Source organism: Silene latifolia, unplaced genomic scaffold (assembly GCF_048544455.1).
Source record: "Silene latifolia isolate original U9 population unplaced genomic scaffold, ASM4854445v1 scaffold_336, whole genome shotgun sequence".
In the NCBI taxonomy this organism is placed as follows: Eukaryota; Viridiplantae; Streptophyta; class Magnoliopsida; order Caryophyllales; family Caryophyllaceae; genus Silene; species Silene latifolia.
In genome coordinates, this window is record NW_027413267.1 from 1,282 (window position 1) to 73,370 (window position 72,089).

Sequence of the window (72,089 nt, forward strand, 5' to 3'; positions counted from 1 at the left end):
TCAGTTGCCATATTGAGATCTTGGCTTTTGCCTTCTGAAGCTGTTTGAGGATTGAATTCTCAGGAGCCCTCGGTTGAGTGTCTACTTCCGGGACGACTTGGTCATTCGTCGTTGGAACGACCGTCGGATTGTTCGGGTTCTGATAGGGGCGTCCGGACCGGGTAAGGTGGCCGATCTCTTTCGCCCGTTTCTCTTTCTCTAGGACAAGGTAGACATCTTCAACATCGTCTCTCCAGATGCCGTTGATTTCAGGATCTCGAAGGCACCTTGGAGGGGTATTTCTTGGTGGGTAGTTTTTGTGAGGGAATTTTTGTGAGGGTAATTTTTGTGAGGGTGGTTTTTGTGGGGTTGATTATTGTGAGGATGATTATTGTGAGGTTGATGCCAGAATGGTCGTGGGAGCAATCCGTCCTGGTGTGGGTAGTTTTGGGCGCTCGAGGGACTTTCCCTCGGGCGTGGCGGCGGAGGATTGAAGATAAGTCGACGGTAGGCATCGTCAAGTCGGGTGATCCTTTCGGAGAGACTGGCTATGGCTTCCTCGACCTGTTGGAACACGGTAAACATAGTGGCAGCACTGAACACAAATACCCCGTCCGAGGGATCTTTCTCCAAGACATTCACCTCGTCATCAACGGGCAGGACAAGGTGTGAGCAGTCCAGAGTTGGCTCATCATCGGAGATGGCGTGGATCCCCAGAGGATTTGTTTTGTTGTTTGGCTTAGTCGGTGGGGGTAAAGGCAAATCTCCTTTCTCAATCATGTCTTGGATTATGTGTTTGAGTTTGAAGCAGGTTTCAGTATCATGCCCCTTCCCTTGATGGTACTAACAGTAGGCATTGGGGTTCCAGAACCGGGACTTCTTAGCATCGGTCGGATCCGGGGTGGGTCCGATTGGTTGTAACTTTCCCTGGTTCATGAGCCTCTTCAGAGCACTTGCGTAAGTTGACCCCATATTAGTGAACACTCTCTGGGGGCGCTCAGCTCTCTTAGCAGATGGTTCAACGAGGTTGACCTCATCGATCTTGTTTGTTTGGCCGTAAGGGCGAGATCCAGTCGAGGTGGATCCTTGGTAGCCTCTGCCAGTAGTCTTGGCCAAGACACCCTCCCGGCGGTCATCTTCAATGCGTGTCCCCAGAATTTGTAGATCCTGGAAGGTCTTGATATTTTGATACCTTAGTAAGTTGGCATCCACTGGGCGAAGATTGTTGACGAACTTTTCCACCAAAGTTGATTCACTCGGTTTACTGACCAATTGAGTACTCACCCTTCTCCAACGGGTTAAGAACTCGGTGAACCCTTCCTTATCGTTCTGGGTTAGAACCTAAAGAGTACGGGTATTGGCTTGGATTTCAACATTGTCGGCGTATTGTTTGGCGAATTCAAATGCGACCTCATTACAAGTAGTAAGGTTTTTCGGATCAAGGGAGTAATACCATTGGCGAGGGATCGGTTCAAAAGAGGACGGAAAGATCCGGGTGAAAAGTTCTTGTTTGACCCCTTTGATGGCCATGTAATCTTTGAAGGCACGGATATGATTGAGCGGGTCCTCCACTTCTTTGAACTTAGGCACATAGGTTCGAAACTTCGGTTGTTCTCAAGATGGATATTGTTACCCCGGGCTAGGAGCTGTTCTTCCAAGAGCTTTAGCCTCTTCTCAGTTTCAGTCAGAGGTGGAGCGTTATGTTCTCCAGTTTCTTTGTTTTCCAGGGCGTCGATACGGGTCTCGACGCGATCCGGGTGACCTTAAGGGCGGTGAGCGGGTTAGCTAGCCGATCGATCGTGACATCTCTGTTATTATCATTGTTGTTGCTGTTAACAGACGAAGTTGAAGACGGGGCCATGGCTCTGAGGCAGAAAAACGGCTCACACTACAACTCAATCCGAGACGGTTCAAAGACTGAACGCAGACAATGCAAAGGACAAGACAAGGATCAGACTCAACAAGACGAGGCTGACCGTGTATGGTTCCTCGGTGCTGACTCGATTTATGACGTGACGGTGTTGACCGAACTTTTGACACGAGTCCAACATAACGGCGCGACGCAATTGGACGGGTCTCGTGGTGAGACGACCCATAAGTAAAGACCCATAAGTACGTTTGCTTCGACTCGATAGACACGAGGCGGAATTGGAGTGGTGCACTGAAGTTTTTGAAAATAGAAATTTTCAAAAAGATTCATTCGTCGCTTTAATGGGCGGCTTCCGAAGATAGAGATCTCCGCAAGTCGATGAGTTGAAAAGGGTTGTCTTAAGTTTATTGGCAAAAGATGGTTCGAGTTTGAATCGGCTTGGAAAACAGTGTATTGTTTCCCAAGACGGTTTTCTGAAATTCAAAATTGTATGTTTTGAAAATCGGGTTTGAAATGTTTGAAGAGGTCTCGGGGAAGGTGCATGGTCCTCGGGATCTCGAAAGTGTCTCGAGAAAAGGGTGTGTGCTTTTCTCGGGTTTTGAAAGAGCCATTGTTGGCGCGAAACGGGTTAAAGTCTGTGTCTAGACGCGGCGATTATAACGGCGTAAAAAGGTGAATTGAAATGATTGTAAAAAACCAAGTTTGAAAATCGTCATTACGACGGCCTAGAAAGGCGTGTTGAAATGGTTATAAAAACCGGGTTTGAAAATCGTCATTACGACGGCCTAGAAAGGCGTGTTGAAATGGTTATAAAAACCAGGTATGAAAATCGTCATTACGACGGCCTAGAAAGGCGTGTTGAAATGGTTATAAAAACCGGGTTTTAAAATCGTCATTACGACGGCCTAGAAAGGCGTGTTGAAATGGTTATAAAAACCGGGTTTGAAAAATCGTCATTACGACGGCTAGAAAGGCGTGTTGAAATGGTTATAAAAACCGGGTTTGAAAATCGGCATTACGACGGCCTAGAAAGGCGTGTTGAAATGGTTATAAAAAACCGGGTTTGAAAATTGTCATTACGACGGCCTAAAAAGGCGTGCAACGGTCGGCGAAAGACCGAGGTTTGAAACGGCCATTATAACGGCGCAAAAGGGTGTTTTTTGAAAGTTTTGAAAATGACACGGAAGGACTTATGATCAAGTAGCACATAAGCACTCGCAGTTCATTATATTATGCATTATGCTGACACGGGTTTTGGCTTAAGAGGGTGGATTACACACCAAGCAATCAAACCCCGATTTGCGAGAGGGATACAAGTCCAAACAAAATGTGTAAGGAGGGTGCCCTAGCCTCGTGCTCGAAAGTGATGAAAACTCTTTGAGAAAAGAAATGTGTAACGTCAATGGCATGCTTGACTCAATCGGAATTCAAAACGCGGGGATGAGAAAACTCACGCCGACGAGACGAGCCAATTGGCCAAAAGGGGTTAGGTTATGGGCCCGGACAAGGAACCCGACCGTGACCGTAATATCAATTAATGCATTCCAACCAAGACCTCGTTCGAGTCACACCATCTAGGGATCACAAAGACGTAAGTGTCCTAGTTTTCCTCAGCGGAGTCGCCAAATCTGTGGACATGGGCCACGCCTCGGTCTTTGGGTTTCGGGCCACCTACCGGTCCGTAGTCACGGGCCACCTGCACGCCAAGCCAATATGTGGACATGCAGCGGTCTTTTGAAAGCCACGCTCGGCGGCGTAAAAAAATGCTTTCGACCGGATCGTTTTAGATCGGTCGGTTTCGTCTCGGTAAGGGTCTCGAAACGATTAGAGATGTTCGGAGTCGCCACCAAGCATTTGTGGGATGCTTGGAACCCGTTGGAATTCTACTTTATACCTGGTCAAATCGAAGCACAAAGCAGCGTTTGACATAGGTACTAAAGATAAGGAAATCGTCCCTCTTTAGCATCCTATCTCTAGAATGACTCTCGTACGCCCTGGATAAGGTCGTCCACTATCCAAAGTTTCTGAGTAAGAGATGAAGGTACGTATTGGGAAGCCCTTTAATCAGACACCCAATCCCGCCCGCGGTAGCGGCCTCAACTGATCGATCTTGGTTGGTTGAATGCAAAAGTTGATAAAACGGCTTAAATGCATGAATGCGCATCCAATAATTTAAACCTAACATGTGAGAGCTTTCTAAGTCGGTTGATTTAATCCAAGTATCAGGTATAAGATGTCAAGTTGGATTAATGATTGATTTGCATGCAAGACGGAAATTAAACATCCATTTACCGTATTAGGTTTAGGGTGCATAACGTGATCCATTTGTCTTAGTAAAGCATTTTGCAAATATGATTTTGAATAAACAAATAGTTATCTGATCTGTCCTATATCCGGGGTAACCGGAGTCGGGATCTTCCTAGACTAATGCTGGAAAGGGAACAGGCCCTGTACCAGACGGCTACATGAGGCGCGAGCCAGCCGGCGGTGTAAAGTGGCCTCCTCTGGTTCTGAAAATGAGAAAGAAAAGGCCTGCTTGAGGCGCGGGTCAGCCTACGGTTATATATCGTGTTCTGACCTTTTCAAAACGTTATAAAACGTGTTGAGAAATGGGTATTTGAACCAGATTTGGTTTGAAAAGGTCGTTTAGACCGCATTTGTTGATTTGAAGAACCAGACTCGAATAATCATCATTATTTTGATAATATTCGGTGTTGGGTTCGACTTGACAAGCTTGACATGAATATTTTTGAAAATAATTATGAACTAATTGTCTTAAGTTCACTTGAATGTAATTAGTCGATACTCATCATCGTACCCGGGTTAAAATCCGGCATCGTATGTAGAACCAAGGATGACTTTGTATTGGTGACTAATATGTTTATTTTAAAAATGTAAAGAAACGATGAAAGGCCTTAAAATACCTCCCAAAAATTAAATAAAAGGCTTTAAAATACCATTTAAATGTTATTAACCAAATATTATCACCGAAACACGGATTTAACCGTCATGGTATGGGGAACCAAGGGTGAAAAATGTTTTATGGTTAAAACAAATGAAATGAAATAAAAAGGATTTGAAAATATTTGAAATGGTAAAAACCGATTACAAATATGAAAATGAATTAAAGGGGAAAGACGAGAACAAACACGGTTGATCTCTGACCTGAACACCCCATTGAGGCGCGGGCAAGCCGGCGAACCAATGGGCTTCTGTCTCAGGCCAAAAATCAGTTTTGGCTCGTTTATCCCATGTTTTGGTTCATGTTATGCACATTTTAGCATGTTATAGTCATGAAACAAATGAAAACATGATAAAAAGAGGATTTTTGCCCCTCATACTTACATGTTTGGTTATGGCGAGTGACCGACGTAAGTGTAACAACTCGTTTGGTCGGAAAAAACTCGGTTTAAAACCGTTTTGGTAAGTAAAAAAGAGTGTTTTAAGATTAGTGACGGTGTAGTGGTCGAAGTGGTCGGTCAAGTGATTTAATGCACGATGACGGTACCAAACAATGTGTAAGGCTTGTATTTATGATCGGTAGGTCGTAAATACGCGTCGGATTGTGACTTAAGAAGTCCAGTCGAGAATTTTAAGGGAGAAAAGAGGGGGCGGACACTCGCGTAAGTCTCAAATGGGGGGGCATTTGAGGGGTATTTATAGGGAAATGAGTGGTTTTGTGAGTTTTGAGCGACGTGGCCACCTGGGCTGCTCAAAGAGGCGCGAGCCACGTCGCGGGTCTTCGAGGTATGTTGTCGCTTTCACACAAATGCAATCATGATTTGTTCTATCCTAGGTTTTGTTGTCATATGTTTGGTACATGACCAAACATAAATCCAGGAAAACTTAAGGTAGAAGGTTTGAAATGTTTTGGTTTTGGTGGTTGACTCGGTTTGACTCGTTGTTGGAATCGGGATTTGAATTTTTGAGTCGGTTTTTGGTCCGGTGTCGGTTTTGACTCTAGTTAGTGTCATTGTGACCCCGTCGTCGTGCATTAAACACTCCAGGTATTTTTGAAATGTTTTGAAATATTTTATTTTCGAAATCGTTTTAAGTTTTCCGACGTAAAGTTGTACACAAACAGTCGATCAAACGTCGCGATCCCAAAACATGTTATAGTCCGATAATCATCGGGTGTTTGTTGGAGTCTCAACAGATACTGGGTATCTACACGTTCCCTCCATCATCGCCATACCGAGCCCAGCTTCTCCTCTTTGAATAAGTAATAATAAACCCTACTCCTTCGTCTCATTAACTTAATGTCTTTATTTTTTTTTTAGCTGTGATATTATCCCCTAATTATCTTAGGTTTATTGTGTGTTAAACAACACCTATTATTTTAAGTATATTGTGTGTTAAACAACACCTATGTTTTTAGGTATCCTGTGTGATTATTTATTTGGGATGGTGCTCCTGCTATGTCGACTTAATGCTTAGAGTTAGTAGTTTATTAATTTCTGGTTTAGATATGGGTGGAAAGCGGAAAAGAAAAGATGGGAAAAAATCAAACGAAGAAGATTCAGGTGATGAGAATAATTTGGAATCGTATACTGGGCGAAGGAGTCATAGGGATTCCCTAGAAGCAATAGAGAGAGGGATACCTAAAAAAATTTAATGGGATGAATTAACGGGGCTGCCAGATGGTATCTTTGCTGCAAAATTCGCGAGTTGGATTGGTTGTTGTGTAAGAGAGTATGTGCCTCTCGGTTTGCCGCGTATCGATCAGTTGAGTAAAAACCGGAAGGAAAAGCTATGGGGGAGAATAAAGGTATGTATATACAATAATAAATACAGTAAGATGAAATTATCTTAGTATTCGATATGTGCTATTAGCCGAAACTAACCAAATATGTTCACCATATATTGAGGCAGCTTACACTGTCCCCCAAGAACATAATGGTTACCTAAAAAAAGGAAAGGGGAATCCTTCAGAGCATGGAAGTTAAAGATTGCTCGGAACCACTTGTTCAACAAGAAGACCGAGAAGATAAATAAGAAACCACCAACGAAGAAGTATTGGTATGTCAGCCAGCAAGATTGGTATAACTTTATTGCTTATAGGCAGTCTGACAAGTTTAAGGTAATTTATATGCGACTCATTGGGATCACTTTAATTATTAGTAATCACTTAATAAGTAATGAAATATGCTTATGTCACTCGATACAATTCATTTTATGAAGACTATGAGTAAGCAGGCCCTAGAGAACATTTCAAAGAAAGAGAGCGTCTTTCATGGCTCCAGAGGTGGTTATAGATTGATTAAGAAGAAGCTTGTAAGTACTTAATTCTTATATATATATATATATATATATATATATATATATATATATATATATATATATATATATATATATATATATATGAAGAATGATCAAGTGAGTCCACCTTAAGTCATTAAGTCCATAAGTCCCATTTAGAGCCCTTAGATTGTGAGGATGAAAGGCTAAGATTACACCAAAAAGCAACTTATAACATTATAATAATGTGTAGACTAATTACCTCTCTCCTTAGGGTACATTAGACTTTTTGTTCCATTCTCGCATGTATGTTCCTCCATCAGTCACTTGCACGTTATTCAACTTCCCTCCATTATCTCATACAACCTCCTCATAATTTCAAAAAACCGTCCTTCCTTATTCCTGTCTTTCATCTCACATTTCTTCATTTCTTTTCTATTCCTTACTGTTCCATTTCTCTTGCTTACCAAATACAACAATTCCATTTTCTTTTCTATATTTTATCGCATTCAAACCCTTGTAGTTCCTATCTTTGTTTCTTTACCTCACTTTGAAGGTAATTTATTGATCATCCTTTATTCTTTTCTTTGTTGTAATTTTTAAATTTTGCAAATTATGCTTGAGTCGTAATTGTTATATTGCGTGTTTCTATTTTATTGCGTGTTTCAATTTATGTGATTTTATTGCGTGTTTGAATTTTTAAATAAATTCATAGTGTAAATCTGAATTGATGGGTAGTGTCAATGTATTTGTTAGGGTTTTAATCGAGCCTGTTTTTGGGGATTGTAAATGTGATGTAATTGGGACTGTGAATGTGAGGACAGCCCAAGTGTAAATGTGAACCAAAAAAAAGTGTAAATGTGAACAAATAGAAAGTGTAAATGTGAGGATAGGAGAAGTGTAAATGTTATCAAATAAAGTGTAAATCTGACTCAATTGGAAGTGTAAATGTGAAGATATTCAAAGTGTAAATGTGAGGATAGAGTAAGTGTAAACGTGAACACTAAAATCGTAAATCGACTAAAATGGAACTGTAGATGTGAAGATAATGGAAGTGTAAATGTGAGTGTAGGAGAAGTGTAAATGTGAACAAATAAAGGTTAAATGTGAAGATACTGGAAGTGTAAATGTGAGGATAGGAGAAGTGTAAATGTGATCAAATAAAGTGTAAATCTGTCTAAACTGGAAGTGCAAATGTGAAGATACTGGAAGTGTAAATGTGAGGATAGGAGAAGTGTAAATGTGATCAAATAAAGTGTAAATCTGTCTAAACTGGAAGTGCAAATGTGAAGATAATGGAAGTGTAAATGTGAGGGTAGGAGAATTGTAAATGTGAACAAATAAAGGGTAAATCTGACTAAATTGGAAGTGTAAATGTGAAGATACTAGAAGTGTAATTGTGAGGATAGGAGAAGTATAAATGTGAACAAGTAAAGTGTAAATCTGACTAAAGTGGAAGTGTAAATGTGAAGATACTGGAAGTGTAAATGTGAGGATAGAGTAAGTGTAAATGTGAACAAATAAAGGGTAAATCTGACTAAATTGGAAGTGTAAATGTGAAGATAATGGAAGTGTAAATGTGAGTGTAGGAGAAGTGTAAATGTGAACAAATAAAGGGTAAATCTGACTAAATTGGAAGTGTAAATGTGAAGATAATGGAAGTGTAAATGTGAGTGTAGGAGAAGTGTAAATGTGAACAAATAAAGGGTAAATCTGACTAAATTGGAAGTGTAAATGTGCAGATAATGGAAGTGTAAATGTGAGTGTAGGAGAAGTGTAAATGTGAACAAATAAAGGGTAAATCTGGCTAAATTGGAAGTGTAAATGTGAAGATACTGGAAGTGTAAATGTGAGGATAGGAGAAGTGTAAATGTGAACAAAAAAGTGTAAATCTGACTAAATTGGATGTGTAAATGTGAGGATACTGGAAGTGTAAATGTGAGGATAGAGTAAGTGTAAATGTAAATGTGTAGACTATTATAGGTTGACTGATATTGTGCATTTCTTATGTACTTTTTGTTCCTGATTCAAATGGTATCTGATCGAGAAGTACCTGAAAGCGAAGAACAACCACAAGTTACCCCTACTGTTTCCGTTAAGTGTCGCCCCAACCGGCTTCACAAGCTTATTAGTAAGCTTAACATTGCCCAACGAGCCGTACGAGAGGATTGGATTTGGGGTCGCTTCATCTTAAACTCGAGAACTTTCCCGCTTTCACATGTTCTGAATTTCTTGAGGCTTTCAGCGATGGTTCTCATGTTTTCAGGGCGTCGGAGTTGAAGGAGTTTATGGTTACTAAGTATGATGTCTATGACTGTTTCATGTTACCTGTTGGTGAGAGAGAGATGGAAATAGTACCTACTGGACATATGCCTGGTGCTAAAGATGAAAAATATGTGCGCATAAAACAACTGTGGCGCAAAAAGTTCAAAGTGAAATCAAATTCTGATTCTATTCCTTTAGGAGACGTCTTCAATTATATTGAGTCAGAGCAATTCAAAGATGGAGGTGATGAATTCTGCCGCCTGTTTGTGCTTCTTAGCATTTCATCATTCCTTGCGCCGACATTGAACAACGGCATTGAAATCAAACTTTTGAAAGTGGTTGAAGATGTGAGTGCCATACCGGAGTATGACTGGTGCTCGTATGTATTAGAATGTTTAGCTAATGCTGCAGCCGAGGCTCGCAGGGTGCAGTCACATCTGCTTGGTTGTATCCTTTTCCTTATGATTACTTATTTTCAGTGGTATGATTACCGTGGCAAGAGTTACCCAGATGGCCTTCCACTTATTCAGCATTGGGATCTGAAAACTCTATCGAAGAGGTTAAAGGATGAGCTGGACGTGGGTCCACTAGGCCGACTAACTTTGTCGAAGGTGAAGTACCCGCGATGTCAAAACAAGACCCCTGATGAGAAGGACGTTGGTAATACGATGTTGGCTATAGCTGGCGCGCCCAAGGCGCCATTGGCAAGCCCTACGCCTCTTCTGATTTCAACGTCGGGTACATCACTCGATAAGAAGTTTATTCAGATTGAACTCCCTTTCGGTGTTGAAGATGACGATGAGTTGAAAGCTAGGGCTGTAGATGTAAGATTTATGTTATGAATGTTTAATTAATCGCATATTTTTTTTAATATATATATATATATATATATATATATATATATTGAGCAGGTATATTTTGTGTTTCTAGACTCTTAAATCTTTTTTTGTTACCAACTGTAGGGTGTACACGAGCTGTACTTGAAGATTCAAAGGAACGCTGTGGCCTTCTATTCCTGGTATACGGATGCAGCTGCAATGCTTAAGAATTTAACAACAGGTGCTACTTCTTCAACTGATCTTGTTCCGTCACAAGCGACACAAGCTTTTTTTGAAGGTGCAAAGGTGAAGGAATATGTTGAAGAAGTTGGAAATTTAGCTTCCCAAATGAAGAAGTATAATGATAACGCTCCCTCATTGTCTTATGTTGGGAAGGTGGCCAAGAAAAAAACAAAGGCAAGCAAGAAAAAAAAAGACCAAGGTTCCTAAGTTTGAGTTTACGCCTACTGTAGAGCTTGTATCACTTGCAGAAGATTCTGATTTGGGTGAAAAAGCAGGTGATGCGGCGATGTCACAGGTAATGGAGACCGCTGATTTCTACAACACCGCTGAACTTAACGAAGCCTGTCGACGAGAGGAAGAGGAATGCGGGCTAGATTTAACCGACTACTTGACTCAATTAACTGATCAGCAGATTCTAGAGAAAATTTATAGCCCGGATGAAGTTGAAGAAGCTTAAACAAAGCCCTCATTGAACGAGGAGCGGGGAAAGTTTGGGAGGGAAGTGCGACACTAGTGGTGCCCCCGAGAAAGTTGAACATGTTGTTGAGAAGCGTAAGTCGAAGCAACGAATAAGGTTGATGCGGATGTGGTAGGTCGATCAATCGAAGATGGTTCATCTTCGGTTCAACTAAAATTTATTTCGACTACGATATTGAGAACGCGCTGCAAGGTTTGTGAGATATTGGTCATGGTGGTGGTGAAGCGGCAGAGGGTCGCATCTGAGATAGGTGAGGATGAGATTGTGCGGTATGGATATGGAGCGGCTCAAGAACAGGGCTTGTTTTCGGTGAAGGGGAGGCGTCTTTTTCAAAAGTAGCGAACAAGGTGGATGCGGATGTGGTAGTCCCGTCAATTGAAGATGGATCATCTTCATTTCGATTGAAATTTATAGCGACGGTGATATTGATAACTTGTATTTGAAAAAGTTGTCGACAGGCGGTGACGGTGAAGTGGCACGGGGTGGTGCACCGAGAGAATAGGACGAGGGTGCGGGGAATGGATATGGAGCCGCCTCAAGATCGGGGACCAGCCATGGGCCGAATCGATGGTGGTTGGACTAGTGCTGGCGTGGATGTGGATGTTAGCGGTGCACCGACCCGGTCGGGATGAGGCATGCGGGGCATGGACATGGAGCCGCCCCAAGATCGGGGGCCTGCCGTCAGGCCCGAACCACTCGTGGTTGGACTAGTGCCTGGTGAGGTTGTGGATGTTAGCGGTGCACCGGGAGTGGAACAGCCCGTTGACCGACGCCAAGTTAGTGGTACAAAAGCACCGGATGGTGAGCCTGGCGTTGTTTCGACCACAGTCCGTGAAGATGCATCGCAAGAAGGGTTAGAGATTGGTAGTGGCATGGTCAACGAGCAAGGTGAGGGCCCTACTGCACAACCCGGTTGTCCTGGTTCATTTCGAATGATGACAAGCCCATGGATGTTGCGGAGGGAGCAGATAAGGTGGTTGTTGAAGCACCCTCCTCTGAGTTTAAGTTGCCGGAATTTGGTGTACGTTTATATCTGCAGAGCTAGCCGAGGCATTTAAGGGGTTCCGGTGAGGATTTTGGAACGACCGATGTGGCATGCCCTTTCGAACCGGCCTGTTCTGTGGATGGTCGGGAAATTTATGTCCCCCGGAGTAATATGGATCACCACCCTTTCCTATTTCATTCACCTGAGCCCTTACAGTGCATGGAAGTGGTCCCTGAGAATCTGACTTGCACCATGGATTATGGGGAACCCATGCCGAGCAGGGCTTTATTCTTGTAGACCCAGCTAAATTTGAATAAGAAATTATTTAGGGGTGTTTTTAAGGAAAGGAAATACGTCCTGGACTACGTATTTAAAAAATCAGAAGCTTGGTTGAAAGGGTGAGTCGATTAATTTCTATGTCAAACATATTAATACTTATATGTTGTCGTAACCATGTTCGCCTTATATAATTTTTTCTTTTTTTGTAGGGAAGAATTGGCAGTTTTTTCAGACTTTTTCTTCGTGTCACGGGAAGACATGTTAACCCTTGAACCCGGACAGAAGTTATGAATTACGTAATCGATTGTTGGTGCCTACTAATCAATAAGATGATGTATGACCAAACTGCACCAGTTGCATCCTCTCGTTGTTTCTTCGGGCTTAGTCACACCATGCTTGTCCTATCCTCACTCAATGCAATTTTTATAGTTCCAATTTAATTGTAACGTAAGTGTCTAAATTTAATAGCGCTGCCCTTCGTTTGAACAGAGTCCTGCACTGGATATTTGGAAAGCCAAGAAGAAAGGAATTGTTCTTGACAAAAAGGACGAAATCTGGGCTGGGTGGGATGCTTGGATTCAATCTTGTTTGTCTCCATTTCAACTTGGATCTGATATGGTAAGTGTAAATGTGACCTATTGTGAAGTGTAAATGTCATCACACCGAAAGTGTATATGTGATTTTCACAGAAAGTGTAAATGCCTGGATGTGATTAAGAAGAAAGTGTAAATGTCATGAAATATGAAGTGTAAATGTGATACATAGTGAAGTGTAAATGTCATGATGTATAGTGTAAATGTGATTATATAGAAAGTGTAAATATGATGACATAGCGAGTGTAAAGGTGACTAAATAGAAAGTGTAAATGTCAGCACATATAAAGTGTAAATGTGAATATGTAAAGTGTAAATGTCATGACATATGAAGTGTAAACGTGAGACATAGTGAACTGTAAATGTCGTGAGATATTGTGAAGTGTAAATGTAATGAAATAAGAAGTGTAAATGTGATACATAGTGAAGTGTAAATGCCATGATGTATAGTGGAAATGTGATTATATAGAAAGTGTAAATGTGATGACATAGGGAGTGTAAAGGTGACTAAATAGGAAGTGTAAATGTCAGCACATATAAAGTGTAAATGTGAATATATGGAAAGTGTAAATGTCATCACATAGGAAGTGTAAATGTGAGATATAGTGAAGTGTAAATGTTATGATACAGGGAGTATAAAGGTGACTAAATATGAAGGGTAAATGTCATGACATATATAGTGTAAATGTGAATATATGGAAAGTGTAAATGTCATGACACAGGGACTGTAAATGTGACGAATTATTAAAAGTGTAAATGTGAAATTTTACTGAGTGTATCTTTTATGTCTTTGTTGTCACATCCGCCAGGTCTTCATCCCGATCTTATCTGGCAATAATGATCATTACAGCTGTGCATGCATAAACTTCGTTTCCGAGCAGATAGAGTATTTGGACAACCGTCGATACGACGATGACTTTGAGAAGCTTCCATATTTTGGAATTTCCTGTATTGCGGTAATAATTATAAATAGCATACCTTAATTTGTTCTTTAGTGTTTATGTATTCTGGAATTGTAAACACTGTTTTTAAATTGACTTTTTTTTTTTAAATTCCTTTTACAGTGTGATTTAATGGGTGAGTATCTGGATTCTAAAGGGTTTGTCAGAGGTTCAAAGGTTGTCGGGTTCAAATTCATCAATGTCGAATTTAAATGGCAAGGTACGGGTTATTCTGCGTTTGATTGCGGGGTGTACATGATGATACACATGCTGCTTTTCAATGGGAAGCTATTTGACTGCGCCTTAGGTGAGATGGACGTTATCAACCTCGTCCGGGCTAAAGTGGTGTCGATTATTATCCTGAGTGACCATAACAAAGTGAGGGAGAGCGTTCGCGCAAGGATAACCCAATTCAGGGAAAAGTATGGTCAAGGTCTGAACCCGGTCTCCAATGTTGCACAGAAGCGGAGTCTGGACGATGAGGAAGAGATTACGTACAGTAAACGTCCCCGTGTTGCAGTCCCACCCCCTAAACGCGTAGAAGGAAGCCCTGTGGTCAATTTTGTAGCCATACAGGCGGAAAGCAGCCCCGTTGTTGTTCAAGTGTCAGCGCAGTCGTCAGGTAGCCAACCTTTGTCAGCCGTACGGAGCCATCCTTGGGGCGGGGGGGATGGCTTGGGTTGCTCAATTGACTGTGGGGTTGCTGGTACGTAGACTCTTGTTGTCTCGACCTTCTTACGGAACAATCAAAGCTTGGTCAGGGGTGTTCGATCACGTCGAAAGCATGCGGTGGACTATTGCTTGTTAGACGACTACAACTTTGAAAATCCGTTAGTACCTGCCAGACTCTTATAACAGGGCCAATTAGTTACGATATTTCATTTGTAACTACTTCTCAATTTCTTACTATTATACTTGTGTTTTATTGCAGCGAATCAATCTCTTGGTACATTAGGCAAGCCGTGCTGCGCCGGTCCGACATCATGACCATGCTTCCTGAGGTTGTAATGTCGCCTGTTGTCATTGAGTCATGGGCTGTTTTGCTGAACCATTTGGAGTCTGCTGAATACTTACTTCCTAGGATGGCCTTCTTTGGGATACGTCATATGGTACACCCCTCAACCCCCCCACCCCCCGCGCACAAAGCCTAAAAGTTATACATTAGTTCTTACTTTTATTATGTAGTCTCACTCACTTCTCTGAACAGGAATGTATCATGCAGCTTTTGGATATACGTGAAGCAGGCTCACAGTCTAATGACATCACTGATCGGTTGTATCACATTTGGGATACCTTCATCCAGGACTGTGATAAAACTTTCAACCTGAATGCCGAGTTTATCTTCGTACCTGTCAACATTGGTGGGCACTTTGCATGCGTGTGTATAAATTTTGGACAACAAACTGTTGATCTCCTTGACTACCAACATCATGCCAACTGGGATCAGTCTGAAATGTGCAATGTTACTCGCCAAGTGGCATCATTTTGTTAGCGATTATTTGGATGTCGAACGGGCGGGGGATATGAGATTACTAGCTTTGAGCATCGGCAAATCCCGTTCAGGCGCCAAACACCCTTCCTAACATAACAGAATCGGGGATTTTCGTATGATGTATATGCTGATGTACGAGGGTCAACCTTTTGAGCATCCAGACTTGGAGAGGAAGAGGAATCGACGGTACTTGGTAGTCGAGTTGGTGGCGACGCTTGTTCTAGCTGACATAAATGTCAACAGAGACATTTTTGAAGCAAAGTTGAATGGGTTTATCGCTGGAAAAGAAGATTTATAAGCCATGTTACAAAAGAAGCGCAAAATTAAGGCTGTATTATCGAAAAAGTGAACAATTTGTGGACATATTTTTTTTTGAAATGTATTTTGTTTGGCAATCTTGAACTTAGAAAAGAATGTTTTGTACTTTGGTTGGCAATGTTTGCAAGTGTAAGCTTTACAGTAATGAAGTGTAATGGTAAATTACACTAATGAAGTGTAATGGTTGACTATTTTTGCGATTATAATCATAGTTTTTTCAAAGTGTAAATGTGACTAAATTGCAAGTGTAATTGTTATCACACTTGTAATTTAGTCACATTTACACTTTAAGTGTAAATGTTAACACACTTAAAGTGTAAATGTTAACACTTGTCGAGTGTCAACTTTATCATCTTGAAAGTGTGAATGTAAACACACTGAAATTAAATTGAATGCAGTGTAAATGTGGTGACATGGGAAGTGTAAATGTGGTGACAGCCCAAGTGTAAATGTGAACAAAAAAAAGTGTAAATGTGAACAAATAGGAAGTGTAAATGTGAATATAGGAGAAGTGTAAATGTGAACAAATAAAGTGTAAAACTGACTAAATTGGAAGTGTAAATGTGAAGATATTCAAAGTGTAAATGTGAGGATATAGTATGTGTAAATGTGAAGTTCTTTGGAAGTGTAAATGTCTTTGACATGGGAAGTGTAAATGTTAACACCAGTTATTTGAAAATAAGTGTAACTGTTACTTGAAATAACATAAGTAATCCAAAATAAGTTCAAGTAACACAATGTTTGGCTATCTAATAAAACAGAGAGATTTTGGTCTTATGACAGTGTAACTCTAACGTTGGTGTTACTAAAAGTTACACCAACTGCAGTTCAAAGTTACGTGCCATGAGACCAATTCCTTATCGCCCGCTCCAGTTATAGCACATCAAAGTTTTAAGTTACACACTCAAAATATATAGAGCAACACTTGTCACTGATCTGATGTCTATTATTGTTCTGACTCCAGCTCTTCCTCCTCCTCTCCTTCACCCTCTTCTGGTTCAGACGACCCTTCGCACAATGGCGTGTGTGCTGAGAAGGGATTAGGGCAGTTTCTCTTGTCGTGATTTGTCATTCTCTTGTAATTCTTACACTTACGTTTGGGTTTCCTAGCCAACACCATTGCTTTTGTTTTGGCTGACAACAATCTTTTTCCGGTCCCTTTGTTTTTCGAATTCTTTGGTGGCAATATCGTTACTACCTCAGATGCCGTACAATTCAGAAATTTCTCCATTTGTTGATTTTTATTCAACACTTCCTCTAATGGTGACAGGGAGTGTTTAAATGATCTAATTACAGCGCAAAAGCTATCAACATCAGCTACTCCTTTGTCTCGAAGGAGCCCTACAGCTTCATGAACTTCTGACCACATTATTGACATTGCAATTTGTTTTTCATCGATGACTTGCATGTTTTCTGTCCCTTCACCATTAGTATTGAAAATCCTTAATCGGAGATACTCTTTCATCCATCTATTTACAAGATAATCTTCTGGTATAGTCTTTATCCCACTTGCTGAAAAAATCCATATTATATGGCGGCATAGGATTCCGGTTCTTTCAAACATCGTACAACTGCAGCTTGCTTTACGTGTGCCTGTGTCATCAGATAAAGCTATCATGTAAGTGTGAACGTTAAAAATAGTGTCACTGACGTAAAGTGTAAATGTCAAGAATTGTAAAGTGTAAATGTTAAGTTATTAGAAGTGTAAATGTTAAGTTATAGGGATTTAAATGTGTAAATGTCATATGATGTAAAGTGTAAATGTCATGAAATGTAGTGCAAATGTCATTAAGTGGAAAAGTGTAAATGTTAAGGTATAGGAAGTGTAAATGTCATATGATGTAAAGTGTAAATGTTAAGTTATTAGAAGTGTAAATGTAAACTAATAGGAAGTGTAAATGTCATGAACTGTAAAGTGGAAAAGTGTAAATGTTAAGGTATAGGAAGTGTAAATGTCATATGATGTAAAGTGTAAATGTCATCAATTGTAAAGTGTAAATGTTAAGTTATTAGAAGTGTAAATGTAAACTAATAGGAAGTGTAAATGTCATGAACTTTAATGTGTAAATGTTAAGTTATTAGAAGTGTAAAGGTTAAGTTATAGGAATTTAAATGAAATAAAAACAGAAAGTGTAAATGTCATAGGAAGTGTAAACTACCTGGACTGTATGCAACTTCAAAATTCTTCTTTCTGGATGAATCTTTGACAGTAGTTACCTCTAGCTCGCCTCTCTCAGTGAAACCTCCTGTTCTACATGTATCAATTGAGAAGATAGCTTCTTGTTTGAATTTGTGGAAAGCTGAATAGGTGTACACCTTTGCAGCATGAATCTCTAATACCAGATGTGTTGACGCCGTTGCGGACGAGTGCTTATCCATGTTGTCAAGCTGCTTCTGTGTATGTCTTTGTTGGTCCATAGCGCTCTCAAAACGCATCCAAAACTCAACCAATGTTCCTGAATTGTGCTCAAACCTCTTGAAAAAGCTATTTTCGCTCTTTGATCTTTGAGTTGTCCTCATAATCGACGCCGTCCTCGAGTCTCTGCAATGCGCCATCACCCACTGTAAACCAATCATTTACGCCAACACCATGATCTTCAATTATTTCTCCCAGATATCATCAAATTCTTCTGCCTCAAGCTCATCGTCCCATATAATGTCATTAATTTTACACATGAACTTATTATAATCACTTCTCGAGACGCCAAACTTACTGGGCATTTTGTTCATTATATGCCACATACAGAACCGATGGCGCGCTGTCTTGAAAACAAGAGGGACAGATTTGATAATACCTGGGTCCTGATCTGTAATTATGTACTCGGGTTCCTTACCCCCCATTCACTACTACAGATACAGGCTATAACAACGGCTAAAAACCGTTGTTATATAAAATAGTGGACGTCGTTAAAGCGTCCGTTGTAAAAGGTTTTAACAACGGTTGGTTTTCTTAAGCAACCCGTTGTAAAAACTATTAACAACGGTTTTAAGTATCAAAACCCGTTGTGGAAAGTGTGACTCAATTTTGATGGGAAAGTTATAACAACGGTTACTTTACAAAGAACCGTTGTTATAACTAAAGACAACGGGTTGTTTCTACATAACCGTTGTTGTTTGTTTTAACAAAATAAAAAAAAAATTAAATTAAATATTACTAGATGCATGCATAATTACGGGGCCCGTTATAATTCCGATGCATGCATTATTATTACCGCCATCCCTGATCTTGTGCATATGAATGGACAATATATGGAATGAGAAGGGTTTACATAAGATTTGAAGCAGGGAGATATGATGATTATGGCACAACTTCCTAAACATGCATATAATATATAATTAAAAAACAACTCAAAGGACACATTACTTAGTATAAATACATACATTATCTCAACCACCATTCCATTATCTCACTATCTTCAAACCCTAACTGCTAAAACAATCTCCAAACCCTAATTAATCTTTCAAACAACTCCAAAGTTCATCAACAAAATGAACGATTACATCCTTAAAACTCTTACTATGACCGAGAACAACAACAGCTTCATCCGCCGGTTGCTCCACATCGAGGACAGTTTTAGGAGCTATCTTGTGGATGCTCAAGCCGCACTCAAGGATGCCAAAAGAAATGGCTTGACAGAGAAGCGGCGATTGTTGCGGCTATATGACGATATAGCAATCTTGAACGAAACCTCCAAATAGCTAAGGAGGAGAGGAGGGATATCATAGAAGAGAATAAGACTCTCTATGAAAATATAAGAATTGCATTTTAAGAAATGTAATTCTTTTTTAATTTATGTATTTTATATATATATATATATATATATATATATATATATATATATATATATATATATATATTAATGAATTATTAATTAAGTTTATCATGCATTCCTCTCTATCATCTTGCTTCTTCTTTGTTTTATTTTATTTAATTTGTTTTACGAGCTAATTAAGCGAATAATAACATAATAATGATCGATAAAAACCCATCATATATACATGCAAATGAAATAATTAAAAAAAAGAAAACAATGACGATGAAAGACGATGAAACCAACGATGTGGCGAGATTTACGATAATTAGAGAAAGTAAGAGACGATGAAACCAACAAATGTGGCGAGATGATAAAGCGCGATGAGAAAGAGAGAAAGAGACGATGAGAAAGTGTGTTTCCTGTGTTTGTGTTTGTGTTTGTGTTTTGTCTGTGTTTGTGTTTGTGTTAGGTTATGTATGTGTTTTGTGGTCTGAATGATCTGTGTTTGTGCGGTTTATAGTATGGAAAGTATTGACAACGGTTGTTAAACAACAACCGTTGTTAAATAAGTTTTAACAACGGTTGTAAATCAACAACCGTTGTCAAATAATTTTTAACAACAGGTTTAAAAATACCCGTTGTGATTACTTTTCACTAACTTTGCGCCAATTTTGCGCCAAATTATTAACAACGGTTGTGCAAATTTGACCCGTTGTTAAAACTTATAACAACGGTTATATAACTATACCCGTTGTAATTAAGTTTAGTAAAAATCGTGCCATACATTCTACAACGTCTATTGTGATTTTCGTGCATAAACGTTGTTAAAAGGGCGTTGTAGTTGCCTGGATTTGTAGTAGTGATTGCTTGTAAAAACCGGCTGAAAACCCAATTAAATGACTCATAATCTTCCTTTGCAATTAGAGCCCCATTTAACGTCACGGATCGTTTATGGTGGTCAACACCGTGAATGGTGTGAATACCATAGAATACTTATTGGTGGAGTAAGTTGGGTCGAATGACACCGCATCACCAAAAATTTTGTAATTATCTCGGGCGGTACCGTCCGCCCATATGGCCCTACGCCTTTGCCATCATCGTCAAGGTCATAGTCAAAGTAGAAACCTATTCTTGTTTGATCATTTCCTTGAAATGGTCAACAAACAAATGACCATCCCGTTCGTGAATGAAACATTTAACATCCCTATGGAAGTTCTTAAAATCATTTAAGCTTGCTCCAATGTTTTCGTATCCATTCACTTGTTATTTGCGGTTCGTATGTTTTTGTTGCTCCTATCTTTGCCAATCAATCATCAATGACACGTCATATAAATATAACATGAATGGAATTATTTATTTAGTATAGAGAGTGATAATGTATTACAAACCCTTGAGTTCGAAACAATTATCATCTTGTGATAATTTGTTATGTTACGCGACAATTTCTGGAACTCTCTGTCCTTAAGTGAGATAAGCTCGTGATTGTGACCCTCGTGGAACCGGTCAATTAATAAAAGACCATTCTTCATATATAGTCGTATCCTCGCTTTACACCCCACTCTAGTGACCCGAATATCCTCTCGTGACTTCTCCCAACCAAATTCGTCATCCCGATCTTTACTGGGCTTCTTGTGAGTGAAACCTTCTCGATTGCAGACGACGAGCTTTGACTTGATCTCACCGCCACGCCATTTTTTTGTTGTGTACCTACGTACATCAAACCCACAAGCAATGACGTATATCTTATAAAAAGTCACCGCATCCTCAATGCCCCCAAACTCCTGGCCGATGTACGGTGTAAACCTCTTCTCGACCTCCCTACACAGCTCCTGCATGTCAGGTTGAACTCCATTCTGTTTTAGCAAGTCTGTAAATGTGCACAGAGTGTAAGTGTAAATGTAAAGTGAATGTTCCATAAATGTAAATTTTCCAAAAGTGTAAATGTGCAAATTATGATGTCCCAAAAGTGTAAGTGTAAATGTAAACATCCAAAAGTGTAAGTGTAAATGTCGTGAAATAAAGTGTAAATGTGTTGTTCGAAAGTGTAAATGTCAAAGCAAAAGTGTAAATGTCACAGAAATGCAGTCTAAATGTGATGCTTTAAAAGTGTAAATGTCAACAAAAAGTGTAAATGTGCAAATTATGATGTCCCAAAAGTGTAAGTGTAAATGTAAACATCCAAAAGTGTAATGTAAATGTCGCAGAAAAGTGTAAATGTCTTTGATTCGGAAGTGTAAATGTCGGCAAAAGTGTAAATGTCGCGAGAAATGTAGTGTAAATGTGATGCTTTAAAAGTGTAAATGTGAACAAATAAAGTGTAAATGTTTTCAGAATGCTAACTCAAATTAAAACTATAATATTAGCAATTAAAAGGTGACTATAACAATTAAAAAGTGTAAATGTAAAACTATAGCAAAAAGAGTAAACATCCAAATGTGTAGCGTAAAACGAAGTGTAAATGTGATTGTCTGAAAATGTAAATGTCAACAAAAGTGTAAAAGTACACCAAAAGTGTAAATGTGAGCAGGAATGCGTGTAAATGTGATGCTTTAAAAGTGTAAATGTCAACAAAAGTGTAAATGTTGTTTAATGCTAACTCACATAAAAAATAAAACAATAAAAATCCAAAGGTGACTATAACAATTAAAAAGTGTAAATGTAAAAGTACTGACAAAAGTGTAAATGTGAGCAGGAATGCAGTGTAAATGTGATGCTTTAAAAGTGTAAATGTCAACAAAAGTGTAAATGTTGTCAGAATGCTAACTCACATAAAAAATATAACAATAAAAAGTGTAAATGTAAATCTAGCATGAAGATTTACTTCTAACAATAGTGTAAATGTTGTCAGAATGCGTTCATGCTACTCAAAACTCAAATTCATAAAAACCCAGCATGAAGATTTACTTCTAACAATAATAAAAACAAGAATGAACAAATAATAAAAACAAGAATGAACAAATTCGATGACATGCAAAATTTATCATTACCTTCATCCATCCTATTCAACTGAAAATATTAAAACGTGGTCGAAAAACAATGAATAAAATGAAGAAATACCATTGATGCCATCTATTATTTGCATGTTTGCGCTGATTTGGAGGATTTAGAGAGAAGTTTAGCTTCGTTTTGGATGAAAGAACCCAGTTTTAGAGAGAAGAAAGAAAGAATAAAGTTGGAATAAGTGTGTTAAGGAAGGAAGAATGTGGGGAGTGTAAACATAGTACAAAGGATATCTCCTTTTGTCCGCAGGAAATGATCATTGGTAAGGACAATTTGCAGGAAATGTTGTCCTCTTTCATAGCCAAGCTTTTCCCCTTTTTTTTTGGCCTATATTTTGTAAAAAATCTCCACCATAGATGTTGTCCATCTAAGGGTCCTTATAAGGACTTAAGGACTCAAATGAGGTAAGTGACTCATTAGATCTCCTCTCTCTCTCTCTCTCTCTCTCTCTCTCTCTCTCTCTCTCTCTATATATATATATATATATATATATATATATATATATATATATATATATATATATATATATATATATATATATATATATATATATTCACGATAATCATACATATTTTGAGAGGATATCAATGTGATGAATGAATAGAAGCCAAAGCTTGGAAGCGCTCAATCGTCACGGTGGCGGTCACACTCCCGAGAATGGAAAGTTAGAATCTCCATATGATAAGGCCATCAAAGAGAAAATTGTAAGTTTGAATAAATATGTCACTTCTACCACTGGTGGTCGGTTATATAATTGTGAGTTTAAATAAAATTTAGTTGCATAATGGTTTTTTGTGTATGCAGAGGATCTGTGAGAAGGAGGTAGAGGAAGGAAAATGGAAGCCTCAAGGACGTGATGACATTCTTGCTAGGGCAATCGGCAAAGTAGAGCATCCAGGTCGTGTGAGAGGGGTATCGACGCATGTTGTTATCACTAAGTATTTTGGGAAAACTACTCGAGGGACAATGAGTGGTGATGATAGGATACATAAATATTGTATTTTATTCAACATAATTTATATATATATATATATATATATATATATATATATATATATATATATATATATATATATATATAGAGAGAGAGAGAGAGAGAGAGAGAGAGAGTCAAGATCCGGTGAGAACTCCTATATATTTGAAGATTGAGGATTTGTGAATACAATGTCACAAGTTCTTCAATAAAATATCACGAAAAATCAGACCTTTGTCCAAAAAAAAGTTTTATTTGAAAAAAAAAAAAAAAAATTGCACAGGTATTTTTTGTGTGTGATATTTTATCGAATAACCTGTGCTATTGTATTGAAGAACCACTGATATTGTAACACAATCCTCAATCCTCAAAAAGATAGTGTATCCTCACATGATCCCATTCCTATATATATATATATATATGCTGAAATTATACTACTTATTTTAATCATATTCATTTATACTACACGGCTACAAACAATGGCCAGGTTGATACTCAGAATGGTGGAAATGGGGGATAAGCCATCTGAAGAAGAGTTGGTTATGGTTTGGCAAGTCATAAAGGAAGCAAGGGAGGAGAAGGAAAAAGCGGGCATGCGAACTGAGGATGACATGGCAAATGAGAATCAGGTGGGAGCCGAAGACATGTTAAAGGATCAAGATCGGATAATTGAAGAGGAATCCATCAAGGCCGTGAGAGAGGAGGTGGAGGTGGGAGCCGAAGACACGTTCTTATCATCTCCAAATCCGGCTTTTGATGAGGTATTAGCTACTACGACTAGTTTATAATTGTTGTATATATACTATTTAATTAAATTTATTAATTAAAGTAGTGCATGTATATATACTAATTAATTAAAAATGTGAAGGGCGTTTGCAAGAAGCCTTGTGTTCTTTACTACAATGCTCCTGCAGTAGCATCCGGCAAAATTGTTGTTGCTAGGGGAGCAGCGTTCTTTGACGACCAGATTCAAGAAGTTGAGGTTGAAGGCATTGCCCTCCGTCAGGAATGGAGGGAAGTGGAAGTGACCGACTTATATCTGGACGAGTATGGTACTCTAATAGTGCTACTTAGTGATAATTGGCGTTTGCAAGATGTCGTGGGTTCTATTGTGCAATGGCCTGAAGAATTCATTAGTGTTGACATCTCCGGGGTAGTTATGCTAAAGCGAATGCATTTTATATAATGAACGCCTTTAAATTTATTAGGGTAACCTTATCTAACATACAGTAAGTATTTCAATTTTTACATTTGCAGGAGTTACACGAAGCCATTATGGCTGAAATTAAGACTACTACGTCAACACCCAAAGTCACTAATTCGACTGCCTCTCCACCCAAAATTCAAGAGGTGGTAATAATTTGAAAAATAGATTGTGAGTTTTTCCTTTTTTTTAGTTATTTAAATTATATATGACGTCTCGTGTAATGTATATATTTTTTTTCTAAATTGTAGACCGAGGTTAAATCAGACGACGTATGATATAAGCCATCTACTTTTGATGCACACAACGCTGTTGTTCCTGTTAAAGATAGATATCAGGCCGATGATTATAAGCAAAAATTGAATACTCCAACTTTCGTAGCTTTGCACCAATTGGTGCAAAGGAAAGGAAGGCAGCTACCGAGTCTGTACTCATTATTGAGATCGGAGAGGATGTTCTGGGCGAAGGTACAGTTGTTCTTATGGATGGGTAATCACTGTGTCAGTTTCTCAACCTTGACGAGATAGATATTGTGCACATTGTAATTTGGATGAAGTAAGTTCATTGATAAAACTTGGCATTTGGTTTTACGAATAGTGATGTTTATTTAAAGCATCAATAAAAATAACATTCTTCATTCCATTTGATGTAATAGGTACCTGTGTACACACATCGTTGAGGGAAAATATGTTTCTCATGACTACGGATTCGTGTCACCTGAATTGTTCTCTCAAAAGGTGCTTGGATACACATACAGAGTCCACATCGATAAAATTGCTGAGCGGTTGAGGACGCCCAAAAGCCTATGGTTTGCCCCCATACAATGAGAATCGGTATGTATAGTACTTTATTATAATGAATCACGATTCTATTCATTTATTAACACGCTTACAGCATGCATGTATATGAACTAACAGTTCAATTTTCAATATTTCATAGCAAGCATTGGCTGCTAACGGCAATCAATGTGACAAAAAGCATAGTGTACTGGATTTACTCTTGCGGACATAGTCCCACTGAGAAATATGTAAAGATGATAACTGAGTAAGTTTACAACCTTACATTATAATGTCAATTGTTATTGTATGACCTTTGAAGACTAGGCTCCTTTCAATGTCCCATCAATATTACTGAGCCAAATGCTAATTATAATTTCCTGTATATATTTATGAATTAGTGTATTTCAAGCAATTGGAGCATCAAGTCCAACTTTTGTCACGATAAAAGTAAGTGTATTCTTAATAATTACTCCTATCATTTAATTTATGTTTATGCGAGAAGTTGATCTAATTTAGCTTATTTGTATGTCATTTATATAATAGTCTCCTCTACAACAACCAGACAGCAAAGACTGCGCCTTTTTCTATTGTCGGTCCATGTGGGAGATTATCACCCGAAAGTATATCAACATAGAGTCACCGGTTAGTGTGTTTTAATAACTATTTCAAACGTAACTTGGGTTTAATTCTATGTAATATTCCACTTATTCTGCCTATTTTGATTTAAGTATATTTTGATTTGTAGTTCCCACCTACGATCAAGAACAAAGCCCCAACCTATTCGAAGAAAGACATCGCCGCCATGAGAAATAAGTGGGCGACTTATTTTCTTTCATTAACGGATGGTCAATAGTCTGCTCATTATGTATGTGTGTATATAGAGCGATGTGTAATTAGTTTTGGTCACCCAGTTTATAATATTTTGATGTTGGGTTAAATAGATCAATCTGTGTAATATTTTGATGTTGCAGGATTGAATTTTTGCAGCGCAGCTGCTGAAATGTTATTTTGCAGTAGCATTTGAGCGGAACCTGCTACTGCAAAAATTAGCATTTCAGCAGCAACCGGAACCTGCTAAAACAATTTTTTTAAAAAAATATTTATAAATTTGATTACGGTTAAAAATAAAACTGTGGTCAATAACTATATTGACAATGGTCGCATTTAAATAGAAAACCGTTGACATATTCATCCATAATATAACGGTTTAATAAGCATAAACCGTTGTCGAATTCATGACATTTAAAATGGTTTAATAAGCATAAACCGATGTCATATTTACTATTTAATTACAACGGTTTTGTTTCAGTAAAACCGTTGTCATAGGTTTCCGTAGAGCATTCCAACTAATACTACCACAGTTTCAATATTATAGACAACGGTTTTTGAACCGTTCTTAATATTGTATTACGGGTTTGGTCTCTCAAAGGTGTATCGCCCTAGGCTGCTAATGAGAGATGTTCCTCGTTACCAAAAAAAAAGGTACTGGTGAAAACGGTGATAATAAGGTGTTAATTAAAAAATATGGATGGAATAAATAAATGACGTAATTTGTTTTAGAGTTTAAATAGTTATGGGGAGTGTTAGGTGGAGACCCGGTGTTATCGAGTTTCGGTAACACCCTAATAAAAAAATAGAAAAAAATTAAAATTTAAAAGTAGTCTTCGTTTTTGCGCCAACATCATAGGGATAAAACCGTAATTAAATCCAAACTATACCATATATTATACAACAAATCAATAATACATATCATAAAAAACACATCTTCATCTTCCTTAAATTATACGTTTAATAATACATACATACCAATTACCATTTTTTATAGTGGGTTCAACATTCCGCTTTCGGTAATATTACTACTCGGTAACTTCTTAGCAAGACGATTCACATGCTGATATGCTACCCTTCGAATCATAAAAGATGATCATGGTCAAAGGTCATGGAAGATTACTAATGAACATGTATTTTTCCACACTTCCACCAATATTACACGCAAATGTCGCTCAAAATCTTTCAATTTATTTTAAAAATTTATTATTACCATTATTGTTAAATTAATATTAAGTTCCTAAACTACCCTGTATCACTATTTAGTTTGAAATTGGAATTTTGATGGAGGGATAAAAAAATACATAAATAAATTACAATAATACCCTGGGTGTCACTCAATTTGAGTAACACCCGGTGTCGCCATCTCATTTTCCAATAGTTATTGTTTTTCAAAACTTATTTTAAGTAAGAAGATAAGATAAATTATCTAGTGAATATGATGTAAATAAAAAAATGAATCGGATATTAAGTAGAGAGATTAATATTTACTCAGTTTTGAATTAATCTTATAGTAATACCCATTAAATTTCTCCTCGGAGTGACACATTTTCCCTTAAAAAAATGTTATTTTGTCTGTTTTTATAGGTGAAACACGTGTCCGCTGAAAGTACCCAATATACAAAACCCATGTACAGGTCGGTATATATTCAACACACATCCTCTCCATTTCTTTTCCTCTCCATTTCCTTTTAACGGTCCAGATCATATTTTAGAACAATCTAATGGTGCAAGTAATTGATAAGATAAATGAGAAATAAGAATATAATATATGAATGTGAGAGAAAATGGACAAAAAATGGAGAGAAGAAAATGGAAACGATTGTTGCTCGTATATATCTATCAATCTATCTTCCGAAAGAGTCATCCATCAAAATCAGCAAACACCACTGCGAAATACACATTTGTCTCCCCAAAACATCAGGAACATCCGTTAGTCACACCAACCAATAACAACAACATTCATTGCATTATTATTCCTTTCTTTGTATCATCTCTTTTTCTCACTAATCTTTCCAAATGAAACCACCCACTCCTAAATTTCCTCTGTTCCATATCTTTCACATTTGCTTATTCATCTTTGCTTCTCTATTTTTCTCTTCATTTTCTCTTAAGGTCTAATCTCATTTCTTTATTAATACTCCGTAACATTTTACATAACTGCTGCTTAATTATTAACAAATTATGTTGGGTGATTGCAGATCGGAGAAACATGTTCAAAAGATACAGACTGCGAAGCGGGACTTAGATGCGAGACTTGCCCGATTAATGGCAATACTCGCCCTAGATGTACTTCTATTCAACCCATTCTTCCTACCTCCAAGGTTAAAGGATTGGCGTTCAACAAGTATTCATGGCTGACAACGCATAACGCGTTTGCAAAGTCGGGTTCGACCAAGTCGGGTACGGGTGCCATTCTTGTGGCTCCTACTAATCAAGAAGACACCATCGCCTCCCAACTCAATGTATGTACACTCCTCCGTACTCTGTTTCTTTAATCATTGCCCGTTTTTTTCCTTCTTACTCCAAAATTTCAATACGGTTGGGGTCCAATTTAAGTAACAAGTCCCTTTCTCACATTTAGCTTTATCCGCGTAATCGGGTGTATATTAGTTAGATTACTACTCCACATATTTAGGTGAATATCAAATCCACTAATAAATACTTCCTCCATTCAACTCCACTCTACCTATTTTCATTTTCTACACTATTCACAAATACACATTCAATTTCGATTTTCTCTCAATACATAAGTGAAAATATATTCATGTGTGATCTTGTTTAATTCGTCTTTACGAGTACATTAAAAATATCTAACTTTTATAATTTTTGCAAATACGTAGCTAACGATATTTACCGCGTAAAACATGCGTTGGTAAACGTGAAAAAGTAAAGTGGTAGAGTGGAGTTGAATGGAGGAAGTATTCGTTTAAAGGTTTAGAATAAATCTACTTTTGGACTGCAACAAATAAACCCACTCTTTGACTTCAAATTCAAAAAAAAGAAAAAGAAAATCCACGCAGTTATTTATTTACCTTTATTATTTCTTATAGAACGTATTTTGATTAAAGATAAATAACAGACTTAATCGGATGGCGTAATATTTAACTCTTGACTTACAAATTCTATTGTTATTATAATTGATAGATGAACCATCTCAACCAAAACCTTAAGGTGATGGTTGAGGCCCAACCAACTATTATCAATATTCCTATTACGCTTCCTCACTCAAATGCCCGTTGGGCTTGAAGAGTGGTTAGTTGTCTGCACCGCTCCCCGTGCAGTGTCTTTGGGTTTCCACTTCGAGTTTTTGAGGGGTTTTGAGGTTGTTAGGATTCGAACCTGTGACCAAACCCAACCAACTATTATCAATATTCCTATTACGCTTCCTCACTCAAATGCCCGTTGGGCTTGAAGAGTGGTTAGTTGTGCACCTGCCGGCTCCCGTCACCGTGTCTTTGGGTTTCCACCCGAGTTTTTGAGGGGTTTTGAGGTTGTTAGGATTCGAACCCGTGACCTTTGGTCACACTGGCTCTGATACCATGATAGATGAACCATCTCAACTGGCTCTGATACCATGATAGATGAACCATCTCAACCAAAACCTTAAGGTGATGGTTGAGGCCCAACTATTATCAATATTCCTATTAATAATCTCTTGCATTTTATTTCCCTTATTTAACCGTTTTTTGTGGCCAAAATCAAATGAAATTTAAGGTGAGTTTAAGGGGGTGAGACTCAATTAAATAGTGTATGAGGTGTTATAAAGTCATTATATATTATATAACGGTTTTACCAGAAAATCGCCTATAATTGCAATCGTTATAGTCAGTGGTGGAGTTAGGGGGCTAGTAGGGTTGTTCGCCCCCGTTGACGGATGAAAATTTTCGGGTTTTTAGTTAAAATTTTCTAACTTTTTTTGATTTTCCGTTATACCATTACCCGTTTGTTCCCGTTGGGTTCAATTCCTGATTCCGCCGTTAGTTATAGTGTGACCTCTTTTAAGTTACTTTGATTTTATGATTAGGAGGTTTGTCAACTTTTATGAATAGGGTGAAACTTTACTTGTTAGTGCAGAATCTTGTGATGCCTACTTTTGTGTTTAAGTTTTAGTAATTGAACAAAAGTCACAAACTTTATAAGGGTAGTAGTTGGGGCCAATTGGGGGCAACAAAGGCCAGACCACCATCTATTACTCCGTATTAATTATATGTTTTTTTTTTCCTAACTAATTAATTGTATAAGACTGTTATATGATACGATATTATTATAACTAAAATTAAAATCGTTAAACAAAATACATAACATGAGAGGTTTCCATTGATTGCGGTATAGTGAATTTTTTTGAAGCTTTTGCCCTAAAGTAATGGATGTCTAGCAGTTTATGTTTTCCAGTGGTTCGATTATGCTTGAAGGCGCTCTTTTAACCAAATTATATATTTATATGGCAGCATTGAGTTGCATTTGTTAGATTATAAAACAATATCATCAGAACACACAGTTTACCTAATCCTCAATAATTTATACAGCTTCATGTGAGTTTATTCCAAGTTTATTACTAAAGGATGAAAACCTTTTGTAACAGGGAACATATTTATTGAACTGTCCTCTGCTTTGTATCAGTTTCTTTTTTTCAAAGTATATTTTGGAACTTGGTGTCGATATTGTTCTTAGCCCAAAAAAAAAAATGTAACTAACTTTATAAGCTCAAATGATATTCACTAAAACTTGGGAGAAACGGTCTCTCATTAAGTTATTGAGAAACTACTCTTTCTGAGTCATTCGTACCCCTTTATATGTTTTTCGTGACCCCTATATTGTTGATTGTGATTCATAGTAAGTCTTTGACTTCGTACCTATTTAAATGATAATAGTACCCATTTTATCAATAATCATAATTTGTACCTATATTATTTCCTATAGTACCACATTTTTCATTAAATTTTAAAATGGTCTCCCATTAAACTCATTAAGACCATTCTCAGAAGACTTACAATGATATTTCATTCAGTTAGCCATTGATAGAGTAACTTTTTAGTTTATAAAATTATCAACTACAGTATCTAGTCCGACGTAAAACACCTACATGTGACATTTTTCATAGACAAACTCTTCTTCACATATATCCTGCAAAAATAATTTCAAAAAATATGTTTTTGAAAATCAACATTCAATAGTATAAATAGGCATAGATATCAACTAGCTTAGTTGGTAAAGTTATGAGATATAATGCTCCATCACCCGAGTTCAAAAACCGTCAGCATAAAAAACGCCCTTATGTGTGTTTGTGTAGACCATTATCAGACATTAGTAGAATTAGAGATGATAAGACTAGTTTATAAGTTCGTAGAATCGCAGGCTATGCCTTTACAGATTGATTTTAGTATATGTGACCTTTCTACTGGTTTGATTTTTCCACTTCATTACCCCAAGTCACAAATTTAAATTAAGTTCTCTCAAATCTCAAGTCATTAAATGAAATTTGCTGAACCTGAGATTACCAAATTGAGATTATGAAGGCAGTATGATGTAATAAAATTGTGTTTTTAATACGCAGAATGGAGTTCGAGGGCTAATGCTCGACATGTATGACTTCCAGAACGACATATGGTTGTGCCATTCGTTTGGAGGCAAGTGCTACGATTTCACTGCTTTTGTAAGTTCATTCGTCTACTCCATCATCTTAACTCCTTTCTGTAACTCAGTACATTAACCTAGTGTCCCTAAAATAATTCTAATTTCTTCTGTTTTCTCCAACTACAGCAACCAGCAATTAATGTCCTCAAAGAAATTCAAGCCTTCCTTGAAGCACACCCATCAGAAATCGTTACGATCTTTATAGAAGATTATGTGACATCACCAATGGGTCTGACCAAGCTCTTCAATGCTGCTGGGCTTACCAAGTTCATGTTCCCTCTATCTCAGATGCCTAAAAATGGTGGCGATTGGCCAACTGTGGACGACATGGCGCAGAAAAATCAGAGATTGCTGGCCTTCACTTCTATTAAATCAAAGGAGTCATCTGAAGGGATTGCTTACAATTGGAACTATGTGGTAGAAAATCAATGTGAGTTTTTTCTTCTTTCAACTCATTTATGAATTCTTTGTGAAATAGTGTCACCAGTATGACATTTGTTTTTAAATAACAAAATCACCCTACTACGTGAAAGACTCGCAAGTCGCAAGTCATGCATGTTGCAAGATAAAGGGATTATTATATTTGCCCAGGCTTCACCCAGGTGATATGAAACAAAAAGATGCGTTCTTGATTAATATGATAAGCAGTGTGTCTAGAATTGCATAGAACAACCGCTTCACTGTATGTTATGAACATATTCAAGAAGTCAAAAGACTTGGATTCTCTGTTTTCACTGGAACTAGGGTTAAAACCGATAAATGTCAAATCCCTTCAGATATTTTGTTGGAAATGTGAAAGTATATTGAGGTAATCTTTATAAAATATGATGAAAATGCAGATGGCGATGGAGGGATGGCGGCTGGAACATGTACGAACCGTGCTGAGTCTCCTCCATTGAACACAACAACAATCTCACTAGTACTTGAGAATTACTTTCCAGATAACCCCAATTCTACTGAAACTTGCCTATACAATTCAGCTCCCCTGATTAAGCTGATGAATACTTGCCTTCAACAAGATGGAAAAAGATGGCCAAATTTCATAGCTGTCGACTATTACCAGGTAATCTATCTTATATGGCATAGAGCACAAAACAAACGTCCATCATGTCAGCTAACCTAACAAAATTATTGATTGGTACTCTGGAAGTACTAATGATTTGGGTTCAGAACCATCAGCAACAAAACTTTCCTCGGTGATTCATTCTGTGAAATCTTTGCAACTAAAACTGAAGTACTTATCGTTACTTTGTAATTCACTGAACATTGACCTGTTTTCTGGCTTTTTATTGTAGAGGAGTGATGGTGGTGGAGCTCCGGAGGCAGTTAATATAGCAAATGGTCATCTAGCATGTGGATGTGACAATATCGCATACTGCAAGGTACGCTTTCTTTAATCCTGTAGAATTTATGGCTGTTTTTTGCTTGACTTTTAGTTGTGTTTTCTTCTTGTTTTCTGTTCATTTCTACTATCCGTACTATCCTTAGTTACATTTTCCTCTCCCTCCACCAGGGTGACCAGACCACCACTGTACTCGGTAAGAGAATCGTCTTCATTTTGGGGAAAAAAAGTTACATTTCTAACCATTAGTCGTTTGTGAGCAGGAAAATGGGAAATTTGGTTCATGCAATGTCCCGGCCCTGGCACCGCCTCCACCAGCTGCATTATCGTCATCTAAATCGCCTGGAAACCCCACCCAATTTAATAGTGCTGATAAGCATGGACATGAGAACCTACATCGTCAGTTGTATGGATTCGCGTTTACAGTAATAATCTTGTCAATCCTGTGAACATGCTGCCATTTGCGTATTTTTGTATTCTTATTGGCTCTGACTACATATTGAGCCACACAATGAGACAGAAACGGTAGATGAAATTATGAGCGAGTTGGTACGTACTCGATTTGTTTCCCACTTGTATAGAACAATGGAAGGGACTGGTACGTATGAATCTATGGGGCTTCTTGAATATTCTGGCCTAGCGCAGCCAACCCAATCAGCTATAAGCATGAAGATCTCTCTGAGTAATACTAGTCCAACGGAATACAGATGGAGTCCAGTCTGAAAGCGAAAATTTCGACTTCAATTTAGCCCTCGGTGCTATCTGAGAGTTTTGAAATTTATTTATGAATCGATATGATTCCAGAAATAAGGTCATATGAGGATTCTGAGCATTGTTATAACTTGTTTATTATCCTGTTATAAGAGAGATTCTTTGACTAAGAGGTTGATATTGTTGTTGTATATAGAGCTGTAGGAGTGCAGCCCCGACACGGCGACAGCAATAAATATGCATCAGTAGGAGTTTGGATCAGACGACTCATTACAGAGTCTCATTTAGTCTGTTTATGATGCATCATAATAGGATGGGTTATTCTTACTCGCATCAGTAGAGTCTTCCCAAGGAATTTCACTTGTCCTTTAATCCATGGGCTTTGACCATCAAGACGTTTAAGAAAGATGTTGATCTTAATTTGTGACAGCTATTACTGAAATATTCACTCAGAAGTCACAACTTAGTTATTCAATCTAGTCAATTTTTTTTGGGTCGATTAGGATTGTCTAATTTTCTTCGGTTGATCTTAAGATCGTCTTAACCTAAAATCTCATACAACCTCCTTTTATTTCCACCTTTATTATAATCGGGTCTGAGAGTCGTCTTAAGTTAAGACGGTTTTACACAAAAAATTGTGGATTTTCTTCGGTTTTTGGTCTTTTTTTTGTAAATCATATTTGAACTCCTATGTCTTAACGACTTAAATAAGAGATTAATCACACCAAGTTTATGAATTTTTAGCCGGATACTCAACCCATGCAAATTTTGCACTCTATTCACTATTTTTTCCAATAATTTTAAATACAGCCTCAAAAAGTACCATGAAATTGTCCCAACTATATCTACTCGTATTATATTCTTCATCTTCATCTTCATCTTTCCATGACCATGCTGAATGCAAAAATTTTAGACACAATAACAGCACCTTTGCGTTCAAAGAGTGAAGTATCACTATTTAGTTAGAAATTTCGAACGAAATGAAGCAACATCTTTATATGTATGATTTAATCATTTTTCTTCTTCTCAAGTCCAGCAAGTGGATTATACATCTGATGTAGTACATCAGATAATATAGTTTTTTAGCATTAAAATAATGTTTTTGAATTTTAATTTAAATTTTTTGAGTTTTATTATAAAGTTTTTGAGTTCGTTTACTTAAACAATTTACATACTATAAAAACCAAGTTTTTTCTAGGCTTTTGATTGCCTGCTTAAATTAAGGGATTGAGATTTTTTTTTTTTTTTGTGATGTAAGATCCCCCATGATCATTAAGTAATTAATTACTCTCTCTCCTACCTTCTTATATTCCATTATTTCACTCATTATTCATAAGCAACTAGGTTGAACGTCCGTGCATTGCAACGGGATAATTAATTTAGGTTGGTAATCATTATTGTAGGGACAATAATACAAACTCTTACTTCTATTTATAATCATAAGATCACCCATCTTATGGTAATCTGATGTGGGTCGATTCTACTATTTATACCTAGTATACACCACATCTACATTAATTTTCAATGTGAAACAAATAACATATTCTAAGAAAAGTAATAGTACAAATAAATTTTTTACCAACCATTTACAGATTATTTTTCATAAACTTTTTACCAACCATTTATAGATTATTAGGCGATGAGAACAAACTTTTAAGAGCTCTCTATAAGACAATACTTAAGAGACTTAAAAGCTATTGGGTTAATACCTATGTTTCAAGAATATTTATACATAGTATATTCACCGCACTTATATTATTTTTCAATGTGGGACATATAACATACTAAGAAGTACATATCTTTTATATCAAAAAATTTTAGGTTAATATCTAAGTTTCAAGGATGTCTCATATTTATATTTATAGAATCACCGTACAATATACTATTCTTTCGATGTGAGATATATAATTTAATTATTAGACGTAGTATGTTCACCATGCCTACATTATTTTTCAATGTGAAAAATATAACATACCAAAAAGTAAATGTCTCTTCTTAAAAAAATCAATATTGTATACATATTATTTTTCTTTGAAGGTAAAACCACTTAGTTTCGATCATTAGATAGGGATCGATCTCTACATCGTACATATAACGACTCATTAACGCTCTATTAGTGCATTTAGGAGACAATCATTAGTAAAATCTTTAGTTTTGTACTATGTTAGGAGATTACCATTAGCAAAACCCTTTGTTTTGTCTTTGTGCTTTAACTTTGTGTATGTTGTAATGTTGTTCATTATAGGTTGCCTATGTGACACCAATATTAAGTGATTTTTGCTTCTCTAGTTCATGTTTTTAACTCTTTCCCGGGTAGTTATCATCAATCTCCAATTTATTTTTTATATCATATCGTAGAGATAATGATAGAAAATCTTAAGAGAGCTCTTTAAAACAATATTTATGAGACTCAAAAAATTTTGGGTTGATACATAAGTTCCAAATATGTCTCCTATTTATAATCATAGGATCACACTACCTTATACTAATCTTTCGATGTGGGACAATTCTACTATTTATATGTAGTATATTCACCACACCTACTTTTTTTTCCAATGTGGGACAAAACATACTAAAAAGTACACAATTTTACATATTAAGAAGTACACCATTTTTAATATGTGCAAATAATATGAAATCCATACTCTAATGATAGCATTTTTTACCACAAAGCTAATTGTATTATTTTCATAATTTTTTTAACGATATTTTTTTGCCAAATGAAATGTAAAAGTTTGATATAAAAATTGGAATTATCACTTGAATATAATTTAGGAAATATACATATTATAATAATTAAAAGATTCTCCACTTTATTTTTTACATGAAAAATTATACTTTCCTAAATTGATTTTTGATGATGTGGACGCTCTCAGATCGCTCGAAAAATACTCATATATATATATATATATATATATATATATATATATATATATGTTGGGGTTGGTGTCCTTAACAGTTAGTGCAAGGACCTATAAACCTCTAAAAGGATCAAAGGGCATACTTTTGGTATTATTATCAGTTGATCCACGTTTATCAATAACGGTTGGCTTGCTAGATAAGTTTGACGTTATTGTCATACAGATGGCGGTGATCAACTGGTCCCTAAAAGTCACACCTATAGGATACGTTCGAGAGATGTGACGGTATGAAAATACTGATCATATAGATGCCAAATTTGACTAACCGATTAGTCGAGTTATTTGACTAATATTTAGTCAAAATGTGATGTTGAGATATTATATTTAATACGGATTAAATATCATGGGCTAAAGCGAATTAACTTGATTAATTCGTAAAATTAAATATAAGCGATTTATATTTAATTAAATGTATATTGAATATAATTATACAATACTGTTTTGTCGGACACGTATTAATAATTCAGCTAACCCGTATTATTAGCTGATGCCTTAATTTCCGATAACCGATAACAGTTTATAATACAAACCCGTCATATACATTTTAGCATTTTTGCGAATCGGACTTGAGCTAAAATTAAGAGGAAGTGGAAGCCCACTTCCCCATGCAAATCGGTCCAAATGAACCAAACAAAAGGAGAGACTCCCTCTCCTTTTGACCTAGACAATTCATTTTACAGAAAACTAGGGTTTTGGAGATAGTTTCTCTCTGAAACCTAGATCTCACATCTCGAAAAACCTCACATCAGTTCTCCCAATATTGCAAGGCAATCGGAGAACACCATCTAGCCAAGGGCATATCTCGGACAAGTCTTGGGTGAAACAATTAGGAGGGAATCTCGTTTGATTTCTGTTCTTTACGCCGCACTATAAAGGACCCGAGGTTAATTCTTTACCTTTATCGTTTCTCTATTGTATTTATGTTTTATGACGATAATCGCATGTTAAATTTACGTTATAGTCCTAAATTTAAAGGGTAGTATACGGATATTAACCCACAAGTGGTATCAGAGCGAGGCCACGTAAATTTTTCTATGTGTTTTTCATAAAACGATTTTGAAACGGTTGTGTTTTATCTCGAAATCCGTGCCATGTATACACGGCTGATTTTTTTTTTTGAACCGTGACATGATTTTACACGGTTGTTTTGTGTGTTTTTTGATTTGTTCTTTTACATATTGTTGTTTTATACAGAGATTATAACAATATGTCAAGTTTTGTCAATTGTTAAATTTGTTTTGATGCGTTTTGATCAAAATTGCAATTGATTTTGTTTTGTCAAACTGTTTTCACGAGGGTTTAGGTTTTCCAGAAATTTTGTACTCGATCGAGCAAGTTTTACTCGATCGAGTGGTTTTTCTGTCATGTTTTTACTCGATCGAGTCCCTGTTGTACTCGATCGACCCCTTTTCAAAACCCCCCCTGCTCGATCGAGTTGTCCTCGTATTTCGATCAAGCAGATCTCTTGATTAAAGTACTCGATCGACCACCGGTTTAGTCGATCGAGCACTGTTTAGCAACCCTCTCGATCGACTTGCGGTTGATCGATCGAGCCTTTTTCGTTCCTCGATCGAGCACTGTGTCCCTGGATCGAGGGATTTCATTTTGTGACTTTGAAAATTTATTCTTTTTGCTTTAAATTTTCTTTTGGCCTTAATATGTACTTTATACGGATATTATACACTCGCTATGATTGTGAAACGGTTCACACACGTACCATTAAGTTATTTTAAAGCATATTTAAAGTAACAATTTGTATTAGATTAAAATTAAATGATAGAAGCGGTTTTATCACATAAATTTTAATCATTAAAAGGTGGTTTGGATAAATTTAACATAATTACGGAATTATGTCACGAATGAATTTGTTTTTAGTTGATGCATTTATTTATCGTTTTGTTGAATGCCTTGAATGCCTTTTATTACGTATTTATTTATTTTTGCAAACGGTTGTAACTTAGTGTGGCCTTAGTAGAACGTGTTACCGTAATGATGGAACACGGTCTTGGTTGTATTTTGAGATCTCGTATCTCCGTTTTGGATTTTTCACTTGTAATTACGATTTTTATTAGAATGTAATTAGGTTTATATTTTGTAATTTTAATTGTATTTTTTGAGAAGACCAAAGACGGAGACCGGATGCTCACTCCGCTACACTGGATCAAGATGGAACAACAAGACAAGCTTCTTGGGTCCAACGGTGGATTCCAAAGTTGTATTTTGTTCTTTTTATTAGGATAGGCCACACTAGGAAATTTTATTTACGTATTGCATTCAATTATTTATTTTTCCGTAACGATAGTATGCATCATATTCCGCCTAAAAACCAAACCACCTAATAAATGCATGAAACCGACACATTTAGAGGTCACGAGTTAGTTTTCTTTGACATTCGTATGTCACACGATTTTTATAAGCCATCACCCAAATTAATTCATTCACGCAAACGCTAGTTATTCGTTCACTTAATATGAATTATAATTTAGTTGATGGGATCTTCCTCGTATAAACAAAAATTGAGAACGGTCTTTATAGGTCAAACTCAAATGAGTCCCTTCTTCGTCGGTAGGCATAATATGACCCCTTCTACGTCGGGTAAGTTGGAACCGATTGACCTATTTTATCTCAACACTATGGTCACTAAATGCGATCCTGACTGTGGTGGACTATAGATAGGATTTACGGAAACCTATCGACCAAGAGTTCTTACGGAAGAATTAGCTAAGCAGTTGGCTTATCAATTTACGGAAATTGAGTCTTGGGATCACTTGTATCATTCTTGAGGGAGATCAATTATGCAAGTGCGAGAGTCTACATGTTTAAAATGAATTTTAAATAGACTTAAATCACCTCGATGAGTTGCTTATTTCGTTTTGTTTTTCTTCCTTTTTCAGTGTAGAACACGAACTTTTAAGCGCTAATAACATAATGGCTGGCCGTGAGGACGACCCAATGCCAAGTGTCACATTGGACCGTGAGTCCGGCCGGATCTTCATGGATCAGATGAATCGAGTCTACTCGGATCGAAGAATGATGGATCAAACTTCACGGACCGGGAGGCGGCATTACGGAATCTTGCCATTGCTTTGATGGGAAGCTCAAATATCCGATTGAGCCCATCCCACCAAACCCAGGCCCCAATTTGAAATTAACGAAATCGACAAGTATAACGATTTCGCCATGGAAGCGGGTGCGGTAAAGAACGTACTTATTTTTGCAATGGAATCCAATTTGCAGAAACGCTTCATAGCTCAAAGTGCAAACAAGATTTTCACTACACTCACTAGGGAATTCTCAAAAGCACCGAGAATCGTGACCTATGAGCTTACCACTCGCTTCTTTGATGCGAGACTCCAGAAGGGCCAACCGGTTAGCCCACACATTCTCAGCATGATTGAGAATGTCGAGAAGCTGGAGACCTTTGATTGTAAGATCAGCGAGAACATTGTTATTGACCGCATACTTCACTCACTCCACGATGGTTATTCGCAATTTAGAGCGAATTACTATATGAATGATTTGAAGAAAACTCCCCATGAATGGCACTCCCTCCTCGCATGACCGAGAAGGACATGAAGTTCAGTGGGAGCATGAAACAAGATGTTCTCGTTGTGTCAAACAAGGGCAAGGGTAAGGGCAAAGTTCAGCCAGGCCTAGCAGTAGGCAAACCGAAGTTTAAGAAGTCGGGATCAGGTAAGAGTGGGCCTGGTGAGGCAAGTAACTCATCAGGCGCGACAAAGAGCAAGACCGAAAACATGGAATGCCATCATTGCCACAAGACTGGGCATTGGAGGCGTACATGTCCTGTTTATCATGAGGACATAAAAGCAGGTCGCGTTAAACCTGTTGGTATGTCTTCTCCTTCTACTTTTATTCATATGATTGAGATTAACCACGCAAGTTACGGAACTTGGGTACTTGATATTGGTTGTGGTTCTCATCTGTGTAATCATGTGCGGGGCCTCCGAAATCTCGAGCCTCTCGTAAAGGGTGAGGTTGACTTGCGTGTCGGGAATGGAGCAAGAGTGGCTGCCGTCTCGAGGGGAACATATGTGATCCACTTCCTAGCGGATTTGAGTTATCATTATATGATTGCTATTATGTACCAGTCTTTGAAAAACATTATTTCAGTTTACGCACTTGATAAACTTGGTTTTTCATTTGTAATAGAAAATAATGCTTGCATTTTCTCATTACACGATATGATTTACAAGGCGAGTCTCCATGAACGGAATTTATGTTTTAGATCAGACCACCGAAATATTACACGTAATGAATAAAAGGTTAAAGGTTGGTGACAAAGATCAAACGTATCTATGGCACTGCCGTATGGGACACATTAATGAGAAACGCGTAAAACAGCTCATCAAACATGGAGCTATCTCGGCTTTTGATTTTCAATCATTTGGCACGTGTGAATCATGTCTCATCGGTAAGATGACTCGTATTTCCTTCAAAGATGTTGGAATGCGCGCTGCTGACCTATTAGGACTCATACACACGGATGTATGTGGCCCTATGTCAATCACCGCACGAGAAGGCTATAGATATTTCATCACTTTCACGGACGATTTAAGTAGATATGGCTATGTCTACTTAATGAAGCACAAAAGTGAATCCTTTGAGAAATTCAAAGAATACCAAAATAGGGTACAGAACCTATTAGGTAGAAAGATTAAAACACTACGTTCAGATCGTGGTGGCGAGTATCTTTCTCACGAATTTGATCAACACCTCAAAGACTGTGGGATTGCCTTACAGTTAACTCCACCTGGAACACCTCAATTGAATGGTGTGTCCGAACGGAGAAATCGAACTTTACTTGATATGGTTCGATCCATGATGAGTCACACGGTTTTACCTGATTCATTATGGGGTTATGCTTTTTTGTCAGCCGCTCTAATACTTAACCGAAGTCCGTCTAAAGCTGTTGACAAGACTCCATATGAACTATGGAAGGGAACGGTCCCTAACTTGTCCTTTATACGGGTTTGGGGCTGCGAGGCTTATGTCAAGTGGAGACACGAGGATAAGCTCGGCCCGCGATCGGTCAAGACATACTTTATAGGTTATCCTAAAGGAACACTTGGTCATTACTTCTATTCGCCAACCGAACAACGCGTTTTTGTTGCGGCTAGTGCGACATTCTTAGAGAAGGAATTTCTCGAGAATGCAAAGAGTGATAGAACCTTCGACCTGTCGGAGATTCCAGAATCAAACACCGAGCAACCATTGGAGGAACCTGTTCCTTCAATCCGCTGCCATGTGAATATTCTGAGGAACCTAGGAGGTCGGGAAGAGTCTCTATTCCTCCATACAGATACATTGGTATGGTCGAGGAACATGACATAGATGACGTTCTACTCTTAACGAGTAGTGAACCCGCAACCTATAAAGGTGCCATGACTAGTTCTGACTCAAAGCTATGGCTTGAGGCCATGCAATCCGAGATGGACTCCATATATGAGAACAACGTGTGGGATCTTGTTGACCTACCTGCTAAGGTTCGTCCCCTTCAATGCAAATGGCTTTACAAGATAAAGCATTCTGTGGAAGGTCAGCAAGATATCTACAAAGCACGACTAGTTGCTAAAGGTTTCACCCAAGTGCCAGGTTTGCACTACGATGAGATTTTTGCACCCGTAGTCATGCTGCGTTCCATTCGGATTATCTTAGCGATTGCCGCTTTTCATGACTATGAAATTTGGCAAATGGACGTGAAAACCGCCTTCTTAAGCGGTTTTGGAGGAAGAGTTGTACATGGTACAACCCGAAGGTTTCATCGATCCAAAACATCCTAAGAAAGTGTGCAAGCTTAAGCGTTCCATTTATGGACTTAAGCAAGCATCAAGGAGTTGGAATCATCGCTTCGACCAAGTGATAAAAGACAATGGATTTACTCGATCGGTCGAGGAACCATGTCTATATATCAAGTCGAGTGGGAGCAAGATTGTCTTCCTAATATTGTATGTTGACGACATACTCCTGATTGGGAATGACATACCTCTCTTAACTTCGGTGAAAGTATGGTTGAAAAACCATTTCCAGATGAAAGATCTGGGAGAGGCACAAAGAATTCTAGGCATCCGTATCTATCGAGATAGATCACGACGGATGCTATCTCTCAGTCAGGAGTCTTACATAGACAAAGTCCTAGAGAGATTCAGCATGACCAACTCCAAGAAGGGGTTCCTTCCTATGGCTCCAGGGGTGCATTTGAGCAAGTCTCGAGGCACCGAGACACAGGAAGAGAAAGAGCACATGACACGGATTCCTTATGCTTCGGCTATAGGATCAATCATGTATGCCATGATATGCACACGTCCGGACGTGGCATATGCATTGAGTATGACAAGTCGATTCCAACAGCATCCAGGTGAACCACATTGGCTGGCTGTCAAGAACATTCTTAAGTACCTACGGAGGACTAAAGATTGGGCATTGACTTATGGAGGCTCTCAAAAGCTATGCGCAACCGAGTTCTGTGAGATGCTAGCTTCCAAACGGATCGAGATGACTCGAAATCTCAGTCTGGATTCGTTTTTACTCTTAATGGCGCTGCAGTCAGCTGGAAGAGTTCGAAACAAACTGTTACAGCAGATTCTACGACTGAGTCCGAGTACTATGCCGCGTCTGAAGCTACAAAGGAAGCGATATGGATGCGTCAATTCTTACATGGGCTCTCTGTAGTGCCTAGTTCGAATGACCCGATCACCATCTATTGCGACAATAGTGGTGCCATATTCCAAGCTAAGGAGCCAAAGTCTAGCAACAAATCTAGACATGTACAACGGAAAGCTCATCTAATCAGGGATTACGTGGAGCAAAAGGAAGTAGTGATAGAAAAGATTGCTACAGATGATAACATAGCAGATCCTCTCACTAAAGCATTACGACAAGATAAGCATGAAGGGCACGTAAATTCCATGGGAATCAAACGTGTTCCTGAGTTGTAGTACTCTTTTATGGATCAGATTCATTCTCTCTTGTACTCTATACGACATCATCGTTTTGATATTTTATATATATATTTTGTTTGTCATGTGGATTTGTACGACAAATTTTGAACACCACAAAGTGAACTGAACGAACATTATATCTTTTCGGTCCTTAATTGCCCACATGAGCTGATAACTCTGGCAATTATTTTGTGACGTTGGTTGATGGTGGGTTCAACGAGCCATAAGTCAACCGGTTGGTGACCAATCACGGAGGCGATTTATACGGATATTTCGTAGGACACAATTGTGACATCGACGTGGAGTCCTAAATGTTTTATAACATTCGTTGCCGGGTCGTGGATAGGACTTCCATGGTGATCCTAAGAGTCGATTCTTTTGACTATCGATTGTCTCTTGAGACTAAGGCAGATTTTGGGTGACTTTGGTTTCTTTCTCACGGTCATCCGTAATAGGGGGCCAAGTAGATTTTTTCGGGTCATTTCATCTTTGTGCTTAGATCGGAAGGAGTTCGAGTTGAAGGAAATATTCAGCCTTTATCGGGTACTCGATATTTCTCAGGGCCACTCGAGGAGTCAGAATCGAAATGCATGGCCATGCTCGGATACGGATTCGTTTTATCGGTTAAGTTACTCTCTAGTCGGGGAAACCACTCTAGATACAGATCGATTGTAAAATACGACCTTTGTGGATCCAGATCGGCAAATTGTTTTACATTGAGTGGGAGAAATTTTAAATGAATATGAGAATCGGTTATCGCACATACACTTGTACGGACAAGTGGGAGTTTGTTGGAGCTTGTGTCCTCCGGTTAGTGCGGATAACGTCATTGCACGTACACTTTATGCGGACAAGTGGGAGCTTGTTGGGGTTGGTGTCCTTAACAATTAGTGCAAGGACTTATAAACCTCTAAAAGGATCAAAGGGCATACTTTTGGTATTATTATCGGTTGATCCACGTTTATCAATAACGGTTGGCTTGCTAGATAAGTTTGACGTTATTGTCATACGGATGGCGGTGATCATTTGGTCCCTAAAAAAGTCACACCTATAGGATACGTTCGAGAGATGTGACGGTATGAAAATACGGTCATGTAGATGCCAAATTTGACTAACCGGTTAATTCGAGTTATTTGACTAATATTTAGTCAAAATGTGATGTTGAGATATTATATTTAATACGGATTAAATATCATGGGCTAAAGCGAATTAACCAGTTAATTCGTAAAATTAAATATAAGCGATTTATATTTAATTAAATGTATATTGAATATAATTATACAATCTTTTTTTTGTCGGACACGTATTAATAATTCAGCTAACCCGTATTATTAGCTGATGCCTTAATTTCCGATAAATGTGATTTATAATACAAACCCGTCATATACATTTTAGCATTTTGCGAACTGGACTTGAGCTAAAATTAAGAGGAAGTGGAAGCCCACTTCCCCATGCAAACCGTCGGTCCAGCCGAACCAAACAAAAGGAGAGACTCCCTCTCCTTTTGACCTAGACAATTCATTTTACAGAAAACTAGGGTTTTGGAGATAGTTTCTCTCTGAAACCTAGATCTCACATCTCGAAAAACCTCACATCGGTTCTCCCAATATTGCAAGGCAATCGGAGAACACCATCTAGCCAAGGGCATATCTCGGACAAGTCTTGGGTGAAACAATTAGGAGGGAATCTCGTTTGATTTACATTCTTTACGCCGCACTATAAAGGACCCGAGGTTAATTCTTTACCTTTATCGTTTCTCTATTGTATTTATGTTTTATGACGATAATCGCATGTTAAATTTACGTTATAGTCCTAAATTTAAAGGGTAGTATACGGATATTAACCCACAATATATATATATATATATATATATATATATATATATATATATATATATATATATATATATATATATATATATATATATATATATATATACGAGATCCAGTGAGAAACACCCATATAATGAGAACCATGAGAACCACTTAACAACCCTTGGATCTAATAATACACAGGCTGAAATTAACTCAACCAAACACCAAACTTTTTCGCGCGTCCCTCCAAACCCAACTAATCTCAGTCATTTTCTAATTCTGCTTTCTCTCTCATCATTCTTTCTCTCTCTTCAATTCATCTCGTCGACTATCAAAACCTTCCGCCATCGCCTCTTCGATAATCAAACCTTATCTTTCTCTACAATCGAACGATAAATTCTTCGACAATCACCCTTTCGACGCTGCTTCAATCAATGAAGCCTGTAAATTCGAAGTAAAATTTCGATCTAGATGATTATTTGTTGTGAAATTAGTTGAATTAGTCGATTAAATTAGATTGTTCGTGAAATTAGGGATTGATTCATCGATTAGATTTCTGAATTGATGAATTATGCTTCTGAATTTAGGGTTTCATCAATTACATTGGGGAAAATGAGAAATTAGGGTTAGGGAATTTGAGAAATTACCTAAATTTGTTGAAATCATGAAATTAGGGTTTAATTCGTCAATTAAGTTTCTGGATTAATAAATTATGCTTCCGAATGTAGGGTTTCATGAATTAAATTGGGGAAACTGAGAAATTAGGGTTGGAGAAATTGAAAAATCACCTAAATTTGTTGAAATCAGGACACTGGAGACCGTTTATGTGCATCAAATTCCTGTTTAGGCGCATCAAACTGTGATTTTGTGAATCAAATTGGTTTAATTGAGAAATTAGGGTTGGAGAAATTGTGAAATTGCCTACATTTGTTAAAATCAGGGACTCAATTTCATGAATTATACTGTTGTATTGTTGCTTAATTAATTTTTGACATTTCTTGTTGCAGCAATAATGACAATGACAACTGCTCAATACTATCACAAACTTCTTCAAATGTCATTACAAACGAAGGAGTGACTGTTGAAGATAATGCATGTCAGTCTATAATAGAAATATCTGCAATAGCAGTTGAACATGATGTGGATGAAGTTGTGACTTTCGAATTTGTTGAAGGTTCAATTCTGTTCATCCTGAAGTTGTGAGTTTCATGGTTGTCTTAGTTGTTATTGTAAAAAAGTCGGTAGCCATCCCAATTCTTGGTTGTCCAACTGGTAGTTGTTTGATGTTTTCAGCTTTTTTTTAGGCAATTAGGCTTAGTTTTTAGGATACCCGTCCTTTTTACATGCATGAAATAAGGTTAAGTGTGCATGAAATAAGGTCCAATGTGCATCAAATAAGGTTATAAGGTGCCAATGTTTAATTAGTAGTTGGCCTTTGACTCGGAAAATCTGCTTAAGGTATGGCTGCTGGCAGTGCTCTGTATTCACTGGTGTATTTTTGTCACCTATGAAAACTCTATTAGTGTTAAACTTCTCAGACTTTCTATTAGGGAACAAGATTTTACCTATTTGATGCATGTAGAAGTTTATTTCATGCACATATAGCGCTTTCCCATGCATGTATAAGGCAAGTATTAAGACACCCTCACTTTGGAGGTTAGAACGGTGTTGTTCTATACATGCGGTTATTTAATAGAATGTTTATGGTCAGGGGGAGTGTACTTGGATTATCCAGTAACACAAATTTGTGAGAGTGTAATTCATATTCTTTTGTATCCCTCATCTTTATTACTTTAATTGCACCACATATGCAGATATCATAGTAGAGGAGGCAGAGGACGAGGAGGCACCAAAAGGTTCTTCAAGCAACACGAATCGGGTTTTTGAGTGTCTCATCCATCTTAAGCCTGTTATTGGTATGCTATTCGATAAGCTTGAACTAGGTGTTTAGTTTTATGAAGCATATGCAAAAGAATGTGGGTTTGTGCCTAGATTAAGCTCACAAAAGTCTAAAAAGGGTGCCGTTACACATAAAAACGTTGTGTGTAATAAGGCTGGAGTATGTGAAGCAAAAGGGAAAAATCGCCGGAGGCAAGGGACTAGGATAGAATGTCCTTCTTGTATTAAATTTAAGCGAATTTTAGAGGAAGGTCCTCGATATAAAATAAAGACAAGTTTTCACGATTTTAGAGTAACTTTGCAGCGGAAATAAAGTATTGTAATTTTTTATGTTTTAAGTATGAAATATGAACGGAAAATAATAAAAAGATATGAATTAGGTGTGAAAATCTCGCAAGACCCCTCAACTAAAACTAAGATATAAAGTAAATTGCACTCCTTCCTCCCAAAAAATTTGTAACAACTCTGTTTGGTTTGTATGACACTCACCTCGCAAGGATTGACTCACACTCAAATCTCTCCCTCGCAAGAAATACATAAGACACTTATAACTCGCAAGCAATAAGCACACACAAGTATAAAACTTGAATTAACTCTCAAACTTGATTGAATAAAACTGAATACAAAGCTCTCTATTTATAGTAGAGTAGGCCGACTAAGAAGATTCCTAAAATTGCCTAAAAACAACTTTCCTAAACTCGACCCTTAGAGAATTAGCAAAATTGCCTTATTACAAGTTGCTAAAATTAGGAAAGAGATAACAAGGAAATAAATAACACTACCTTAAACTTATTAGGCAAAATAAATAAGGAAACTAATAATAAGACTCGATTTAGGGAAGTAAACTTGAGAACAATTTGTCACCCGCGTAGAAGTTGGACAACTCATCTTAAAACGATCATATCTCCTTCGTTACTTAAGCAAATAAGGCGTATGACCACTCGTTGGAAAGCTAACATCATATACTTCATCTCCAACAAACATCACACCAAAAATAGCCATATTTTCGGAGATATTGAACTTTTAAATCAAGTGAACAAATCTGAATAACAAGAGTGACTTGAACAGTCGTTCTGAACATATACTCATGTCCCTCATGTATCATTCTCCTCTTCTTCAAAAAGATTCGTGCTCGAATCTTCAAAATTTTGAAGTATAGAATCCGTCTTTATGACCACCAGGATCAAATACAAGTCTGGAAAATTGGTAAGTAAGAACATCTAAGTAGAATACAAACATGTTTTTGCACACATTTGATCTCTCCTTTAGTTCGTCATCTTCTATGTAGATTTCTAGCTTATCCACCTTGTTTGATTTATAGTTGCAAAGACGCATCATCAGCAAAAATCCTCTTGTGTTTATGTCTCCATGTCTTATGTTTTCCTCTCTCGTGCTTTCCACCCCACCGCCCTCCTTGCACAAGTTTACCAAATTCAAAACAAAACTTGCTTGGTGTAGCAAGATCATCATGAGTATCCATAGGAACAAAATCCAAGAAGAAATAATAATTCCCTCTATATAGCTTAATATCAATGGATTTATCAAGTGGTGATTGATAAGATTCTTTAATATGAGAATCCAAACAAACTTTATCGTATATAAATTCCTCTCCCAAAAGTGGCATAAGATTAAGATCATCTTGATTTGCATCGTAATAACTTGTATGATTACTTTCTCCCACAGGAGCTTCAACACAAACTTCTTCAAATTCTTCATCAAAAATAGCCGGTTGGTTAGGATCAAATATCGATGTATCTTCTATATGACAATCCTCATCGAAAGAAAATAGTTCATCTTCATCTTCTACTTTCTCTTTTTCTTCATGATCAACATTAAAAGCCTCAATATTGTCCTCTTCTTTCTCTCTTTCACAAGATCCAAAAAGTAAACCTTCCAAATTTTCTAAATTGGATGAAATACGGTCAATTCTCTTTTGCATTTCCTTAAAAAAGAATTCTTGCTCAAATTCCTCCAACTCCTTCAAAAAATGTTTGAATTTCCTTCGAGACATGGCAACATATGTGACAAATGATAAACTCAACTTCCAAGATAGATCTATTGAGAAATAAATCTAAACCTTGCTCTAATACCAATTTGATACTCCCTCTCATCCAAACCAAAGGTTACATTTGACTTTATTACGCTTGCCGAGGCATGTTTTGCAACGTGAATATCTTTAGTTACACATTATTAAAAATTATAAAAACTTGATATTCTTAAAACATTCATGATGATGAATCTTACAAGATCTTGCATGACTATGTTTTTTCTTATACATTACTAATAATAGCAAAGAATCTCTACAATCATGAATAGTGCCAAAAAGTCAAATGTAACCTTTGGTTTAGATGGGAGGGAGTATAAAATAACGACAAGTTTTCACGATTTTAGAGTAACTTTGCAGCGGAAATAAAGTATTGTAATTTTTTATGTTTTAAGTATGAAATATGAACGGAAAATAATAAAAGGATATGAATTAGTTGTAAAAATCTCGCAAGACCCCTCAAATAAAACTAGGATATGAATAAATTGCACTCCTTCCTCGCAAGAAATTTGTAACAACTCACAACTGGTTTGTATGACTCTCACTCGCAAGGATTGACTCACACTCAAATCTCTCCCTCGCAAGAAAGAAATAAGACACTTATAACTCTCAAGCAATAAGCACACACAAGTATAAAACTTGAATTAACTCTCAAACTTGATTGAATAAAACTGAATACAAAGCTCTCTATTTATAGTAGAGTAGGCCGACTAAGAAGACTCCAAAAACTGCCTAAAAACAACTTTCCTAAACACGACCCTTAGAGAATTGGCAAAATTGCCTTATTACAAGTATCTAAAATTAGGAAAGAGATAACAAGGAAATAAACAACACTATCTTAAACTTATTAGGCAAAATAAATAAGGAAATTAATAATAAGACTCGATTTAGGGAAGTAAACTTGAGAACAATTCGTCACCCGCGTAGAAGTTGGACAACTCATCTTAAAACGATCATATCTCCTTCGTTACTTAACCAAATAAGGCGTATGACCACTCGTTGGAAAGCTAATATCATGTACTTTCATTTTAAACAAACATCACACCAAAATAGCCATATTTTCGGAGATATTGAGCTTTTAAATCATGTGAACAAATCTGAATAACAAGAGTGACTTGAACAGTCGTTTTGAACATATACTCATGTCCCTCATGTATCATTACCACTTTGATGTAAAATAATACAATTTTTGTGTTCGTTTTTTATAAATGAAAACGTAGCGGAATTAAAGTGTTTTTGGTGTTTTTTGTATGAAAAATGCACGAAAAATAAAGGGATATAAATTAGTTGTGAAAATCTCGCAAGACCCCTCAACTAAAACTAGGATACGAAGTAAATTGCACTCCTTCCTCGCAAGAAATTTGTAACAACTCACAACTTGCTTGTATGATCTCACCTCGCAAGGATTGACTCACACTCAAATCTCTCCCTCGCAAGAAAGAAATAAGACACTTATAACTCGCAAGCAATAAGTACACACAAGTATAAAACTTGAATTAACTCTCAAACTTGATTGAATAAAACTGATTACAAAGCTCTCTATTTATAGTAGAGTAGGCCGACTAAGAAGACTCCTAAAACTGCCTAAAAACAACTTTCCTAAACTCGACCCTTAGAGAATTGGCAAAATTGCCTTATTACAAGTATCTAAAATTAGGAAAGAGATAACAAGGAAATAAACAACACTATCTTAAACTTATTAGGCAAAATAAATAAGGAAATTAATAATAAGACTCGATTTAGGGAAGTAAACTTGAGAACAATTCGTCACCCGCGTAGAAGTTGGACAACTCATCTTAAAACGATCATATCACCTTCGTTACTTAACCAAATAAGGCGTATGACCACTCGTTGGAAAGCTAACATCATGTACTTTCATTTTAAACAAACATCACACCAAAATAGCCATATTTTCGGAGATATTGAGCTTTTAAATCATGTGAACAAATCTGAATAACAAGAGTGACTTGAACAGTCGTTTTGAACATATACTCATGTCCCTCATGTATCATTACCACTTTGATGTAAAATAATACAATTTTTGTGTTAGTTTTTTATAAATGAAAACGTAGCGGAATTAAGGTGTTTTTGGTGTTTTTTGTATGAAAAATGCACGAAAAATAAAGGGATATGAATTAGTTGTGAAAATCTCGCAAGACTCCTGAACTAAAACTAGGATACGAAGTAAATTGCACTCCTTCCTCGCAAGAAATTTGTAACAACTCACAACTTGCTTGTATGACTCTCACCTCGCAAGGATTGACTCACACTCAAATCTCTCCCTCGCAAGAAAGAAATAAGACACTTATAACTCGCAAGCAATAAGTACACACAAGTATAAAACTTGAATTAACTCTCAAACTTGATTGAATAAAACTGAATACAAAGCTCTCTATTTATAGTAGAGTAGGCCGACTAAGAAGACTCCTAAAACTGCCTAAAAACAACTTTCCTAAACTCGACCCTTAGAGAATTGGCGAAATTGCCTTGTTACAAGTTACTAAAATTACGAAAGAGATAACAATGAAATAAACAACACTACCTTAAACTTATTAGGTAAAATAAATAAGGAAACTAATAATAAGACTCGATTTAGGGAAGTAAATTTGAGAACAATTCGTCACCCGCGTAGAATTTGGATGACTTATTTTAAAACGATTATATCTCCTTCGTTACTTAACCAAATAAGGCGTATGACCACTCGTTGGAAAGCTAACATCATGTACTTTCATCTCTAATAAACATCACACTAAAAATAGCCATATTTTCGGAGATATTGAGCTTTTAAATGAAGTGAACAAATCTGAATAACAAGAGTGACTTGAAAAGTCGTTCTGAACATATACTCATGTCCCTCATGTATCATTCTCCCTTCTTGAAAGATTCGTCCTCAAATCTTCAAAATTTTGAAGTATAAAATCCGTCTTTATGACCACTAGGATCAAATACAAGTTTGGAAAATTTGTAAGTAAGAACATCTAAGGAGAATACAAACTTATTTTTGCACACATTTGATCTCTCCATAAGTTCGTCATCTTCTATGTAGATTTCTATCTTATCCACCTTGTTTGATTTATAGTTGCAAAGACGCATCATCAAAGCAAAAATTCTCTTGTGTTCATGTCTCCATCTCTTGTGTTTTCCTCTCTCGTGCTTTCCACCCCACCGCCCTCCTTGCACAAGTTTACCAAATTCAAAACAAAACTTGCTTGGTGTAGCAAGATCATCTTGAGCATCCATAAGAACAAATCCAAGAAGAAATAATAATTCCCTCCATATAGCTTAATATCAATGGATTTATCAAGTGGTGATTGATAAGATTCTTTAATATGAGAATCCAAACAAACTTTATCGTATATAAATTCCTCACCCAAGAGTGTCATAAGATTAAGATCACGTTGATTTGCATCGTAATAACTTGTATGATCATTTTCTCCCACAGGATCTTCAACACAAACTTCTTCAAATTCTTCTTCAAAAATAGCCGGTTGGTTAGGATCAAATATCGATGTATCTTCTATATGACATTCCTCATCGAAAGAAAATAGTTCATCTTCATCTTCTACTTTCTCTTTTTCTTCATGATCAACATTGAAAGCCCCAATATTGTCCTCATCTTTCTTTCTTTCACAAGATCCAAAAAGTAAACCTTCCAAGTTTTCTAAATTGGATGAAATACACTCAATTCTCTTTTGCATTTCCTTAAAAAAGAATTCTTGCCTCCAACTCCTTCAAAAAATGTTTGAATTTCCTTCGAGACATGGCAACATATGTGACAAATGATAAACTCAACTCCCAAGATAGAACTATTGAGAAATAAATCTAAACCTTGCTCTGATACCAATTTGATATAAAATAACGACAAGTTTTCACGATTTTAGAGTAACTTTGCAGCAGAAATAAAGTATTGTAATTTTTTATGTTTTAAGTATAAAATATGAACGGAAAATAATAAAAGGATATGAATTAGTTGTGAAAATCTCGCAAGACCCCTCCACTAAAACTAGGATATGAAGTAAATTGCACTCCTTCCTCGCAAGAAATTTGTAACAACTTACAACTGGTTTTTATGACTCTCACCTCGCAAGGATTGACTCACACTCAACTCTCTCCCTCGCAAGAAAGAAATAAGACACTTATAGCTCGCAAGCAATAAGCACACACAAGTATAAAACTTGAATTAACTCTCAAACTTGATTGAATAAAACTGAATACAAAGCTCTCTATTTATAGTAGAGTAGGCCGACTAAGAAGACTCCTAAAACTGCCTAAAAACAACTTTCCTAAACTCGAACCTTAGAGAATTGACAAAATTGCCTTATTACAAGTTGCTAAAATTAGGAAGGAGATAACAAGGAAATAAACAACACTACCTTAAACTTATTAGGCAAAATAAATAAGGAAACTAATAATAAGACTCGATTTAGGGAAGGAAACTTGAGAACAATTCGTCACCCGCGTGGAAGTTGGACAACTCATCTTAAAACGATCATATCTCATTCGTTACTTAACCAAATAAGGCGTATGACCACTCGTTGGAAAGCTAACATCATGTACTTTCATCTCTAATAAACATCACACTAAAAATAGCCATATTTTCGGAGATATTGAGCTTTTAAATGAAGTGAACAAATCTGAATAACAAGAGTGACTTGAAAAGTCGTTCTGAACATATACTCATGTCCCTCATGTATCATTCTCCCTTCTTCGTAAAGATTCGTCCTCAAATCTTCAAAATTTTGAAGTATAAAATCCGTCTTTATGACCACTAGGATCAAATACAAGTTTGGAAAATTTGTAAGTAAGAACATCTAAGGAGAATACAAACTTATTTTTGCACACATTTGATCTCTCCATAAGTTCGTCATCTTCTATGTAGATTTCTATCTTATCCACCTTGTTTGATTTATAGTTAAAGACGCATCATCAAAGCAAAAATTCTCTTGTGTTCATGTCTCCATCTCTTGTGTTTTCCTCTCTCGTGCTTTCCACCCCACCGCCCTCCTTGCACAAGTTTACCAAATTCAAAACAAAACTTGCTTGGTGTAGCAAGATCATCTTGAGCATCCATAAGAACAAATCCAAGAAGAAATAATAATTCCCTCCATATAGCTTAATATCAATGGATTTATCAAGTGGTGATTGATAAGATTCTTTAATATGAGAATCCAAACAAACTTTATCGTATATAAATTCCTCACCCAAGAGTGTCATAAGATTAAGATCATGTTGATTTGCATCGTAATAACTTGTATGATCATTTTCTCCCACAGGATCTTCAACACAAACTTCTTCAAATTCTTCTTCAAAAATAGCCGGTTGGTTAGGATCAAATATCGATGTATCTTCTATATGACATTCCTCATCGAAAGAAAATAGTTCATCTTCATCTTCTACTTTCTCTTTTTCTTCATGATCAACATTGAAAGCCCCAATATTGTCCTCATCTTTCTTTCTTTCACAAGATCCAAAAAGTAAACCTTCCAAGTTTTCTAAATTGGATGAAATACACTCAATTCTCTTTTGCATTTCCTTAAAAAAGAATTCTTGCCTCCAACTCCTTCAAAAAATGTTTGAATTTCCTTCGAGACATGGCAACATATGTGACAAATGATAAACTCAACTCCCAAGATAGAACTATTGAGAAATAAATCTAAACCTTGCTCTGATACCAATTTGATATAAAATAACGACAAGTTTTCACGATTTTAGAGTAACTTTGCAGCAGAAATAAAGTATTGTAATTTTTTATGTTTTAAGTATAAAATATGAACGGAAAATAATAAAAGGATATGAATTAGTTGTGAAAATCTCGCAAGACCCCTCAACTAAAACTAGGATATGAAGTAAATTGCACTCCTTCCTCGCAAGAAATTTGTAACAACTTACAACTGGTTTTTATGACTCTCACCTCGCAAGGATTGACTCACACTCAACTCTCTCCCTCGCAAGAAAGAAATAAGACACTTATAGCTCGCAAGCAATAAGCACACACAAGTATAAAACTTGAATTAACTCTCAAACTTGATTGAATAAAACTGAATACAAAGCTCTCTATTTATAGTAGAGTAGGCCGACTAAGAAGACTCCTAAAACTGCCTAAAAACAACTTTCCTAAACTCGAACCTTAGAGAATTGACAAAATTGCCTTATTACAAGTTGCTAAAATTAGGAAGGAGATAACAAGGAAATAAACAACACTACCTTAAACTTATTAGGCAAAATAAATAAGGAAACTAATAATAAGACTCGATTTAGGGAAGGAAACTTGAGAACAATTCGTCACCCGCGTGGAAGTTGGACAACTCATCTTAAAACGATCATATCTCATTCGTTACTTAACCAAATAAGGCGTATGACCACTCGTTGGAAAGCTAACATCATGTACTTTCATCTCTAATAAACATCACACTAAAAATAGCCATATTTTCGGAGATATTGAGCTTTTAAATGAAGTGAACAAATCTGAATAACAAGAGTGACTTGAAAAGTCGTTCTGAACATATACTCATGTCCCTCATGTATCATTCTCCCCTTCTTCAGAAAGATTCGTCCTCAAATCTTCAAAATTTTGAAGTATAAAATCCGTCTTTATGACCACTAGGATCAAATACAAGTTTGGAAAATTTGTAAGTAAGAACATCTAAGGAGAATACAAACTTATTTTTGCACACATTTGATCTCTCCATAAGTTCGTCATCTTCTATGTAGATTTCTATCTTATCCACCTTGTTTGATTTATAGTTGCAGCACGCATCATCAGCAAAAATTCTCTTGTGTTCATGTCTCCATCTCTTGTGTTTTCCTCTCTCGTGCTTTCCACCCCACCGCCCTCCTTGCACAAGTTTACCAAATTCAAAACAAAACTTGCTTGGTGTAGCAAGATCATCTTGAGCATCCATAAGAACAAATCCAAGAAGAAATAATAATTCCCTCCATATAGCTTAATATCAATGGATTTATCAAGTGGTGATTGATAAGATTCTTTAATATGAGAATCCAAACAAACTTTATCGTATATAAATTCCTCACCCAAGAGTGTCATAAGATTAAGATCATGTTGATTTGCATCGTAATAACTTGTATGATCATTTTCTCCCACAGGATCTTCAACACAAACTTCTTCAAATTCTTCTTCAAAAATAGCCGGTTGGTTAGGATCAAATATCGATGTATCTTCTATATGACATTCCTCATCGAAAGAAAATAGTTCATCTTCATCTTCTACTTTCTCTTTTTCTTCATGATCAACATTGAAAGCCCCAATATTGTCCTCATCTTTCTTTCTTTCACAAGATCCAAAAAGTAAACCTTCCAAGTTTTCTAAATTGGATGAAATACACTCAATTCTCTTTTGCATTTCCTTAAAAAAGAATTCTTGCCTCCAACTCCTTCAAAAAATGTTTGAATTTCCTTCGAGACATGGCAACATATGTGACAAATGATGAACTCAACTCCCAAGATAGAACTATTGAGAAATAAATCTAAACCTTGCTCTGATACCAATTTGATATAAAATAACGACAAGTTTTCACGATTTTAGAGTAACTTTGCAGCAGAAATAAAGTATTGTAATTTTTTATGTTTTAAGTATAAAATATGAACGGAAAATAATAAAAGGATATGAATTAGTTGTGAAAATCTCGCAAGACTCCTCAACTAAAACTAGGATATGAAGTAAATTGCACTCCTTCCTCGCAAGAAATTTGTAACAACTTACAACTGGTTTTTATGACTCTCACCTCGCAAGGATTGACTCACACTCAACTCTCTCCCTCGCAAGAAAGAAATAAGACACTTATAGCTCGCAAGCAATAAGCACACACAAGTATAAAACTTGAATTAACTCTCAAACTTGATTGAATAAAACTGAATACAAAGCTCTCTATTTATAGTAGAGTAGGCCGACTAAGAAGACTCCTAAAACTGCCTAAAAACAACTTTCCTAAACTCGAACCTTAGAGAATTGACAAAATTGCCTTATTACAAGTTGCTAAAATTAGGAAGGAGATAACAAGGAAATAAACAACACTACCTTAAACTTATTAGGCAAAATAAATAAGGAAACTAATAATAAGACTCGATTTAGGGAAGGAAACTTGAGAACAATTCGTCACCCGCGTGGAAGTTGGACAACTCATCTTAAAACGATCATATCTCATTCGTTACTTAACCAAATAAGGCGTATGACCACTCGTTGGAAAGCTAACATCATGTAATTTCATCTCCAACAAACATCACACAAAAAATAGCCATATTTTCGGAGATATTGAGCTTTTAAATCATGTGAATAAATCTGAATAACAAGAGTGACTTGAACAGTCGTTTTGAACATGTACTCATTTCCCTCATGTATCATTACCACTTTGATGTAAAATAGTACAATTTTTGTGTTAGTTTTTCTATAAATGAAAACGTAGCAGAATTAAAGTGTTTTTCGTGTTTTTTGTATGAAAAATGCACGAAAAATAAAGGGATATGAATTAGTTGTGAAAATCTCGCAAGACCTCTCAACTAAAACTAGGATACGAAGTTAATTTCACTCCTTCCTCGCAAGAAATTTATAACAACTCACAACTGGTATGTATGACTCTCACCTCGCAAGGATTGACTCACACTCAAATCTCTTCCCCGCAAGAAAGAAATAAGACACTTATAACTCGCAAGCAATAAGCACACACAAGTATAAAACTTGAATTAACTCTCAAACTTGATTGAATAAAACTGAATACAAAGCTCTCTATTTATAGTAGAGTAGGCCGACTAAGAAGACACCTAAAACTGCCTAAAAACAACTTTCCTAAACTCGACTCTTAGAGAATTGGCAAAATTGCCTTATTACAAGTTGCTAAAATTAGGAAAAAGATAACAAGGAAATAAACAACACTACCTTAAACTTATTAGGCAAAATAAATAAGAAAACAAATAAAAACACGCGATTAAGGGAAGTAAACTTGAGAACAATTCGTCACCCGCGTAGAAGTTCGACAGTTCATCTTAAAACGATCATATCTCCTTTGTTACATAACCAAATAAGGCGTATGACCACTCGTTGGAAAGCTAACATTATTTTCATCTCCAACAAACATCACACCAAAAATAGCCATATTTTCGGAGATATTGAGCTTTTAAATCAAGTGAACAAATCTAAACAACAAGAGTGACATGAACAGTCGTTTTGAACATATACTCATGTCCCTCATGTATCATTACTACTTTTATGTAAAATAGTACAATTTTTGTGTTAGTTTTTTTATTAATGAAAACGCAGCGGAATTAAAGTGTTTTTGGTGTTTTTTGTATGAAAAATGCACGAAAAATAAAGGGATATGAATTAGTTGTGAAAATCTCGCAAGACCCCTCAACTAAAACTAGGATATGAAGTAAATTGCACTCCTTCCTCGCAATAAATTTGTAACAACTCACAACTGGTTTGTATGACTCTCACCTCGCAAGGATTGACTCACACTCAACTCTCTCCCTCGCAAGAAAGAAATAAGACACTTATAACTCGCAAGCAATAAGCACACACAAGTATAAAACTTGAATTAACTCTCAAACTTGATTGAATAAAACTGAATACAAAGCTCTCTATTTATAGTAGAGTAGGCCGACTAAGAAGACTCCTAAACGCACTAAAAACAACTTTCCTAAACTCGACCCTTAGAGAATTGGCAAAATTGCCTTATTACAAGTTGCTAAAATTAGGAAAAAGATAACAAGGAAATAAACAACACTACCTTAAACTTATTAGGCAAAATAAATAAGGAAACTAATAAAAACACGCGATTAAGGGAAGTAAACTTGAGAACAATTCGTCACCCGCGTAGAAGTTCGACAGCTCATCTTAAAACGATCATATCTCCTTCGTTACATAACCAAATAAGGCGTATGACCACTCGTTGGAAAGCTAACATTATTTTCATCTCCAACAAACATCACACCAAAAATAGCCATATTTTCGGAGATATTGAGCTTTTAAATCAAGTGAACAAATCTAAATAACAAGAGTGACATGAACAGTCGTTTTGAACATATACTCATGTCCCTCATGTATCATTACTACTTTTATGTAAAATAGTACAATTTTTGTGTTAGTTTTTTATTAATGAAAACGCAGCGGAATTAAAGCGTTTTTGGTGTTTTTTGTATGAAAAATGCACGAAAAATAAAGGGATATGAATTAGTTGTGAAAATCTCGCAAGACCCCTCAACTAAAACTAGGATATGAAGTAAATTGCACTCCTTCCTCGCAATAAATTTGTAACAACTCACAACTGGTTTGTATGACTCTCACCTCGCAAGGATTGACTCACACTCAAATCTCTCCCTCGCAAGAAAGAAATAAGACACTTATAACTCGCAAGCAATAAGCACACACAAGTATAAAACTTGAATTAACTCTCAAACTTGATTGAATAAAACTGAATACAAACCTCTCTATTTATAGTAGAGTAGGCCAACTAAGAAGACTCCTAAAAAAGCGCCTAAAAACTACTTTCTTAAACTCGACCCTTAGAGAATTGGCAAAATTGACTTATTATAAGTTGCTAAAATTAGGAAAGAGATAACAAGAAAATAAACAACACTGCCTTAAACTTATTAGGCAACATAAATAAGGAAACTAATAATAAGACTCGATTTAGGGAAGTAAACTTGAGAACAATTCGTCGCCCGAGTGGAAGTTGGACAACTCATCTTAAAACGATCATATCTCCTTCGTTACTTTACAAAATAAGGCGTATGACCACTCGTTGGAAAGCTAACATCATGTAATTTCATCTCCAATAAACATGACACAAAAAATTGCCATATTTTCGGAGATATTTAGCTTTTAAATCATGTGAATAAATCTGAATAACAAGAGTGACTTGAACAGTCGTTTTGAACATATACTCATGTCCCTCATGTATCATTACCACTTTGATGTAAAATAGTACAATTTTTGTGTTAGTTTTTCTATAAATGAAAACGTAGCGGAATTATAGTGTTTTTCGTGTTTTTTGTATGAAAAATGCACGAAAAATAAAGGGATATGAATTAGTTGTGAAAATCTCGCAAGACCTCTCAACTAAAACTAGGATACGAAGTTAATTGCACTCCTTCCTCGCAAGAAATTTATAACAACTCACAACTGGTATGTATGACTCTCACCTCGCAAGGATTGACTCACACTCAAATCTCTTCCTCGCAAGAAAGAAATAAGACACTTATAACTCGCAAGCAATAAGCACACACAAGTATAAAACTTGAATGAACTCTCAAACCTGATTGAATAAAACTGAATACAAAGCTCTCTATTTATAGTAGAGTAGGCCGACTAAGAAGACTCCTAAAACTTCCTAAAAACAACTTTCCTAAACTCGACCCTTAGAGAATTGGCAAAATTGCCTTATTACAAGTTGCTAAAATTAGGAAAGAGATAACAAGGAAATAAACAACACTATCTTAAACTTATTAGGCAAAATAAATAAGGAAACTAATAAAAAGACGCGATTTAGGGTAGTAAACTTGAGAACAATTCGTCACCCGCGTAGAAGTTGGACAGCTTATCTTAAAACGATCATATCTCCATCGTTACATAACCAAATAAGGCGTATGACCACTGGTTGGAAAGCTAACATCATGTACTTTCATCTCCAACAAACATCACACCAAAAATAGCCATATTTTCAAAGATATTGAGCTTTTAAATCAAGTGAACAAATCTGAATAACAAGAGTGACATGAAGCAATCGTTTTGAACATATACTCATGTCCCTCATGTATCATTACCACTTTTATGTAAAATAGTACAATTTTTGTGTTAGTTTTTTATTAATGAAAACGCAGCGGAATTAAAGTGTTTTTGGTGTTTTTTGTATGAAAAATGGACGAAAAATAAAAGGATATGAATTAGTTGTGAAAATCTCGCAAGACCCCTCAACTAAAACTAGGATATGAAGTAAATTGCACTCCTTCCTCGCAATAAATTTGTAACAACTCACAACTGGTTTGTATGACTCTCACCTCGCAAGGATTGACTCACACTCAAATCTCTCCCTCGCAAGAAAGAAATACGACACTTATAACTCGCAAGCAATGAGCACACACAAGTATAAAACTTGAATTAACTCTCAAACTTGATTGAATAAAACTGAATACAAAGCTCTCTATTTATAGTAGAGTAGGCCGACTAAGAAGACTCCTAAAACTACCTAAAAACAACTTTCTTAAACTCGACCCTTAGAGAATTGGCAAAATTGCCTTATTACAAGTTGCTAAAATTAGGAAAAAGATAACAAGGAAATAAACAACACTACCTTAAACTTATTAGGCAAAATAAATAAGGAAACTAATAAAAACATGCGATACAGGGAAGTAAACTTGAGAACAATTCGTCACCCGCGTAGAAGTTCGACAGCTCATCTTAAAACGATCATATCTCCTTCGTTACATAACCAAATAAGGCGTATGACCACTCGTTGGAAAGCTAACATTATTTTCATCTCCAACAAACATCACACCAAAAATAGCCATATTTTCGGAGATATTGAGCTTTTAAATCAAGTGAACAAATCTAAATAACAAGAGTGACATGAACAGTCGTTTTGAACATATACTCATGTCCCTCATGTATCATTACTACTTTTATGTAAAATAGTACAATTTTTGTGTTAGTTTTTTTATTAATAAAAACGCAGCGGAATTAAAGTGTTTTTGGTGTTTTTTGTATGAAAAATGCACGAAAAATAAAGGGATATGAATTAGTTGTGAAAATCTCGCAAGACCCCTCAACTAAAACTAGGATATGAAGTAAATTGCACTCCTTCCTCGCAATAAATTTGTAACAACTCACAACTGGTTTGTATGACTCTCAACTCGCAAGGATTGACTCACACTCAACTCCCTCCCTCGCAAGAAAGAAATAAGACACTTATAACTCGCAAGCAATAAGCACACACAAGTATAAAACTTGAATTAACTCTCAAACTTGATTGAATAAAACTGAATACAAACCTCTATATTTATAGTAGAGTAGGCCAACTAAGAAGACTCCTAAAACTGCCTAAAAACTACTTTCTTAAACTCGACCCTTAGAGAATTAGCAAACTTGACTTATTATAAGTTGCTAAAATTAGGAAAGAGATAACAAGAAAATAAACAACACTGCCTTAAACTTATTAGGCAACATAAATAAGGAAACTAATAATAAGACTCGATTTAGGGAAATAAACTTGAGAACAATTCGTCACCCGCGTGGAAGTTGGACAACTCATCTTAAAACGATCATATCTCCTTCGTTACTTAACCAAATAAGGCGTATGACCACTCGTTGGAAAGCTAACATCATGTAATTTCATCTCCAACAAACATCACACAAAAAATTGCCATATTTTCAGAGATATTGAGCTTTTAAATCATGTGAATAAATCTGAATAACAAGAGTGACTTGAACAGTCGTTTTGAACATATACTCATGTCCCTCATGTAACATTACCACTTTGATGTAAAATAGTACAATTTTTGTGTTAGTTTTTCTATAAATGAAAACGTAGCGGAATTATAGTGTTTTTCGTGTTTTTTGTATGAAAAATGCACGAAAAATAAAGGGATATGAATTAGTTGTGAAAATCTCGCAAGACCTCTCAACTAAAACTAGGATACGAAGTTAATTGCACTCCTTCCTCGCAAGAAATTTATAACAACTCACAACTGGTTTGTATGACTCTCACCTCGCAAGGATTGACTCACACTCAAATCTCTCCCTCACAAGAAAGAAATAAGACACTTATAACTCGCATGCAATAAGCACACACAAGTATAAAACTTGAATTAACTCTCAAACTTGATTGAATAAAACTGAATACAAACCTCTCTATTTATAGTAGAGTAGGCCGACTAAGAAGACTCCTAAAACTGCCTAAAAACAACTTTCCTAAACTCGACCCTTAGAGAATTGGCAAAATTGCCTTATTACAAGTTGCTAAAATTAGGAAAAAGATAACAAGGAAATAAACAACACTACCTTAAACTTATTAGGCAAAATAAATAAGGAAACTAATAAAAACACGCGATTAAGGGAAGTAAACTTGAGAACAATTCGTCACCCGCGTAGAAGTTCGACAGCTCATCTTAAAACGATCATATCTCCTTCGTTACATAACCAAATAAGGCGTATGACCACTCGTTGGAAAGCTAACATTATTTTCATCTCCAACAAACATCACACCAAAAATAGCCATATTTTCGGAGATATTGAGCTTTTAAATCAAGTGAACAAATCTAAATAACAAGAGTGACATGAACAGTCGTTTTGAACATATACTCATGTCCCTCATGTATCATTACTACTTTTATGTAAAATAGTACAATTTTTGTGTTAGTTTTTTATTAATGAAAACGCAGCGGAATTAAAGTGTTTTTGGTGTTTTTTGTATGAAAAATGCACGAAAAATAAAGGGATATGAATTAGTTGTGAAAATCTCGCAAGACCCCTCAACTAAAACTAGGATATGAAGTAAATTGCACTCCTTCCTCGCAATAAATTTGTAACAACTCACAACTGGTTTGTATGACTCTCACCTCGCAAGGATTGACTCACACTCAAATCTCTCCCTCGCAAGAAAGAAATAAGACACTTATAACTCGCAAGCAATAAGCACACACAAGTATAAAACTTGAATTAACTCTCAAACTTGATTGAATAAAACTGAATACAAACCTCTCTATTTATAGTAGAGTAGGCCAACTAAGAAGACTCCTAAAACTGCCTAAAAACTACTTTCTTAAACTCGACCCTTAGAGAATTGGCAAAATTGACTTATTATAAGTTGCTAAAATTAGGAAAGAGATAACAAGAAAATAAACAACACTGCCTTAAACTTATTAGGCAACATAAATAAGGAAACTAATAATAAGACTCGATTTAGGGAAGTAAACTTGAGAACAATTCGTCGCCCGAGTGGAAGTTGGACAACTCATCTTAAAACGATCATATCTCCTTCGTTACTTTACAAAATAAGGCGTATGACCACTCGTTGGAAAGCTAACATCATGTAATTTCATCTCCAATAAACATGACACAAAAAATTGCCATATTTTCGGAGATATTTAGCTTTTAAATCATGTGAATAAATCTGAATAACAAGAGTGACTTGAACAGTCGTTTTGAACAAATACTCATGTCCCTCATGTATCATTACCACTTTGATGTAAAATAGTACAATTTTTGTGTTAGTTTTTCTATAAATGAAAACGTAGCGGAATTATAGTGTTTTTCGAGTTTTTTGTATGAAAAATGCACGAAAAATAAAGGGATATGAATTAGTTGTGAAAATCTCGCAAGACCTCTCAACTAAAACTAGGATACGAAGTTAATTGCACTCCTTCCTCGCAAGAAATTTATAACAACTCACAACTGGTATGTATGACTCTCACCTCGCAAGGATTGACTCACACTCAAATCTCTTCCTCGCAAGAAAGAAATAAGACACTTATAACTCGCAAGCAATAAGCACACACAAGTATAAAACTTGAATGAACTCTCAAACCTGATTGAATAAAACTGAATACAAAGCTCTCTATTTATAGTAGAGTAGGCCGACTAAGAAGACTCCTAAAACTGCCTAAAAACAACTTTCCTAAACTCGACCCTTAGAGAATTGGCAAAATTGCCTTATTACAAGTTGCTAAAATTAGGAAAGAGATAACAAGGAAATAAACAACACTATCTTAAACTTATTAGGCAAAATAAATAAGGAAACTAATAAAAAGACGCGATTTAGGGTAGTAAACTTGAGAACAATTCGTCACCCGCGTAGAAGTTGGACAGCTTATCTTAAAACGATCATATCTCCATCGTTACATAACCAAATAAGGCGTATGACCACTGGTTGGAAAGCTAACATCATGTACTTTCATCTCCAACAAACATCACACCAAAAATAGCCATATTTTCAAAGATATTGAGCTTTTAAATCAAGTGAACAAATCTGAATAACAAGAGTGACATGAACAGTCGTTTTGAACATATACTCATGTCCCTCATGTATCATTACCACTTTTATGTAAAATAGTACAATTTTTGTGTTAGTTTTTTATTAATGAAAACGCAGCGGAATTAAAGTGTTTTTGGTGTTTTTTGTATGAAAAATGGACGAAAAATAAAAGGATATGAATTAGTTGTGAAAATCTCGCAAGACCCCTCAACTAAAACTAGGATATGAAGTAAATTGCACTCCTTCCTCGCAATAAATTTGTAACAACTCACAACTGGTTTGTATGACTCTCACCTCGCAAGGATTGACTCACACTCAAATCTCTCCCTCGCAAGAAAGAAATACGACACTTATAACTCGCAAGCAATAAGCACACACAAGTATAAAACTTGAATTAACTCTCAAACTTGATTGAATAAAACTGAATACAAAGCTCTCTATTTATAGTAGAGTAGGCCGACTAAGAAGACTCCTAAAACTACCTAAAAACAACTTTCCTAAACTCGACCCTTAGAGAATTGGCAAAATTGCCTTATTACAAGTTGCTAAAATTAGGAAAAAGATAACAAGGAAATAAACAACACTACCTTAAACTTATTAGGCAAAATAAATAAGGAAACTAATAAAAACATGCGATCTGGGAAGTAAACTTGAGAACAATTCGTCACCCGCGTAGAAGTTCGACAGCTCATCTTAAAACGATCATATCTCCTTCGTTACATAACCAAATAAGGCGTATGACCACTCGTTGGAAAGCTAACATTATTTTCATCTCCAACAAACATCACACCAAAAATAGCCATATTTTCGGAGATATTGAGCTTTTAAATCAAGTGAACAAATCTAAATAACAAGAGTGACATGAACAGTCGTTTTGAACATATACTCATGTCCCTCATGTATCATTACTACTTTTATGTAAAATAGTACAATTTTTGTGTTAGTTTTTTTATTAATAAAAACACAGCGGAATTAAAGTGTTTTTGGTGTTTTTTGTATGAAAAATGCACGAAAAATAAAGGGATATGAATTAGTTGTGAAAATCTCGCAAGACCCCTCAACTAAAACTAGGATATGAAGTAAATTGCACTCCTTCCTCGCAATAAATTTGTAACAACTCACAACTGGTTTGTATGACTCTCAACTCGCAAGGATTGACTCACACTCAACTCCCTCCCTCGCAAGAAAGAAATAAGACACTTATAACTCGCAAGCAATAAGCACACACAAGTATAAAACTTGAATTAACTCTCAAACTTGATTGAATAAAACTGAATACAAACCTCTATATTTATAGTAGAGTAGGCCAACTAAGAAGACTCCTAAAACTGCCTAAAAACTACTTTCTTAAACTCGACCCTTAGAGAATTGGCAAACTTGACTTATTATAAGTTGCTAAAATTAGGAAAGAGATAACAAGAAAATAAACAACACTGCCTTAAACTTATTAGGCAACATAAATAAGGAAACTAATAATAAGACTCGATTTAGGGAAGTAAACTTGAGAACAATTCGTCACCCGCGTGGAAGTTGGACAACTCATCTTAAAACGATCATATCTCCTTCGTTACTTAACCAAATAAGGCGTATGACCACTCGTTGGAAAGCTAACATCATGTAATTTCATCTCCAACAAACATCACACAAAAAATTGCCATATTTTCAGAGATATTGAGCTTTTAAATCATGTGAATAAATCTGAATAACAAGAGTGACTTGAACAGTCGTTTTGAACATATACTCATGTCCCTCATGTAACATTACCACTTTGATGTAAAATAGTACAATTTTTGTGTTAGTTTTTCTATAAATGAAAACGTAGCGGAATTATAGTGTTTTTCGTGTTTTTTGTATGAAAAATGCACGAAAAATAAAGGGATATGAATTAGTTGTGAAAATCTCGCAAGACCTCTCAACTAAAACTAGGATACGAAGTTAATTGCACTCCTTCCTCGCAAGAAATTTATAACAACTCACAACTGGTTTGTATGACTCTCACCTCGCAAGGATTGACTCACACTCAAATCTCTCCCTCGCAAGAAAGAAATAAGACACTTATAACTCGCATGCAATAAGCACACACAAGTATAAAACTTGAATTAACTCTCAAACTTGATTGAATAAAACTGAATACAAACCTCTCTATTTATAGTAGAGTAGGCCGACTAAGAAGACTCCTAAAGCGCTAAAAACAACTTTCCTAAACTCGACCCTTAGAGAATTGGCAAAATTGCCTTATTACAAGTTGCTAAAATTAGGAAAAAGATAACAAGGAAATAAACAACACTACCTTAAACTTATTAGGCAAAATAAATAAGGAAACTAATAAAAACACGCGATACAGGGAAGTAAACTTGAGAACAATTCGTCACCCGCGTAGAAGTTCGACAGCTCATCTTAAAACGATCATATCTCCTTCGTTACATAACCAAATAAGGCGTATGACCACTCGTTGGAAAGCTAACATTATTTTCATCTCCAACAAACATCACACCAAAAATAGCCATATTTTCGGAGATATTGAGCTTTTAAATCAAGTGAACAAATCTAAATAACAAGAGTGACATGAACAGTCGTTTTGAACATATACTCATGTCCCTCATGTATCATTACTACTTTTATGTAAAATAGTACAATTTTTGTGTTAGTTTTTTTATTAATAAAAATGCAGCGGAATTAAAGTGTTTTTGGTGTTTTTTGTATGAAAAATGCACGAAAAATAAAGGGATATGAATTAGTTGTGAAAATCTCGCAAGACCCCTCAACTAAAACTAGGATATGAAGTAAATTGCACTCCTTCCTCGCAATAAATTTGTAACAACTCACAACTGGTTTGTATGACTCTCACCTCGCAAGGATTGACTCACACTCAACTCTCTCCCTCGCAAGAAAGAAATAAGACACTTATAACTCGCAAGCAATAAGCACACACAAGTATAAAACTTGAATTAACTCTCAAACTTGATTGAATAAAACTGAATACAAACCTCTCTATTTATAGTAGAGTAGGCCAACTAAGAAGACTCCTAAAACTGCCTAAAAACTACTTTCTTAAACTCGACCCTTAGAGAATTGGCAAAATTGACTTATTATAAGTTGCTAAAATTAGGAAAGAGATAACAAGAAAATAAACAACACTGCCTTAAACTTATTAGGCAACATAAATAAGGAAACTAATAATAAGACTCGATTTAGGGAAGTAAACTTGAGAACAATTCGTCACCCGCGTGGAAGTTGGACAACTCATCTTAAAACGATCATATCTCCTTCGTTACTTAACCAAATAAGGCGTATGACCACTCGTTGGAAAGCTAACATCATGTAATTTCATCTCCAACAAACATCACACAAAAAATTGCCATATTTTCAGAGATATTGAGCTTTTAAATCATGTGAATAAATCTGAATAACAAGAGTGACTTGAACAGTCGTTTTGAACATATACTCATGTCCCTCATGTAACATTACCACTTTGATGTAAAATAGTACAATTTTTGTGTTAGTTTTTCTATAAATGAAAACGTAGCGGAATTATAGTGTTTTTCGTGTTTTTTGTATGAAAAATGCACGAAAAATAAAGGGATATGAATTAGTTGTGAAAATCTCGCAAGACCTCTCAACTAAAACTAGGATACGAAGTTAATTGCACTCCTTCCTCGCAAGAAATTTATAACAACTCACAACTGGTTTGTATGACTCTCACCTCGCAAGGATTGACTCACACTCAAATCTCTCCCTCGCAAGAAAGAAATAAGACACTTATAACTCACAAGCAATAAGCACACACAAGTATAAAACTTGAATTAACTCTCAAACTTGATTGAATAAAACTGAATACAAACCTCTCTATTTATAGTAGAGTAGGCCGACTAAGAAGACTCCTAAAACTGCCTAAAAACAACATTCCTAAACTCGACCCTTAGAGAATTGGCAAAATTGACTTACTATAAGTTGCTAAAATTAGGAAAGAGATAACAAGGAAATAAACAACACTGCCTTAAACTTATTAGGCAACATAAATAAGGAAACTAATAATAAGACTCGATTTAGGGAAGTAAACTTGAGAACAATTCGTCACCCGCGTAGAAGTTGGACAGCTCATTTCAAAACGATCATATCTCCTTCGTTACTTAACCAAATAAGGCGTATGACCACTCGTTGGAAAGCTAACATCATGTACTTTCATTTCCAATAAACATCACACCAAAAATAGCCATATTTTCGGAGATATTGACCTTTAAAATCAAGTGAACAAATCTGAATAACAAGAGTGACTTGAAAAGTCGTTTTGAACATATACTCATGTCCCTCATGTATCATTACCACTTTTATGTAAAATAGTACAACTTTTGTGTTAGTTTTTTATTAATGAAAACGCAGCGGAATTAAAGTGTTTTTGGTGTTTTTTGTATGAAAAATGCACGAAAAATAAAGGGATATGAATTAGTTGTGAAAATCTCGCAAGACCCCTCAACTAAAACTAGGATATGAAGTAAATTGCACTCCTTCCTCGCAATAAATTTGTAACAACTCACAACTGGTTTGTATGACTCTCACCTCGCAAGGATTGACTCACACTCAAATCTCTCCCTCGCAAAAAAGAAATAAGACACTTATAACTCGCAAGCAATAAGCACACACAAGTATGAAACTTGAATTAACTCTCAAACTTGATTGAATAAAACTGAATACAAAGCTCTCTATTTATAGTAGAGTAGGCCGACTAAGAAGACTCCTAAAACTGCCTAAAAACAACTTTTCTAAACTCAACCCTTTGAGAATTGGCAAAATTGCCATACTACAAGTTGCTAAAATTAGGAAAAAGATAACAAGGAAATAAACAACACTACCTTAAACTTATTAGGCAAAATAAATAAGGAAACTAATAATAAGACGCGATTTAGGGAAGTAAACTTGAGAAGAATTCGTCACCCGCGTAGAAGTTGGACAGCTCATCTTAAAACGATCATATCTCCTTCGTTACATGACCAAATAAGGCGTATGACCACTCGTTGGAAAGCTAACATCATGTACTTTCATCTCGAACAAACATCACACCAAAAATAGCCATATTTTCGGAGATATTGAGCTTTTAAATCAAGTGAACAAATCTGAAGAACAAGAGTGACATGAAAAGTCGTTTTGAACATATACTCATGTCCCTCATATATCATTACCACTTTTATGTAAAGTAGTACAATTTTTGTGTTAGTTTTTTATTAATGAAAACGCAGCGGAATTAAAGTGTTTTTGGTGTTTTTTGTATGAAAAATGCAAGAAAAATAAAGGGATATGAATTACTTGTGAAAATCTCGCAAGACCCCTCAACTAAAACTAGGATATGAAGTAAATTGCACTCCTTCCTCGCAATAAATTTGTAACAACTCACAACTGGTTTGTATGACTCTCACCTCGCAAGGATTGACACACACTCAAATCTCTCCTTCGCAAGAAAGAAATAAGACACTTATAACTCACAAGCAATAAGCACACACAAATATAAAACTTGAATTAAATCTCAAACTTGATTGAATAAAACTGAATACAAACCTTTCTATTTATAGTAGAGTAGGCTGACTAAGAAAACTCCTAAAACTGCCTAAAAACAACTTTCCTAAATTCGACCCTTAGAGAATTGGCAAAATCTACTTATTATAAGTTGCTAAAATTAGGAAAGAGATAACAAGGAAATAAACAACACTGCCTTAAACTTATTAGGCAACATAAATAAGGAAAGTAATAATAAGACTCGATTTAGGGAAGTAAACTTGAGAACAATTCGTCACCCGCGTAGAAGTTGGACAACTCATTTTAAAACGATAATATCTCCTTCGTTACTTAACCAAATAAGGCGTATGACCACTCCTTAGAAAGCTAACATCATGTACTTTCATCTCCAACAAACATCACACCAAAAATAGCCATATTTTCGGAGATATTGACCTTTTAAATCAAGTGAACAAATCTGAATAACAAGAGTGACTTGAACAGTTGTTTTGAACATATACTCATGTCCCTCATGTATCATTACCACTTTTTTGTAAAATAGTACAATTTTTGTGTTAGTTTTTTATTAATGAAAACGCAGCGGAATTAAAGTGTTTTTGGTGTTTTTTGTATGAAAAATGCACGAAAAATAAAGGGATATGAATTAGTTGTGAAAATCTCGCAAGACTCCTTAACTAAAACTAGGATATGAAGTAAATTGCACTCCTTGCTCGCAATAAATTTGTAACAACTCACAACTGGTTTGTATGACTCTCACCTCGCAAGGATTGACTCACACTCAAATCTCTCCCTCGCAAAAAAGGAATAAGACACTTATAACTCGCAAGCAATAAGCACACACAAGTATAACACTTGAATTAACTCTCAAACTTGATTGAATAAAACTGAATACAAAGCTCTCTATTTATAGTAGAGTAGGCCGACTAAGAAGACTCCTAAAACTGCCTAAAAACAACTTTCCTAAACTCGACCCTTTGAGAATTGGCAAAATTGCCTTACTACAAGTTGCTAAAATTAGGAAAAAGATAACAAGGAAATAAACAACATTACCTTAAACTTATTAGGCAAAATAAATAAGGAAACTAATAATAAGACGCGATTTAGGGAAGTAAACTTGAGAACAATTCGTCACCCGCGTAGAAGTTGGACAGCTCATCTTAAAACGATCATATCTCCTTCGTTACATGACCAAATAAGGCGTATGACCACTCGTTGGAAAGCTAACATCATGTACTT

General features: G+C 36.3%; 2 protein-coding genes across 3 annotated transcripts; one reads left to right on the forward strand and one right to left on the reverse strand.

Annotated features, from left to right (window-relative positions):
* Positions 1 to 16,445: 16,445 nt before the first annotated feature.
* On the reverse strand, positions 16,446 to 22,251 carry LOC141639321 (protein FAR1-RELATED SEQUENCE 6-like). The gene is made up of 4 exons (XM_074448475.1): positions 22,242 to 22,251; positions 20,970 to 21,121; positions 17,659 to 18,061; positions 16,446 to 17,110 (listed from the first exon to the last, which is right to left on the reverse strand). The coding sequence occupies exons 1-4, from the start codon at positions 22,249 to 22,251 to the stop codon at positions 16,446 to 16,448; spliced, it is 1,230 nt and encodes a 409-aa protein (XP_074304576.1).
* Positions 22,252 to 27,902: 5,651 nt separating this feature from the next.
* Positions 27,903 to 33,898, forward strand: LOC141639320 (PI-PLC X domain-containing protein At5g67130-like). Of its 2 annotated transcripts, XM_074448474.1 has the most exons (8): positions 27,903 to 28,153; positions 28,240 to 28,503; positions 31,596 to 31,694; positions 31,802 to 32,105; positions 32,515 to 32,738; positions 32,971 to 33,057; positions 33,189 to 33,213; positions 33,281 to 33,898. In XM_074448474.1, the coding sequence occupies exons 1-8, from the start codon at positions 28,058 to 28,060 to the stop codon at positions 33,352 to 33,354; spliced, it is 1,173 nt and encodes a 390-aa protein (XP_074304575.1). In that variant the 5' UTR covers positions 27,903 to 28,057; the 3' UTR covers positions 33,355 to 33,898. The 2 variants fall into 2 exon arrangements, with proteins under 2 accessions (XP_074304575.1, XP_074304574.1); XM_074448473.1 differs by lacking the exon at positions 33,189 to 33,213.
* The last annotated feature ends 38,191 nt before the right edge of the window (positions 33,899 to 72,089 follow it).

Bases quoted from the DNA above. Each gene is read 5' to 3' on its own strand.
- LOC141639321 (XM_074448475.1), bottom strand. The intron at 18,062-20,969 runs GTACGTAGGTAC...ATTGGTTTACAG, and splicing joins TCATTGCTTGTGGGTTTGAT to TGGGTGATGGCGCATTGCAG. The intron at 17,111-17,658 runs GTAGTTTACACT...CTTACATGATAG, and splicing joins TGAAGTTGCATACAGTCCAG to CTTTATCTGATGACACAGGC.
- LOC141639320 (XM_074448473.1), top strand. From the start codon at position 28,058: ATGAAACCACCCACTCCTAAATTTCCTCTGTTCCATATCTTTCACATT. The intron at 28,504-31,595 runs GTATGTACACTC...TTTAATACGCAG, and splicing joins CCATCGCCTCCCAACTCAAT to AATGGAGTTCGAGGGCTAAT. The intron at 31,695-31,801 runs GTAAGTTCATTC...CTCCAACTACAG, and splicing joins GCTACGATTTCACTGCTTTT to CAACCAGCAATTAATGTCCT.